Below are 67274 nucleotides of genomic sequence, written 5' to 3'. Positions count from 1 at the left end.
CAAAATCGCCATCCAATAATCCAGTCCATGGAGTTTGAATTTTATTCAGAAGAATAAAGGAGCAATCTTAAAACTTTTGAGTAGGGTATTGACATGGTCAGATCTGTGCGTTAGGGAGGAGTCTGGGAGAAGGGCAGGGATTGAGGGCAACAGAGGAGATGGAGTTGGGAGACTTGTTAGAGACTCTTGGAATCATTCTGGGCAGAAGTGAGAAGGGTTTGAACTAGAGTACTATAAGTCCCCTACATACAAATGAATTCCATTCTGAGAGCGTGTTTGTAAGTCCAGTTTTGTTCATACGTACCACAAAGTTAACCTAGGTAATTCAACTAATAAAATCAGCTGTGGGCTTCCCTGGTGGCTCAGTGGTAAAGCATCCACCTGCCAATGCAAGAAATGCGGGTCCAGGAAGATCCCCTGGAGAAGGAAATGGCAACCCACTCCAGTATTCTTGCCTGGGAAATCCCAAGAACAGACGAGCCTGGAGGGCTACAGTCCATGGGGTCACAAAGAGTCAACTGATGACTGAACAACAGAGTACTGTACAGTAATAGGCTTATAATACTTTTCACACAAAGCATAAAATACAAACCCAAGAAAACATGTCTAATCTTCCAGTATAGTGCCTTGAGAAGCACAATAGTAACAGTACAACAGCTGGCATCCAGGGGGTGGCATTGAGGCAGGAAGAGTTACTGACTGGAGGAGGGCGAGGAGGTGGGAGATGGTAGAGCTGAAGGATCATCAGACAGCAAGCTGCAACTTCATGTGAACTGACTTACGTGACTGGACATGTGACCTCTTGTTTGGATCTTTGAAAGTTTGCAACTTGAAGGTTCATACGTAGAGGACTTCCTGTAATGGCAGTTGAGACAAAGGATGAATCAGTCAGAAAGGAAATTGGTGGCAGTGGCGTGGACAAGAGTTGGTGGTTGATTAGCAGTGTTGGCAAAGAAAGAAGGGTTTATGTTTATTGAGTGCCCATCACGTGTTGGGCCCTGTGCCCAGCAGTCTGATGGAGAAGCTGGACCTATAAATAGTTACTATCTAAAGCACTAATTAATGAGATAGAGGGATGCGCCAGGGCCACAGGCACAGAGGAGAAAAGAGATCATCTGAGGAGTGGCTGTGTGGGGGTGGCGAGTGTGAGGGACGGCTTCACAGAGAAGGAAATTTCTTTTTGTTTTTTAAATATATATATTTTACTGAAGTATAGTTGACTTACAATGTTTCCGTTGCATAGCAAGGTAGTTCAATTATGCATATACACATACATTATTTTTCAGATTATTTTCCATTATAGGTTATTACAAGACATTGACTATATAGTTCCCACAGAGAAGGAAATTTTGACCTGAGTCTTAAAAGATAAGTAGGGTACAGAAGAATTTGGTAGCAAACAAGAAGAGATTTCAGCCCTGTGCTGAGGGCAGAAAATAGAGTCCAAAAATACTGTTGGCCAGAAAAAAACACATCCAAACCAAAGATATATTTAGTTTTGCTCGTGTAATATTTTTAGAAATTTTTGAATTGGTTGCCAATACTGAGAGATCTGCAGCTCTCACTTAAAAATCCATATTTCTAACAGAAGGTTTGGCTACGCTGGGCCCTCCAGGTGACAAAGGACTAGGGCAGCCACAATTCCTCCACCCCTATTAGAAATTACCTGGCCTGCATCAGCGAGGTGTGTGACCCCCCTAGTCTTTGTGGTGGCTTAAAGATGGCTGAAAATTCTTTGTAACTCTCTGCATCAAAAGGAGGCATTAATTTTCCCTCCCCTGGGATCTGGGCTGCTTAACTAACAAAATGCAGTGGAAGTAACCCTGTGCCAGTCACAGGCCTAGCCTCTTGAGCGCTTTCTCATGGGACGCTGTCTCAAAACCGTAGAATAATGAGAGATAATAAAGCAGTTGTCGTTTTAACATATATTTATCTGACTCTGCTGAGTCTTAGTTGCAGCATGTGGGATCTAGTGCCCTCACCAGGGATCGAACCTGGGCCGCCTGCATTGGGAGCATGGAGTCTTGGCCACTGAGCCACCAGGGAAGTCCTGCGGTTGTCATTTTAAGTCATAAAATTTTTGAATGGTTTCCTTTGCAAGAGGTAAGCAGAGCACCCACCCCCACTCCTCCCCTTGTTGATATCTGAGGGCTCAGCCCCTGGATGAACCAGAGGAATGAGGGAGCATGTTGAGCTTGGATGATGAGCCAGGACTGATGCTGAAGCTAAAACTCCAATACTTTGGCCACCTGATGTGAAGAACTGACTCATTGGAAAAGACCCTGATGCTGGGAAAGATTGAAGACAGGAGGAGAAGAGGACGACAGAAGATGAGATGGTTGGATGGCATCACCAACACAATGGACATGAGTTTGAGTACGCTCTGGGAGTTGATGATGGACAGGGAAATCTGGCGTGCTGCAGTCCATGGGATTGCAAGGAGTTGGACACAACTGAGCGACTGAACTGAACTGAACTAATGAGCCAGAAGAGTGGATGGGGGAAGATGATGAAGGGCTTTGGATGCCATGCTGAAAAGTGAAAGTGTTAGTCGCTCAGTCGTGTATGACTCATTGCGATCCCACAGACTGCAACCCGCCAGGCTCCTCTGTCCATGGAATTCTTCAGGCAAGAATACTGGACTGGGTTGCCCTTCCCTTCTCCAAGGGATCTTCCTCACCCAGGGATAGGCAGATTCTTCACCGTCTGAGCCACCAAGGAAGTCTGCCATCCTAAGGTAGTCTCAACTTTTTCCGGGAAGCGTTGAGGACCTGGTAAACTTTTGTAAGGTAGGCATAGAATGACCAGGGGTCATACTATGACAGTGTCACCTGCCTCTAGTGATGCTGTGACAGATGAATCAGAGGAAGGTGATTGGTCAGGGAGCTAGCACAATGGTCCAAGCAAGCTCAGGTGGTGACGGTGGGCGTGGAGAGAAAGGGAGAGATTCAAGGTCAAGACTTCCTCCTCTTGTGAACCTCTCCTTGAGGTTCTAGTGGGACATACTGGTTGAGCCATGGAGTTGGTAGTCAGAACTAGGGAGCACAAGGAACAGGACTGGGCCACAGAAACAGCCTGGGGACTGTCAAAGCGTGAAGTTGCAGGGATTTCCCTGGTGGTGCAGTGGCTAAAACTCCTCGCTCCCAATGCAGGGGGCCTCATGCGGCAACTAAGACCTGGTGCAGCAAATTAAATTACATATATATATATATATATATATATATATATTTGAAGTTGCTGATGTGAAAGAGACGGTGTAGGGAGTTTGGGAGAAGACGTGGTGTCTTGGGGAGCAGCCTCCAGACGGTGTGTTAAGCAATGGGAGAGAGACCCTGCAGAGCCCTGAGAGAAAGCTGCAGTGCAAAGAAGAGAATTAGGAGATGTGCATGCATGTGTGGTCGCTAACTCATGTCTGACTCATTGTGATCCTTTGGACTGTACCCTGACAGTCTCCTCTGTCCATGGGATTTTTCAGGTAAGAATACTGGAGTGGGTTGCTATTTTTCTCTTCCAGGGGATCTTCCCAACCCAGGGATTGAACCCAAGTCTTCTGTGTCTCCTGCATTGCAGGTGATTATGAGACAGTGAGGCCCAGACACCAAAGAAAGGAAAAGATTCCAGAGGGAGGGAGTGGTCAGTAGCATGCTCCTTTGATGTAATGACCAGGAGATTATTGGTGGTCGCGGCCAAGACACATCTGTGTGGGAAGGCGGGGACAGAAGACAGACCCATGAGACTAAGTAGGAAATGCGGAAGTGGATTCAACAAGTGTAAACAGCTCTTTCAAGTAACTTGATTGTGAAGTAAGACAGAGATGGGGAAGTGGTTTGAGGTTGCTAAGTGGAGAGAGGTTCCCCCAAAGACACAGGGGACCTCAGCTTGTTTTTAGATACTCAAGAGAGAGGGTCTGTGGAGAGGAGAATGTGGTAATGCAGGAGAAGGGGGTTAAACGATGGAGTGAGGTCACTGAAGAAGTGGGAAGGGATGTGTCCCAAGAGGGAGGAATTAACCTTGGACCCCAGGAGGACACCCCCTCTGTGATGACAGTCTGTGATTGTTTATAGGAGATGAAGATGTGGTCGCTGGTGGGAGCAGAGGGGTTGAAAGAGTTCTCACCTCTTTTCTCCATCAAATTGGAGCAGTGATCATCTCATAAAGCTGGAGAAGGTTGCTTGAGTAGATGGCTGGTGAGAAGTGGCGGGCAAGGTTGGCTTAAGCCTGAGCCTATGCACAAGGCATCCTTAGGGGCCTCCCACTTAAAACCAGAATGCTTCCTGAATGTGGGTCAAGGCAGAGCCTGCAGGTGGGTGAGGACCACAACTGTGAGAAGGCCTGGGGGTCACAGGGGCAGGGTCCGGGCTATCAGAGTAATTTCTTGCAAATGAGACCCAGGCACCGCTTTACTTAAAGACTTAATGTGGGAGACTTCCCTGGTGGTCCAGTGATTAAAAATCTGCTTTCCAGTACAGAGGACACAGGTTCAATCCCTAGTCGGGGAACTAAGATCATGTGTGTGTGTGTGTGTGTGTGTGTGTGTGTGTGTATACATATATATATGCACGTGTATAGGTGCATGCTCAGTTGTGTCTGTCTCTTTTCAACCCTATGGACTGTAGCCCACCTGGCTTCTCTGTCCCTGGGATTTCCCAGTCAAGAATACTAGAGTGGGTTGCTATTTCCTTCTCCAGGGGATCTTGCCAGCACTGGATTGAACCTGCGTCTTTGTGTCTCCTGCATTGGGCAGGCATGTTCTTCACCAGCTGAGCTACCAGGGAAGTTAAATCTAGAGGCTTGATTAGTTTCTGGGTGGTGGTAATGATAACAATGATAATTTTGACAAGATACTACAAAGGTGATGCTACACATAAATTTGTTATTTTATAGGAGGCATATAATGTCTGGTTGTCCTACTTTTGATGATAAGATTCACTTTTGCTTTCCAGAATTTTGTTGTTTTCTGTGAAACATCAGTAAGAATCAGCCATAGGTATACATATGCCCCATCCCTCTTGAACCTCTCTCCCTCAATTTTGTTGACAGAAAGCAACAAAATTCTGTAAAGCAATTATCATTCAATTAAAAAATAAATATATTTTAAAAACAAACAAAATTCACTTTTGGGTTGTATTTTTTAGACAATCATGTCTGTTGCATTGGTGATGCCATCCAGTCATCTCATCCTCTGATGCCCTCTTCTCCTTCTGCCCTCAGTCTTTCCCATCATCAGAGACTTTTCCAATTAGTCAGCTGTTCACATCAGGTGACCAAAATATTGGAGCTTCACCTTTAGTATCAGTCCTTCCAATGAGTATTCAGGGTTGATTTCCTTTAAGATTGGCTGGTCTGATCTCCTTGGTGTCCAAGGGACTCTCAGGAGTCTTCTCCAGCACCACAGTTCAAAGGCATCAATTCTTTGGTGCTCTGCCTTCCTTATGGTCCAGCTGTCACAGCCGTATGTGACCACTGGGAAGATCATAGCCTTGACTATATGGACCTTTGTCAGCAGGGTAATGTCTCTGCTTTCAACACATTGTCTAGGTTTGTCATAGCTTTTCTGCCAAGAAGCCATCATTTTCTGATTTCATGGCTGGAGTCACCATCCACAGTAATTTTAGAGCCCAAGAAGAGGAAATCTGTCAGTACTTCCACCTTTTCCCCTTCTATTTGCCATGAAGTAATGGGGCTGGATGCCATGATCTTAGTTTTTTTAATGTTTAGTTTTAAGCTGGATTTTGCACTCTCCTCCTTCACTCTCTTCAAGAGGTTCTTTAGTTCTGCCTTGCTTTCTGCCATTAGAGTGGTATCATCTGCATATCTGAGGTTGTTGATGTTTGTTGGGCCTATCTTGATTCCAGCTTGTACCTCATCATTTCTCATGATGTTTTTAGCATATAGATTAAACAAACAGGGTGACAGCAGACAGCCCTGTCTTACTCCTTTCTCAATCCTCAATCAATCAGTTGTTCCATTCAGGGTTCTAACTGTTGCTTCTTGATCCGCATACAGGTTTCTCATGAAATGAATGAAAAAAAGCCAGACCCATACTGTATGATTTCATCTGTATGGAACATTCTAGAACAGGCAGAGCTAATTTATACTGATAGAAAGTAGATCAATGGTTGCTGGGGTCTGAGGGTGGGAATTGATTGTAGAAAGGTGTGAACTTCTGGGAATGATGGAAATAATCATATCTCGATTATGGTGGTAGTTACATGCGTGTGCTTGCTAAGTCGTTTCAGTTGTGTCCAATTCCCTACAACCCAGAGGACTGCAGCCTGCCAGGCTCCTCTGTCCATGGGATTCTTCAGGCAAGAATACTGGAGTGGGTTGCCATGCCATCTTCCAGGGGATCTTCCCGACCCAGGGATTGAACCTGCATCTCCTGTATTACAGGCAGATTCTTTACTGCTAAGCAACTGGGGAAGCCTGGTAATTACATAGGTATATACGTTTGTCAAAACTAATTGATCCATGTATTGTACTTAAACTGAGTGTGTTATATGGTATGGAAGTAAAGATGAATTTTATTGTATGGAAATAAGTTTATTTTATTTTTTAAGTAATGCTCTAGTGATTAAGACTCTGTACTCCCAGTACCTGGGTTCCATCCATGGTCAGGGAACTAGATCCCACATGCCACAGCTAAAGTTTCTGTAGGCGGCAACTAAAAGCCGAAATGAAGACTGATATTCCCATGTGCTGCAAGTATTAGTAAGACCTGGCACAGCCAAATAAATGAAATAAATATGTATTTTTTAAATAAAAGGAAATAAGGTTACAACTCAAATGAGAAGAATCCATTCAAAATAGCCACAAAAATATAATAACACCTGTGAGGGGAAATCTAATGATATACTTTACAGAGAAAATTATAAAATTATATTAAAGGATATAAAAGAAGACATAAATATATGGAAAAATACATTCATGGATGGAAGTCTTAATATCCTTCTCAAATCAATCTGTAAAGTTAATGCAATTTTATTAAAAACTCTTGAGTTGAAAAGTCTATCTGTTAAATACAGTAGTACTTAAGTTGAAATGGTATTCTGTCTGGGATTTAATAGATTCCAAGAAAATAATGTGGAAGATGGAACCAGTATTGGTTATATGTTGGTAACTGTTTCTTGTTTCTTTTTAATATTTGCTTATTTTTGGCTGCCTCGGATCTTAGTTGCAGCACACGGGATCTTTCATTGCAGAGCAAGGGCTTCTCTCTAGTTGTGGCAAATGGGCTCAGTAGTTGTGATATGCAGGCTTAGTTGCCCCATGATGTGGAATCTTAGTTCCCTGACCAGGAATCTAACCCATGTCTTCTGAATTGGAAGGTGACTTCTTAACCACTGAACCACCAGCGAAGTCCCAGTTCAGTTCAGTCGCTCAGTCGTGTCCGACTCTTTGCGACCCCCATGGACTGCAGCACACCAGGCCTCCCTGTCCATCACCAACTCCCAGAGTTCACCCAAACTCATGCCCATTGAGTCGGTGATGCCATGCAACCGTCTCATCCTCTGTCATCCCTTTCTCCTCCCACCTTCAATCTTTCCCAGTATCAGGGTCTTTTCCAGTGAGTCAATTCTTCGCATCAGGTGGCCAAAGTATTGGAGTTTCAGCTTCAACATCAGTCCTTTCAATGAACACTCAGGACTGATTTCCTTTAGGATGGACTGGTTGGATCTCCTTGCTGTCCAAGGGACTCTCAAGAGTCTTCTCCAACACCGCAGTTCAGAAGCATCAATTCTTTGGCGCTCAGCTTTCTTCACAGTCCAACTCCCACATCCATACATGACCACTGGAAAAACCATAGCCTTGACTAGACAGACCTTTGTTGGCAAAGTATTGTCTCTGCTTTTTAATACGCTGTCTAGGTTGGTCATAAATTTCCTTACAAGGAGTAAGTGTCTTTTAATTGCTTGGCTGCAATCACCATCTGCAGTGATTTTGAAGCCGAAAAAAGTAAAGTCTGCCACTATTTCCACTGTTAGCCCATCTATTTGCCATGAAGTGATGGGACCAGATGCCATAATCTTAGTTTTCTGAATGTTGAGCTTTAAGCCAACTTTTTCACTCTCCGCTTTCATCAAAAGGCTCCACTTTCATCAAGAGGCTCTTTAGTTCTTCACTTTCTGCCATAAGGGTGGTGTCATCTGCATATCTGAGGTTATTGATATTTCTCCTGGCAATCTTGATTCCAGCTTGTGCTTCTTCCAGCCCAGCGTTTCTCATGATGTACTCTGCATATAAATTAAATAAGCAGGGTGACAATATACAGCTTTGACATACTCCTTTCCCGATTTGGGACCAGTCTGTTGTTCCATGTCCAGTTCTAACTGTTGCTTCCCAGTTAATGGTAATTGGGTAACTGGGTTTTTTGTTTGTTTAAAAAAAATTTTAAGACCTTTATTTTTATTTTAAAAGATTATTTTATTTTTTAATTTTTATTTTTTGGCTGCACCACACAGCATATGGGATCCTAGTCCCCCGACCAGGGATCAAACCCGTGCACCCTGCATTGGAAGCAGAGAGCCTTAACCACTGGACCATCAGGGACGTCTGTTAAATTTTTATTTATTATATATTTTATTTTTGGCTGTGCTGAGATTTCGTTGCTGCCCGAAGGCTTTCCCTAGTTGCAGCGAGCTGGGGCTACTTTCTAGTTGCACATGCTTCTCACTGCAGTGACTTCTCTTGTGAAGCACAGCCTCTCAGGTGCTCGGACTTCTGTAGTCATGGTGCACGGGCTTAGTTGCCCTGCAGCATATGGAATCTTCCCAGACCAAGGATCAAACCATTGTCCCCTGCATTACAAGGCAGATTCTTAACCTCACTGGTCCACCAGAGAGTCCTGATTGATGGTAATTATTGAACCTGGGTGATGGGTACATACTCTAGGGTAAGTGAGCAGTGCTGTGCACCTTTTACAGGTGAGAAAGCATCGCTGAGGCATCCCAAAAACCATGGAGCAAAGGTTCTCTGGGCTGACTGCATCATGTTCTACAGACCCTTTAGGGCAGGACAGATCAGAGGAGATCTTTTGGGCCTTGCTAATGAGTTTGAATATTCTGAGTTCAGCACTTCAGTTCCTCTTTACTATGTGTATCTTGCACCTTGGAAGGGCCTGTGGTCCTGTCTCCTTCCTGGCAGGTGTACCAGTCAGAACTCTTTCGGGTGTAAATGCCAGAAATCCAACTCAAATGCATTGACTTAATTGGGAAAGGGAACCTATTACAGGTTAAGGGATTCAGGCACAGCTTGACCAGTTACTCAAATGATGTCTAGAATATGTCTGCTCATATCTTGCATCGGCAGTCCTCTGTGTGGGCTCACTTTTCCTACATGCCAGGTAGTATTAAGCACTTGCTACACTTTGGATGAGGTGCAGAAGGCTTTCTGTTCTTATAACGTCATGAGGTGAGTCAGACGCTGTTTCAGATGGAGAAACTGAGGCTGCTGAAGGAGGTTAGGGAATCCGCCCAAGATCACTCAGGAGGTGTGACATCTGGGAGTCAAATCCATAAAGCATCTGATTCTGGAGTAGCCTTTCTTGAACCTTCACATGGCAACCTCCATGACACAGTCTCTGAACCAAAGGATGGGAATGAACCCTTTCCTCTTGAGTCTCAAGTCCAGGCTCCAGCTTCTGCTTAGTTCTTGGAGCTGTTAATTTGTGCGTGTCCTTCCAGTGGGCTGAGAGCTCTTTGGGGCAGAAACTCTGACTCTTTCACCTCTATAACACCAAATTATGTCATATGCCCCCGGGAGGCAGGCAGGGCGGGGTGCTTCTAGGTGAAGACACACCCAGAGAGGTTAAGTGACCCTCCCAAGGCCACCCATTTGTACATGTAGGGGCCTGAATAGACCCCAGGTCTCCTGGGTGCAGGTGGACACAATGTTCCCCCTCCTCTTTGCGGCCCCCCACCACTTGTTCCCTGACTGGAGGTGGGGCAGAGAGATGGTAACACAGCCTTTGCTAAGGATGGGGGCTATACTAAGGCCCACTTTGAGGGAACTGATGGGCCATTTTATGAATGCCAGGGAAAGGATGGCGAGTAGGCTGGGGGTGGGCTGGAGAAGGGAAGAAGGAACAGGTTATTTTTGCATATTTGACATTAAAAAAGTGAAGATTAGATTCTCAGCGACTGGCCAGCAGCATCTGTTTTGGTTTGGAATTGGCAGCTGAGGCGCTGAGCGCCGCGGCGGGAAGGGAGGGGAGGCTGCGGGCTGGTGGGCGAGGCGGCGCCTCGGCGGAGGGAAGGGCTCTCCCCTTTAAGAGCTCCGCCCAAAGGGGCGCTGCCACCCCTGAGGAGGCGGGCGCCGCCGCTTCTCATTCATTGTCTTGACAAGAGCATCCTCCGCGGACGGTCTCAGGCTCCGCCGGCTTCTTCCTCCTCCTCCTCCTCCTCCTCGCCCTCCTCCGTCTGAGGGGTCGCTCATCTCTCAGCCGCAGGTAAGGCTGGAGCCCGGCGACCCGGGCTCGGCATCGCTGCCCTGGGCCACCTGTGGGGCAGGCGAGAGCTTGGCAGAAGCCGGCCGTGGGGGTGGACAGACTGTCAGAGCCGCTGGCTCTGAGGTGGGGACAGGGCCCGTCCACGCCCCGCGTGGAGGGACTCGCCTGAGCGTGTGGGTGCGCGTGGGAGGGTCCACCCGTGTGTCCCAGAGCTCCGTGAGGGGGCGAGGGTGAGGGACCACGCAGCCAAGATGGAGGTGGGGGAGCCCGGGGGTCAGGACACCCGCCGGCCGGCCTCTCCCCAGAACGGAGTCTTTGGGGTGGCGGTGAGGGGCAGGGTGGGGTGAGCCCAGTAGCTGCCCTGAGCTTGGAGACAGGAAGGGGTTGAGAGCAAAACAAGAAAAGGCCAAGTTCCCCTTTCCGTGGTTTCCGGGGCCTGGTACCTGCGGTGGGGGAGGAGGCAGGGTGGGGCGATGGCTTCCTGTCTCCCAGCCTCCAATTTGGGGCTCCCCTGTTCCCAGACCCAGGCTTCCCTCCTGGACGAGTCCCCTGACCCCAGCCAGCTCCTCTCACAGGCGCCTCATCCGCTTTCTGGACAGGTGGATCCACAAGCCTCCTCCAGTCCCAGGGTGGGTGAGGGTGGCGGGAGCTCCAAGGGAGAAGGGCTAGGCACGAGGGAGGCGGTGGAGGAGAGGCCATGGGACCCCCACACCAGGCTGGCAGAAGATGCTTTGGGGCCCCAGCATGGGGCCTGGAGCCTGGGGAGCCAGAGGCAGGTCCCTTGGCTCTGCTCGCTGTCCACGCAGCCGTGGAGGAAAATCGTTCTCGCTGCACCTCTGATAAGTGAGCACCGGCCGCTTCCTTCCTGTGGATGGCTTCAGTGGGGTGGAGAAGGCACTTAAGGGCACCTGCTTAAGTTGGGGCAAGAAGATGAGGTGTGAGAAGGAGGAGATGCTGGGACCCCAGCCATCTGCCTGCTTCTGGTGCCCAGAGACCCGCTGGGAAGCCCTCCGGCCACGGGGGACATGCCTCCCAGGCAAACCCACATGCCATTTCCCTCCATGTGTCCAGCCTGGGCCTAGAGGTGGGGAGGGCCTCTGCCTTTTAGGCGGCTCCTCATGTGGGTGTGAGGGTGTGAGGTCTGGACGCTGAGGCTGAGTGCACCCTCCAAGCTGTTGTCCTGAGGCCATGGAGGGTGGCCCGTCAGAGAGGATGGGCCCTGTGTCTGTCAGCCAGTCCGCGGTCAAGTTGGCACTAGGTGCTACCCCTCACCCCAGGCTCTGCTGTGGAGGCCGAGGGTACGGAAGCCAGGCCTGGGATGGGTTGAGACGGTGGGCCTTGCAGGTCAGCCAGGAATGAGGAGGGGTGGGCAAGGCATGTATAAGGGTAGCCGGATATCAGTGACAGGAGAGCGGCAGGGAAGTTAGCTGAGACCATGACCGCCAGACTGAGGGGTGGGTGTCCTGGGAGAGATGGGGGCCACTGGAAGGTCAGGGTTGACCTGAGGGGAGAAAAGCTTTTCACCCCTCTTTCACCAGGATGAGCCGGCAGGTGGTCCGTTCCAGCAAGTTCCGCCACGTGTTTGGACAGCCGGCCAAGGCCGACCAGTGCTATGAGGATGTGCGCGTCTCACAGAACACCTGGGATAGTGGCTTCTGCGCTGTCAACCCCAAATTCGTGGCCCTGATCTGTGAGGCCAGCGGGGGAGGGGCCTTCCTGGTGCTGCCCCTGGGCAAGGTGAGCCCCTGGAGCCCTGGGGACAGGTCCTCCTCCTAAGGGGACCTCAGGTCACTAGTGGCCCCCTGGTGGCCCCGATGAGGTGACTGTCACCCAGCCATCCCGGGCCGCAGTGTTGTCCTCTGCAAAACCGGGTTGAGCCACATGAACCTTACGCTTCCTGCAGTGCCTCCATGCAGCGCTCGGATGGAGCTGAAGCTCAGGGTTGGGGGTGACACGGGAAGTGCCAAATAGCAAGTCCTGCAGACCCAGGATTAGCCCTCCCAAGTCTCAGCCTGGAGCTTTCTCCTGCACAGAGAGGCCTGGGATGGGGTCTGGGCGGGCCCAGCAGTGCTCTTAGGGTTTGGAGGGACCTCCCTGAGCCCCTGGGAACCCAGCGAGCTCAGTGGCTCCCAGCTCACAGGCAGGGATGAGGTAAGAGACCCTCTCCCCCTCCGCCAACCCTGGTCTCCCTCAAATCCTACCCTCCCTGTTGTCTGCGTACCCCCCGCCCCAGCACACTCCCGTGCTCTTGGGGGGTGAGACAGGAAGGGGAGATGGGCCCTCAGTTGTTACCTTAAAAGGCCCGATGGAAACATAGAGAAGAGGAAGTGGTTGTCGGAGTAAGAGCTGGGCCCGCGCTTCACACAGGAAACCCTGCTGTAGCAGCTGTCCCCGGAAGCAGCCATTTCAAACCCGTTATAACAGACTTCCCCATCCTTGTCCTTGCGTGGGGACCTGTTTCCACAGCCCCATCATTCACACACGCTTCCCTGGGGAACCCCAGCCCTGATACAACCACACCCTCAGCCTGTCTCACGCTGGGGGCCTGGCCTGTCGTGCCATGGAAAAATCTGGGGTGGGGGTGAGGGTGGGGGTACCAGGCTCCAGGACACGGATAAGAAGCTGAGATGGAGCTGGCAGGAACTTGGCCAGGGTCTGACAGAGGGGCAGGACCAAGCCTGCATGTCCATCCTGCGCTACCTGTGGCCAGCCCTCTGAGTTGCCCAGACAGCTCTGGGACTGGGGAAGAGCCCCAAATCCTCCCACCCTAGGCCCCTCTCTGCCTCCCAGGGACCCCACAACTTTTCCCTCTGTGCCTCTCTGAAGGGGCATGGGGAGGTGGGATTGGGTTTAGAGGGCCAGAGCACCTCCCTCAGAAGCCCCGCTGTGTCCTCCAGACTGGCCGTGTAGACAAGAATGCGCCTATGGTCTGTGGCCACACGGCCCCGGTGCTGGACATCGCCTGGTGCCCACACAATGATAACGTCATTGCCAGTGGCTCCGAGGACTGCTCCGTCATGGTGAGTGTGGGGGGGACCCAGGGGCCAGGAGGGGGCTCAGGCACTAGAGCTGATGTTGGGTGCCACCAAGACTCACTCGCTCACCTCTTCTCTGTAGGTGTGGGAGATCCCTGATGGGGGCCTGATGCTGCCCCTGCGGGAGCCTGTCGTCACCCTGGAGGGCCACACCAAGCGCGTGGGCATTGTGGCCTGGCACCCCACGGCCCAGAACGTGCTGCTCAGTGCAGGTGCCAAGGGGGAGACGCAGGGAGGGCTGGTTGCCTGATAGTGAGGGGGGAGGCTCCTGGCTTTTGACACTGGGTACATCGCCCAGGTTGCGACAATGTGATCCTGGTGTGGGACGTGGGCACGGGGGCGGCCGTGCTGACGCTGGGCTCCAACGTGCACCCGGACACCATCTACAGCGTGGACTGGAGCCGAGATGGCGCCCTCATCTGTACCTCCTGCCGTGACAAGCGAGTCCGCATCATTGAGCCCCGAAAAGGCACCATAGTAGCTGTGAGTTGCCTTGACCTTTGACCCTAGAGCTTAACCCCTCCCTGCCCCCCACCCCCGATGAGGCCCCCTTATATGCCGCCGTCTCCAGCTCCCAGCTGGGGCCTGGCCCTTAGAGGGTGTGTGCGGATGCCTGACTGGTCCCCTCCCTTTCCTTCCAGGAGAAAGACCGTCCCCATGAGGGGACCCGGCCCGTGCGTGCCGTGTTTGTATCCGATGGAAAGATCCTGACCACGGGCTTCAGCCGCATGAGCGAGCGGCAGGTGGCACTGTGGGACACGGTGAGTGCTGGGCAGGGACCAGGTTTAGTACCCTCTGCCCCGCCATGTGCCTGGCTGGAAGGGCAGGGCCTGTTTATCCGCCATGAGATGGGGGTTTCCGCTGGTTGGCCTCTCAGCCCTGGGCCCCACTCCTCCAGTGGTGGAGTCCTGACACGGCCCGGCTCATGGTTGTCTCCTGCCCATCTCTACAGAAGCACCTGGAGGAGCCACTGTCCTTGCAGGAACTGGACACGAGCAGTGGTGTCCTGCTGCCCTTCTTTGACCCTGACACCAACATCGTCTACCTCTGTGGCAAGGTGACCCCGCTGGGCAGGGGGTCAGGGGAGCGAGGTGGGCAGGGGGACTTAGAAAGGACCACAGCTGGAGGCATCTGCTGGTGTTGACCCTCCCATGCACCTACTGCCTGCAGGGGGACAGCTCTATCCGGTACTTCGAGATCACCTCTGAGGCCCCGTTCCTGCACTATCTCTCCATGTTCAGTTCCAAGGAGTCCCAGCGTGGAATGGGCTACATGCCCAAACGTGGTCTGGAGGTGAACAAGTGTGAGATTGCCAGGTGACTGCCCCTGCCCCTGACCTGAGTGTGCTCCTTGGGCAGCGCTGACCCCCATGCTGACCTTTAGTCCCAGCCATGCTGTGGGCACTGCTCACCTTCCCGTTTCCACAGATTCTACAAGCTGCACGAGCGGAAGTGTGAACCCATTGCCATGACGGTGCCTAGAAAGGTGATGCTCCCACGTCCCCCCTCAGGCTCTCGGAGTGGTCGGGTGGTGGTGTGGCCTGAGCACTCTCTTAACCAGTCCTGGCCTTGCCCCACAGTCGGACCTGTTCCAGGAAGACCTGTACCCGCCCACTGCAGGGCCTGATGCTGCCCTCACGGCTGAGGAGTGGCTGGCGGGTCGGGATGCTGGGCCCCTCCTCATCTCCCTCAAAGATGGCTACGTGCCCCCCAAGAGCCGGGAACTGAGGGTCAACCGGGGCCTGGACACTGGGCGCAAGAGGACGGCACCTGAGGCCAGTGGTGCTCCCAGCTCGGTGAGAGGCAGATGGGAGCCTGGGAACCAGGGCAGGAAGGTGGGGTAGGGCAGGGGCTGCTACTGATGTGGTCACTGACCCAGTGGAAAGAGGCTGGCGTTTGGGGGCAGCTACATACACAATATTGGGGATCCTTTGGGGGGTGGGAGTGGATAATCCTGAGGCCTCAGAAAACAGGTTCCAGGCTTATAGGCCTGCAGTTCTCTGGATGAGAGGCAAAGGGGTCCAAGCCCTGGGGGCTCAAGGGAGGAGGCCTAGTGGCCCAGGAGGGGCTGGGGCTAATGCTGCGTGGGGTTCCCCAGGATGCCATATCCCGGCTGGAGGAGGAGATGAGGAAGCTCCAGGCCACGGTGCAGGAGCTGCAGAAGCGCTTGGATAGGCTGGAGGAGACAGTCCAGGCCAAGTAGAGGACCATCGGCTGGGGCCGACAGCCTCGCCTCCCTCCCTTCCATTCCCACTCCTCAGGCCACAATGGCAGATAAGAAAATAATAATAAAATGGCTTTATTTTCTGGTACCTCGCAGACTCTGATGACTAGTCAAGGGGATGCTGGGTATGCTGAACTGACCTGCCTTGTGCTTCCCTCTCCATAGCCTTGATGAGCCTGACCCCTGGCAAGGGGCTGGAGAGATGCCTCTAGATGACCCTAGGCCAGTGGTCCCTGAGCTTTTTGGCACCAGGGACTAGTTTCATGGAAGCCAATTTTTCCATAGATCAGGGGGGTGGGTGTGGGCTGGGGTATGGTTCAGGCATGACTCAAGTGCGTTCCATTTAGTGTGCACTTTATTTCCATCATTATTACATCAGCTCCATCCCGGATCATCAGGCAGCAGATCCCGGGGCCTGGGAACCCCCGCCCTCCGCAGATAGGAACAGGCCTTTGTGGGGCAGGGGGGAGCCACCCTGTGCTGATACAGGTGGGGAGCCTGCTCTGCTTTCCAGCTGGTAGGTCTGGGCTGCTCAGGGCTCTAGCCTGGATGGCGCCTCAGTCATTCTCATGTTTACTCCCCAGTCTGCCTTTGCTAGTCAACCGCAACATCAGCTGTCCTGACCCTGCTGCTTGGGGAAATGAAGCAACCAGTGCTTACATGACAGCTGTCAAGCTGTAGGCCCAAGGGATCAAAATAAGGGGTTTTTTGTAGGGAGGAAGCTTAGGCCCAAAATAGTGGGCCTGACCTTAGTTTACAAGTGAGGAAACTGAGGGGCAGAGCAGGAGAGGGCAGATCCTGAGTTATGACACAGTCTTCCCGTCCAGTTCAGAGCCTTTCCTGCACCGTGCGGCTGCTGCTTGAGCCTTGTCGGTGGCTTCTGCCTGGGCCTGGCCTCTATAAGAGGGACCTGTATTGGCAAGGAGTGGGGAGGGGCTTGGGGGAAGAGGGGTTGGAAGTAGGTTTTTGATGGCCGACTTAGCAGGTGACCCCCTGAGCTGGGACACAGGGCTATTGAGGATGGGTGTCCTGGCCACAGCAGGGCTTCGTTCATCCGTGCAGGGACCAGCAAGGAGGAAATGTCCCATGTGAACCTCTACTCCCCTTGGGCTTGCCATACAAATGTCCCTGTCTGCCCACTTGAGCCTCAATCTCTATGTAAGCCATGTGACCCTGGGCAAGTCCCTTTTCTCCAGGCCTCCGTTGCTCATCTATAGAAAGGGGAGGGATTCTGCCACAGCTCTGTGAACACGGGGGGTGGATCCAATCAGGGGTGTGGCATAGAGAGAAGCAGACCATCTGGAGCTGGAGTCTGAGCCTAACCCCCCCACCCCCACCCTACCAACACACACACACACACACACGATGCGATGTTGGGCCCTCCCAGTGAAGCAGACTTGCGAGTAGTTACTAGTTCTCCTGGTCCAGGGAAACTGAAAAAAAAAAAAACTTCAGGAAAGGATCCCTGGAACTCAGAAAGGTTAGCCCCTACTCACCATGACTCCTAGCTCCGAGGAGCTAGAGAAACAAGAGAGAGGTGGTGGTGGTGGTGGAGGGGGTGTTTGTGACAGTAATTTAGGGGCCAAGAAACTGGCCTTGAAATCAGAGGAACAGGGTGGGTGGGATGGTTGAAACCCACAATTTCTTTCCCGGAAAGAGCCCTGGCCCCAATTAGGACACTTGCTATTCCTCTTGGGTCGTGGAGACCTTGTCTGTGTAAGGCCTAGGCAACCCTGTCACCCGTGTTGACACCAGGGCATCACCTGCCCCAATTGTGTGGCTCTGGTGACCTTACTTTCCTGCTGTAACCCTACCCCTATGCCCAGCCCACCTCTCCGTCCCAGAAAAACCTCCCTCTGGGGGGCAGCTGTGGCCACATCAAGCCCAGGACCAAAGGGTCACAGGACCTTCTCCAGGGGCTAGAAAACACCAGCATTCCAGGCGCTGGGAAGCCCCTGCTGGGGGACCAGGTTCCTGAGGCTGTGGAGGACTTGTAGGGGGCATGTGGAATCCTCTATTATGCTTTGACATTGGAGTGATATACTGGGAAGGAGAGGTTTGCAAGTTTCCCAGGGTCCTGAAACCTTGGGCACTTTCTCATCTGTATATTTTGAAAGAGGACTGAACAGAACGCCCAGAAATGGTCAAAGAATGGGGGGTTGGGTGAGTATTGGAAGTATCCAAGGAGTCCACCAAGGCCCACGCCGGAAGGGACTTTAAAGACAGACGTTTCACTTTATAAGTAGGGACACAGGCCTATGTGTGGAGAGGGACTTGTCCAAAGTAAAACAATGGAGAGTGGAGGGCAGGGAGAAGCCAGGCCCTAGACCCAGCCTCTGCACACCTCCCATACACACAACACACTGACACAGAAGATGGCCCTGATTCATAATTTAATGCGGGTGCAGGTCCGGGTCCCTTATTTCTGCTGCTCACGGGCCCACTGCTCTGGGGTCAGGGTTTTCTGCTCAAAAGCGTGAATGTGCAGGAGCTCTTCTGCTAGGCAAGTGTTCACAAGCCTGGGAGAGAGATGGGGTTAGAAATGGGCAGGCTGGGGCCTGGGTCGTGGTCCCTGAAGCTAGGGTCTGCCGGGAGACTGGAGGGGTCCTCCAGGTTGTAGTCCCCGGGACCTGGGAACAAGAGAGGTAGAGGGCTTAAGTCTCAATATTTGATGCTGGGGCCACGAAGGCGGGATCCCTGGGGTGGTGGTCTATGGATGGGAGTGAGAGTTAAGGTTTCAGGAAGCGACCCGGTATGTGGTCCCAGAGCTGGGGCCGCGCTGAAGAAGGTGTTCCCGGAATCTCACCGGTGTCTCTGAAGCAGCGGCTTCCCCTCGAATTTGGCCGACACCACGAGGACTCGGAAGCTGGACGCGCAACGGTTGGGAGTCGTGTCCTCCACTTCCTATGGGGCAGAATGGCGTGGATGTTGCCAAGTCCGCCCCCCAGGAGCCCTGTTCCCCTCGTTGGACGAGCCCAGGCCGCTCAACTCACCACGTGCTCCGCTTCCAGATCCCGCTGCAGCTTCTCCCGGAGGTACTCGGCACTGAGTTCCATTGTGGCAGCCCAGGGAGGGTGGCAGCCCACCGGGGATGGAACCCCAGTTCTGACGCCAGCCACACTGCTTCCGCCCTTACTGGCGCCACTTCCGCTGAGGCACCTACTTCCGCCCTTACCAAGACGTCCGTAAACTCGGCACTTCCGCCCTATCCCAAGCCCAGTTTTCCAACTGCCTTCGGTTTCCGCTCCTGTCAGAGTCAGCATGAGGCTCCAGCGGACTCTAATCGGTACCCGCCGCCTGAACAGCAACCCGGGTTCTGTGCGCTGGTTTGGACACCCTAGCTCCAACTAGGAGAGGGTGCACGAGTTTGCATTGCTGTGACTTCTAGGGTACCTCGGGATAGCTCCCAAGCGCTTTTTCTGAGACAAGCATCTTGTGGCCCTGGCAGCCCAGCCCTCCCTGGGTCACAGGCCCCAGCAATCGACCCCCAAATAGGCGATGGGCGCCGGATGCTTCTTCGGCGTCTACCTGCTCTACTGTCTGAACCCACGGCACCGGGGCCGCGTCTACGTGGGGTTCACCGTCAACCCTGCGCGTCGAGTGCAGCAGCACAACGGGGGCCGCAAAAAAGGCGGGGCCTGGCGGACCAGTGGGCGCGGGCCGTGGTAAGAGAAGGCGGGTCACTCTGGAAGAGGACTTCAAGGAGAAGGCGGGGGCCGGCGAGGGAGAGGCCGGCTGAAAGGGGCGGAGCCAGACCTGTGGCAGTGGGCGGGGCCCGCGAGGGGGCAGGGCCGGGGGCGGGAGTAACGGGGGCGGGCCTATCGCCGCGGAGGAGGAACCCTGTTTGGGCCTGGGTCTCAGAAGACGGGATTGGGTGGGAAGGGGACTGATCTAGGTTTGGTCAGTGACAGGGAGTTTGGTGAACAAGACTGGGTTGGAATAGAGAAAGCCTGGAAGGGAGAGGAACTGAAGAGGGCTGTTAAGCACCTGTGACTAGAGGTGGGGCCTGAGGTTAGCAGGTGCGAGGGGCTGGCTATATCTCCACGAAGGGAGCAGGGCCTCGTGAGCTAGGGGTGAAGCCGATGTAACTCCACTCTCCGGTAGGCCAGGGGATTCGGTTTGACACGGAGTGGGGCAGGGGGCTCACGGGTCGCGCGCCCTCCTTCTCTTCCCTAGGGAGATGGTGCTCATCGTACACGGCTTCCCCTCTGCAGTGGCCGCCCTTAGGGTAAAAAGGAGTTGGGGGCAGCGGGAGGATCAGGGCTAGGGCTCAGGGCCCTCCCCGGGCAGCCCCCTTCCTCGGGGCGACCCCCTTCCCCAGGCGACCCCTTTACCCCCGCGGACCCCTTCCTTAGCTGGTCCTGAAGCTCTCTACCCCCTTGCCTGCAGTTCGAGTGGGCCTGGCAACACCCACAGGCCTCGCGCCGCTTGACGCACGTGGGTCGGCGCCTGCGCGGAGAGGCCACCTTCGCCTTCCACCTGCGCGTCCTGGCGCACATGCTGCGCTCGCCGCCCTGGGTGCGCCTTCCGCTCACCCTGCGCTGGCTGCGCGCTGACTTCCGCCAGGACCTCTGCCCACCGCCGCCGCCTCACATGCCACTGGCCTTCGGGCCTCCGCCACCCCGGGCCCCACCCCCGAGAAGCCAAGCAGGTCCTTCCGACGACATGGGATGCGAGCCGCAGCAAGACGTCGACGCCTGCTGCACCCTGTGCGCACGCGCGCTCCAGGTAAGATGGGTCAGGGCAGTTTAGGGTTCAGAGGACTTAGGATCAAGGGACAGGGCCGTCCACTGACACCTTTTGGCCACTCTACCCCCATCTCTATCCTTTTTTTTTTTTTTTTGCTTTTGTCTGCGCTCGGTCTTCTTTTCTGTCAATGGGCTTTCTCTAGTTGCTCAGAGCGGGGGCTACTCTCTACTTGCCGCCCGGGCTTCTCGTTGGCATGGCTTCTCTTGTGGAGCACAAGCTCGGGCTCCCCAGGCATGTGGGATTTTCTAGACGAACGATCGAACCTGTGTCCCCTGCCCTAGCAGGCGGGTTCTTAACTACTGGACCACCAGGGAAGTCCTGCTCCCATCTCTACAATGGGAATGGTGCTTGCGGCTATTCCTCAATGCCAAGGCCTCCTCAGGGCCTTTGCCCTTTCCCTTGGACTGGAAGATTCTTCCCTAGACCCTCCATCTTAAGAAAATGCCACCTCTCCTCCGGTCAGCTTTTCCTTGGCTCTCCATCTAAAACTGCTTCTCTTTCTTGTACATCTCCCTGGCTTCCTTTAATGCCTGTTATTGTCTGACATATTGTATATTTTATTCAGCTTATTATCAGTCTTTCCCACCCCCACCCCCATATTAAATTCCACAGGGGCATTTAGTTCCTTTTCACTACTGTAGAACAGGGTCTGGTGCAGAGCAAGTGGCTAATAAATATTTAATCAATTAGCTGAGATGATGTGTCTGGCTTCTACTGAGCTCTCAGTAAGTATAAGTTGAGTTCTTGCCATTCAAGGATTAAGTGACCTGTCTGAGATCTCTCAACCTGTAAGGAGCTCTAGGTGTGGCTGCCCTAGCCATGCTGTTACATAATCACTGCTAGCACTCAGAGAAAACTGGCCAGCTTAGTCCCTGTGGACCAGTATTTTAGCCTCTCGGTGCCTCAGTTTCCTTATCTATGTGCTGTGTTTAGTCGCTCAGCGTGTCCGACTCTTTGCAACCCTATGGACTGTAGCCCGCCAGGCTCCTCTGTCCATGGGGATTCTCCAGGCGAGCCTACTGGAGTGGGCTGCCATGTCCTCCTCCAGGGGATCTTCCCAACCCAGGGATCAAACCCAGGTCTCCTGCACTGCAGGTGGATTCTTTTCCATAAATGCAAATAATAGTAGCACATGCCTCATAAGGTTTTTTATGTAAAGCCCTTGGAACAGTGTGTGGTCCGTTGTTAGCTACATGATTGCTCCCCGTTCTCTCTTACCTGCCTGCCACCTCTTGCAGGATGAAGAGAGCCCCCTATGTTGCCCGCACCCTGGCTGCTCCCTAAGGGCCCATGTGATCTGCCTGGCAGAGGAGTTCCTGCAGGAGGAACCAGGGCAGCTCCTGCCTCTAGAGGGCGCATGCCCTGGGTGAGTCCCACATCCCTGCTCCAGGCTGGTTTAACTCCAGGAAGGTGGGAAGGGGGTGCCCAGTTGCCCAAGTCCAGGCCTGGGGGTAGCCAAGGCCTTCTCTTGGCACCCAGGTCCTGGCCTGGAGGAGGCTTGTGATCCTGACTCTGTTTCCTATCAACCATACCCCCTGGTAGCTGTAAGAACTCACTGCTGTGGGGAGACCTGATCTGGCTGTGCCGGATGGGCACTGAGGAGGACGAGGAGGACTCAGAATTAGAAGAGGTGAGAAGTGGCTTGGACCCCAGCCTCTCTACCCCACCCTGTCTCCTGGGCTGCCTTTCACCAACCCTCTTGTCTCCACAGGAGCACTGGACTGACATGCTCAAGACCTGATTCCCAGCATCCTCAACCTCCACCCACTCCTTTTCTTTGCCACCCTTTGTGGCTCTGGCCAGTTTTTACTTGAATACAATAAAAAGTCTGAGTTCAGGGTACCTGCTGGTGTTTCCCGGGGGTGGGGAGCATGGGTAGGAGGCAGAGACCCTGTTGGTAACTGGGGCCTGAAGAGGATAGGGGAGCGGGGAGGGGCTGCTGGCCGCAGCATGGGAACCAACCTCTGAAGTCACACTGTCCTTTGAGGGCTTAGGAGACTCACACCCTGGATGCAGAGCCCACTCAGCTCCAGTGCCCAGCTTGACTCTGGTGGTGCTGGTGGTTTAGTCGCTAAGTTGTGTCTGACTCTTGCAACCCCATGGACTGTAGACCGCCAGGCACCTCTGTCCATCAGTTTTCCCAGGCAAGAATACTGGAGTGGGTTGCCATTTCCTTCTCCAGGGGATCTTTCCGACCCAGGGATTGAACCTGGTTCTCCTGCATTGCAGGTGGGTTCTTTACTGTCTGAGCCAGCAGGGAAGACTCTGGACTTTAATCCAAAGAGTAAGAACAAAGGCCAAGGAGGAGAGGAGGGTGCTCTCCCCCAACAGGGTCCTGTGACTCTCGAAGCCCCAACTCCTTGTCTCTGTCTGCGGAGCCTCATTCAAACCCAGAGAAAGAAAAGCACCTTCTGAGGGCTGTTTTACCAACCATAAATGAGGCTCCACGCTGTCCTTGGAGCTCCCTCCATGGGAGTCGTGGAGCAGGGGCACATGGAGCAGTCAAATAACTCCCAGGGTTGACGCAAGCATTCTGGCTCTTTCCTATCCTACGCTGCCTCAAAAAGAGCCTGCCTTGCGTGGCTCCACCCCAAACCCCGTCACCCTGCCCACGTACATCCCTCTGGACTCTGGACTTGCCCTGTGGTCAGAGCCAGAAGTTCCCGGAATGTTCAGGCTGCTGGGGGCCTGCGGGCTGCCTTCCACCTGAACCCTTGGCATCTTCAAACCTGGCCTGGAGCCGGCAGAACCGTGAGTGCCCGTTTCACCTCCTCTCCCCTGCCCTTTCTAGACCAGGCACATTAGAAAAAGCTGTCTCTTGGCCCTCTCAACAGAGGAGGAGTCTAGAGGGCAGGTCAGGAGCCAGATTCCAGCTCAAAACACCAAAAAAAAAACCCTGAAAAACTATTGCACCATTGTGTCTAGTTTCAGCCTTCTGTTTTCTACACACTAAACGCACATAGTGGGTTTTCAGGCCAGGCTAAGCTGGGTTCCAGCTGAGGAGGGTCCTCCCACCCCAAACGTCACCCTCTCCTCCCTGGAGGACAGCCAAGTCCCAGTGCTGGTGCCAGGCCCCTCCCACTTGAGAACTACAAAGCTTGCAGCTCAGAGAGCGGTCCTGCACTCACCACACCGCGCCTGTTCTAAGCCCCACGCAGACACAGGCAGGGTCACAAGGCCAAGATCCAGAGAGATCAGGTGAGAGCGAGGTTGGGGGGCAGCAGGGCTGGATCCCGCTCACCTCTCACTGCTGCTGGCTCTGGGTCCGGTCCTGTCACTTGATCTCTCCACTCCCACTTCTCTCGATCTGCCCTTTCCCCTGCTGCTGCTGCTAAGTCGCTTCAGTCGTGTCTGACTCTGTGCGACCCCATAGACAGCAGCCCACCAGGCTCCCCCGTCCCTGGGATTCTCCAGGCAAGAACACTGGAGTGAGTACCCTTTCCCCTAGGAGTGCTCAACTCAGTCTCCAGCCTGGCTTGAATCCCTCTCCTCCTTGCACTTCCTATTCTCCGCTGAGTCATCAGTTTTGCTCACTCATCTGCAAAACTGACACAGTTGCTCAATTGGCTGTGTTTTTCTCCAACTGGGAGGGCTGGTTGGGCAAGCTGGATCTCAGGCCCAACGGCCTTTGGGAGTTTTCCATATGTGAGGGCCCAGGGGAGCTCAAGGAGGAAACGAGAGGGAGGAGCCCATCAGGATTAGGCCTATCTCAGAAGGGAGAAGACAAAGCAACCTGGGGGCCGGCCGGAAGTTCAGACAGGCAGGCCCTAGAGGTTTTCTCAAATGCACATTGAAATCCCCTGGAGAGCTTCCAAAAAACTGCTATCAGGATCCCATCTCCAGAGAGTGATTTAATTGATTTAAAAGCTCTGCAGGCAAATGAAAATGCACCCTGAGTTGTGATCCACTGCAGGAACACAGGATCTGGCTTTGAATCCCCACCCCACCACACTGTGAGCTAGCTTTGTGAGCGCAGGCAAGTGGCTCAGGCTCCCTCAGCCTTGGGTTCTTTACTTCAAAGCAAGAATTCAACAGCTGGCACCATTGACATATTGTTCAAGGAAGGAGGCCACACCCCGGAGCCCCTGAGGAGACAGCATGGAACTGATCCAGGATACCTCCCGCCCTCCAGCAAAGTATGTGAAGGGCATCCCTCTCATCAAGTACTTTGCAGAGGCCCTGGGGCCACTGGAGAGCTTTGAAGCCTGGCCTGATGACTTGCTCATCAGCACCTACCCCAAGTCGGGTAAGTGATGGGGACACCCAGGCCTCCATTGGGCTTCAGTCCCCACCTTGGGCTGGGAGGGGCATGGCCTCAGCCCTGCTCATCCCCCATCCGTTCCCACCCGCCAGGCACCACCTGGGTGAGCGAGATCCTGGACCTGATCTACCAGGAGGGTGACCTGGAGAAGTGTCAGAGAGCCCCTGTCTTCATGCGGGTGCCCTTCCTTGAGTTCAAGGCCCCTGGGGTTCCTACAGGTGTGTGGCGGGGTGTTGGGGGCAAGCAGAGTGGAGGGAGGTTTGACTGGGGCTCCAGCTCACGGATCTTGCCCTACCTACGGCTTAGGTGTTGAGCTTCTGAAAGATACACCGGCCCCACGGCTCCTCAAGACACACTTGCCCCTGGCCCTGCTTCCGAAGACCCTGCTGGATCAGAAAGTCAAGGTGAATGGCAGAGGGAGCCAGAGGAGGCTTCTAGGGCCATCCCAGCTTTGGCCCTGCCTTCTGGGAAGGTCTCACTTCCTCCAGCCTGGTCTCATCTTAAGAAGGATGGGGTGAGGGGCATCTGCCTGATGCTCTAGTGGGGTCAGGTATCTGGTGAAAATGAGACTCCTCTGTGCAGTCTGGGTGCTCACAGGCCTGTGGAAGAGGGGCTGGTGGGAACCCAGCATGCCTTGTTCCAAATCCAGACAGAGTGGCGTTGAGGGGATTAGATTAGTATAAAATAACAGTTTCAGGAACCAGCCGAGTTTAGCATCAGAGCAGGGTTCAGGTCCCAGCTGGATCTTGCCTGCACCCCAGGGCTGCAGGCGAGTCAGCCTCTACCTGCTTCTCCTTTGGCCAAACTGAGAGAACCTCCCTGGCAAGGAGGCCATAAAGCGGGGACACCTAGTCCTGGCGTGCCGTGTGGTGACGATGCTGGGGCTGGGGCATCACTTCCCCTCCAGATGATCTACATCGCCCGCAACGCCAAGGATGTGGCCGTCTCCTATTACCACTTCTATCGCATGGCCAAGGTGCACCCTGACCCTGGCACCTGGGACAGCTTCCTGGAGAAGTTCATGGCCGGGGAAGGTGAGGCTGACTCTGGAGGAGGGGGGGAGGGGTGTGGAGTCAAGGGGCACCAGCTAAAATTTATGCCAACCTCTGTGTCCCGGCCATCTGCCCTGCCTCCAGTGTGCTACGGGTCCTGGTACCAGCACGTGCGGGAGTGGTGGGAGCTGAGTCACACCCACCCTGTTCTCTACCTCTTCTACGAGGACATAAAGGAGGTGAGACCACCAGCTTCCATTTTCCTCCGTGTCACACTTAGGAAGGCAGGAACCTCACAGGGCCCTGCTGAGGCCCACTCAGCACCCTCCCCTATGGCAGCCCACAGACCAGCCCTCCTGGATCCCCTGCCCAGGACTGAAGAGTAGGAGTGCCCCCTCCGCGGCAGCGCCCTGTGCAGCCCTTTATCTCCTAATGCCCGAGTCAGCAACACGTGCAGACATTCATCTGCTCTGTACTGCCAGTGCTTCTCCTGGGACCACCATTATGAAAGGGGACGGTCCCTCCTCTCAGCCAAAAGGAACCAGACCTCTGTGATCAAGGATCACAGGGTAGAAGGCAGTCACACCTGCCCCTGGAAAAGAGGACCACAGTCAAGGAACAGGGCCTGACGTCTCTAGGCAGAAGTGGCCAGATCCCCTCAGGGTTAGAAAGGCGCCTCCCTTTTCTGCTCAGCAAGTAATCCAAACCTCCCTGAAGAGCCTCTCCACTGCTCCAGGACCCCAAAAGGGAGATTCAGAAGATCCTGGAGTTTATAGAGCGCTCCTTGCCTGAGGAGACTGTGGATCACATCGTCCAGCACACGTCTTTCAAAGAGATGAAGAAGAACCCCATGACCAACTACAGCACCATACCCACTGCAGTCATGGACCACAGCATCTCTGCCTTCATGAGGAAAGGTGAGAGCCACCCCAGGGGGCGGGCGTGGGCATTTGGGGAGTGGGGGAGCCTCAAATGGAGCTGCCCTTTGGCCATTCGGGGCCACCTCTGCAGCCGGGACCTCCTTCCTGCCATCTCTCCCCAGGCATCACTGGCGATTGGAAATCCACCTTCACTGTGGCCCAGAATGAGCTCTTTGAAGCCCACTATGCTGAGAAGATGGCGGGCTGCAAGCTCCGCTTCCGCTGGGAGCTGTGAGTGGTCCTCTGGAGGCGTGTGAAACAAGCCCAGCCATGGCTTCAGAAATAAAATCTGATGTGTGTTAAACAGAGAGCCTCTGTTGGGAGCAAAGAACAAACCTGAGCTAGAAGGGTAGATCCCCACTGGGACCCAATGAGGCCATCTCCCCTGGTGGCCTCTAGCTCGCCCTAGTTGGGAGGGAGAGAAGGGTCTGGAAAAGCAAAACCCAGGAGACATGGACAAGGAGGAAGAATATTTATTTGATCACAAAATCTTGTGCGTCCCCCTTTGAGGGTGTCAGCTGATTGCAAGTCTACTAGGCCACTTCACTTTTTCTTGGGCTCCTTACAAGCCACCACGTACCGCTGGGCTACATTGAGGGGAGGGGAGTAACCGTCTGCATAGGAGGTGTCTTCAAACAGGACGGAATAGTCATCCTGGGGCTGCAGCAGAGGCAGACAGGAGGGACTGGTCAGAGAGCTCCAGGCGAGCCCCCCGCCCCACAGCACCACCACTAAGCTAGTGACAGGAACCTCTGGCTCCTGGCCCCCAGACACGCCTGTCCTCATAGTCACTCAGGAAGTGGAGATGTTTGAACGCAGTCCCTGTTACTACAGAACTCTTTCCTCAGCAACAAAAGGCCAAGGGTAAGGGATGAAGAGCAAGGAGACCACCATCTACATGGGTGGGCCATAACTGGAGGGTGTGGCACCAGGGAGCCTGGGTTAAAGGGATCAAGGACAACCTAGAGGGCAACAGCAAGGATCCCGGAGGAAGAGGCAAGAATAGCCTTTAAACTGTCATCAGGTGACCAGGGCATCAGCAATGTGGTCAAGAGCATGAGGGAAAGCGGTTCAGCCAAAGAAAAGGCAGTGGGGCTGGAGTTAAGGGCTCCAAGACAGGCCCTGGGCATGGAGCTTCTTATCTCAATGCAAAAGCGAGGTTAGACTAGTGTACGCATCGCGTCCATTCAGCTCAGGGCTCGCTAAGGCTCTGAAACTCAGGAAGAGGAGGGTGGGCCAGTGCTGCCCCAGAGGGCAGGGCTGGAGGGCAGACTAAGAAGACAGAGAGCAACTTACAGGGCCCTCTGAGCTCAGAGAGGCTGTGAGATGAGGACAAGAGGGGAAGGAGGTAGGAACGTGACTCCGAGGGGAAGGAGGTAGGAACGTGACTCCAGGAGCCATCTGGCCACCTGGCCCTGATGTTAGGGACAGCCTCTCCTGTGGGGGCTGCCTTACCCGTTGTGGGGGCGTGTGGATCAGGGCGCGGTAGAAGCAGGTGGTCTGGGGATACAGGGCCAGCACAAGCTGCTCCTTCTGGAATAAAGCTTCGGGGTCCGTCTCCGGGTTGGCCTTCCACTGGGGTAGTGGGATGATCCGGCGGCGGCTCAGGGTGTGTCTCCTGGGGGTGGGGCTGAGGTCAGGTGGGGGCCCCATCCCCGCAGGTTGGCTGCCCCCCACCCCCCCGGCTTCCACGGCCCCCCCACCCCCCACCAGCACACTCACTCTTTGCCTTCTTCGTCAATGTCGTCTACCTCGTACCTGTGGGTGGACGAAAGGAAAGGGCTGGATGCAGAAAGGGTCAGGGTCACAGTCCAAGTCGGGGAGTCGTGAGAAAAGGGAGAGGAGGGCAGGGAGGGGAAGCAGTCCCCTGGTCCCCACAGGCACCCAGGGGTGTAGCTTTTCTCCCAGCCTGCAGATGGGTAAGAGTGTAGCCCATGGGGCTAGGGGACCACTCACTTGTTGGTGGCGTGGCTGTAACTGACCACCTCGGCCAGGATCCACTGCTCATCCCCATCCACGGCCTTCACCCGGGCAGCCACCTTGTCTCCAGGTTTGGCCACGTAGTCCCCAGAAGCTGGAATGGCCCCGCAGAGGGGCGGGGGCCTGAGGACAGAATTAAAATGTTCAGTCCCAGCCCCTGCCTTGCCAGCCCCTCCCCTACCCAGGGCCCGCCCTCACTTGTCACCAGGCTTCCCGATCCACAGGGGCAGGGTCATGGCTGACTGCTGCAGCAGGGTCATGAGCACCCCCCTGCGCATGGTTTTCCGAGGAGGCTCCGAGTCATTGTACAGGCCTGCGATCTTGGCCGCTGTGGGAAAGAGAGAAGTGAGCCCTCAGGACATCAGAGATAGGGCGCCCACCCCAGCCCTCCCACATTGGGCCTTCAGAGCTCAGCCTGCAGCACCCTGGCCTGAGTGAGCCCCAAGGGCCCATGTGCCATCCTGCCCCTTTCTCAAGATGCCTGACGGATGGAGAGCTGCCAGGAGGGTGGATACCCTAAGGGGAAGGAACAGGAAAGGGCAGAAGCTGGGGTTGGGGGGCAGTGGTCATGTTCTAGTTCTTGATCTGGGTGAACATTTTGTTCAGTTAGTGAAAAGTTTCAGCAAGCTGTGTGTTCACATCTGTGTTCTTTCCTATCAACATAGGTTGTAGTTCAACAACAAAAAATTTTTAAAAACAAATGTGGACAGACCCCTGATCTCCTTGGGCATGGTTCAACACACCCAGCCACGTTATACAAACCCAGCTGGCAGTGTGACAGCATTTTTGATGGATGAGCAGGTGTGTTTGTGGGTTCACTGGGGCAAGAGAGTCGGGAAGGCCCCAGGAGCCTGAGGGATCTGGAAGCCAGTGCCTCGTGTAGGTAAACTCCATGTGGAAGGCTGGTTTCAAGACCCCCAGGGTGCAGCTCTCAAAACACAGCCAGGTTCTCTTCAGAGCAAGAAATGGGAGAGGGGAGAATTCCCTGGCAGTCCAATGGTTAGAACTCTGCGCTTTCATGGCTGAGGGTGTGAATTTAAAAAAGAAAGAAATGGAAGGTGGCAGTAGTAAAGGGGATGTGGGGTAAGTGCCCCAGACAGTAGACAGAGCAGGGGAATCAGCGTGGTTTGCAGGGAGCACTAGGGACCATCCCCATTCCCTTCCCAGCCCCAGGCTGCTGCTGCTCCATCAGAAGCCCCCGGACGATCCCACTGGACTGAAGTCACAGGCGCCCCCACAGGGAGACCGACTGTCGCTCTCAGGAACCATCACTCCACCGGGCGGTCTCTAACTCACCAATCCGCCTCTCTTCCAACAGAGACTTGATTTCTGCAATCTTATCCAGGGCTTTCCGAAGGATGCTGAGGTTGGGGGAGAAGGGAGAGAAGAGGTCTGCGTGAAGCACAAAGCATAGACTTCCTTTTCTCGTTAGAGCAGGCTGGCCAGCTCGGACCAAGCCTGCTGCCGGAAACCATCGACCCTAAATGTGTACTCTTTATTCTTAAAAGCACAAAAGAGCGGATGAGATGGGAGGAAGTAGTGGGACAAACAACCTAAGAGGGTTGGTAAGCGAAGCGGAGGGCTCCCTTTGCCTGAGGGCACCGGACAAATGCTGCGGAAGGGCTGTGGGTGCTGGCAGCCTCTAACAATTGAGATTTCGGAGGACAGAAGTTAGAATTCGCGGTCTGCCCTAGTTGCACACGTAAGAGGAGACACTCTGGAGGACTATGGGGAGTTGTCTCAGCCCACAGCAGGGCTGGGGGTGGCGGGAACTTGTCCCCACCCCCTGGAAACCCCTGGAGTTCAATTATGGGGGCTCCAGAGTGGCCAGGACCCAAGAAACCTTAGCAGAAGTGCACACAAATCCTTGCTGGAAAAAGGCTTCTTCATCCCAGAGTGTGGGGGACCTCCCCCAAAGGGTAGTTCAACAGCAGTAACCAGCATTGAATCCACTTCAGGTCATTTATTCTCTGGCCCACTCCTCTAGCAAACCTTTAGTAAAAACCCACATGTTAAGGAAGGCCTTGGTTCAGCATGAGACCCGTGAGAACACAGCATAGTAGGGTCACAGAAGGTATCCCAGAGGGTGACTCTTGTGGACTTGTCAGGCAGAGGCCAGAAGGCTGGGAAAGGGGCAGCCTTGGCAGAGGGAACTGGGCAAACAGAAGCAGCGAGGGATGAACATCTTGCCGCAGGCTCAGAGCATCGAAGCTCAGCGTGGCTGGCATCGGACACAGGGACCACTCGGCCAGACCTACCATGGGCTTGTGAGTGAGCACTGGGACACAGGGCAACCAGGCAGAGGAGTAAAATCCAGGAGGCCAAAGGGAACTTTGAAAGTCTGATCACTGCTTCTGGGCCTGTTGGGAGGACATCCTTTTATGTAGTTACGTCCTAAATTATATTCTATGAGGTACTGATGGCGTGGCTCTCAGCCTTAGCTGGACAGCAGAATGCTCGGGGAGCTTTTTACAAAGAATCCTAGTGTTTTAAGAATCCTCAGCAGATGCCAAAACTAGTGGGGGTGGGGGGGGGAGGGGAGGGGGGAGGTCTGATGTGAAATGGGCTATGTACAGAGTCTCAAAGTATCTAAGATACCTGTCAATTACACAATGGAAAATAGCCCTAACTTGAGAAATACGCAAGAGCCCACCTTTACCAGTGAGAGTTTTGCCTTCTAATATGAAGATGGAGGACATCACTTCCAGAAGCGTAAAACCTGAATCTAATTGTGAGGAAACAGCAGACAAATCCAACTGAGGGAGATTCTACATTGGCTTATCATTTTCAGAATGTAAAAGTCACAAGAAGCAGAGATAGCCTGGGAACCGTTCCATATTGAGAGAGACTAAAGAGACAGGAAAACTAACCTACACTAGGAAAATATTCTGTTCTTTTGCCATCAAGGTCATCTAAATAAGACCTGTAGCTCAGTTAATAGTTTTATATCAGCATATTATCGTAATTTTGAGAAATGTGCTACGGTTGTTTAAGAATGTCCTTTTGTAAAGCACATGCTGACTAATGTGTTTAGAGGTCAAGAGGCATCAGGCATGGTGTCTGCAACATAAAAGGTTCAGAAAAAAATTTTTTTGACTATACAGAGAACAATAAAAGCAAATGTGATAAAAATATATTTACATAAGTCTGATCATATAAAAAGTTAATACCAATACATGAGTTCCACCCTAGTTAAATCGGAACCTCTGGGCGTAGCCAGCCTTGAGAATAGTGTGTGAATGTACTCCACTGGCATACTTCCTTAATACTGAGTTAAAGAAAACTGTTGCAGAACTTGGCATAGCCTTTACCACTGTAACTTGCATTGTGAATCTCCAAGGAAAGGAATGTAACATTGCTGCAGTCCACGGGGTCTGCCAAGAGTCTGATACAACTTAGCTACTGAACCACAACAAAGTTACTGAAGTTCCACTGGGGAGGTCTGAGGAAACAATGTTTTAAGATCATTGACTATTTCAAGAGCAGTTTTCTGGAACTGAAATTTCTGCCTCTCCCAACCAGAAAGGTCAATCAGAATGAGCACCCAGCAAAGCATGGGTCTGTACCTTCTAGCAGGTAGCCTGCCAGCCTGTCAGCACCCTTCAGGGAAGGGCCACCCCAAGAGGCTTGCTTCCCCTGGGATAGCGGAGGCAAGACCTCTTGCTGGCTGATCCTTTGAAGTGTCCTCAGCCAAGAACCCTGAGCCCCTAACTTCCCTCCCCAACCATTAATAAGGGCCTAACCAGTGTGGGCTCTTTAAAGTAATCCAGTACTGCTGCATACCAGTTCACAGTAATTATCTGATTAGATTGAACTTTTAAAAAGAAAATGAGTTAAAATTCCTTGTGGGCTTTCTTCTCTCTTGCTGAGGTAGTTGGAATTATGCTTGCAGAGGCAGACAGAAAGCAGCTAATAAGCCAAGGGGTGCTGCACAGATGGAACTGCCCGGGAGCTGCCCACCCTCCGGCCATCTACAGAAGAAGGAGTCTAGCAGCAGCACTGGCTGCGCAGTCTCCCTCAGCCCCAGGCCCAGCGGGAGGATAAACAAGAGACTCTCGACTCTCAGGCACACGGCTTCTCTGCCCTCCTGTAACTGGTCTGTGCCTGTGCGTGACCCTATCAGGCCTGAGAAGGGACAATACCTTCCCTCCAGCTTCCCAGCGGACACATTCTGTGATGGATCGAGACTGTCAGGAAGCATTTAACAGGCTTCCTGTGTGCCGTCATGAATCCTCTGGATCTGTCATGAATCCTCCTTTGGATCTGTCATGAATCCTCTGTTCCTTATTAAGGAATTAAGAGTGGCAAACCGCTCCCAGGGCTGAGGAATGCATGCATTTCCTTCGTTAGTTTTTCCATACGGTGAGAAGTAACTACTTATGACCCTCTTCCTTTTTATGAGCCGTACGGTAAAAGTGATTATTTACAACCCTCTCTTTGATATGGATTGCCTTATGTTTCCTTGATAATTTGTAAGTCTACACTTTAGATCTTTATCTTTGCTGAACAAAGCTACCTTATAAGACAGTACATATACCCACACTATGTTGAATAAAACACCCTTGTTCCATCAGAGCTTGGGTCCCCGTGTCTTTCTTTCTGTTTCTCTCTCTTTCTCTCTCTCAGGCTAATTCTTTGGAGTGCAGAAGCCCGCTGAGCTCACTTTCTTGCCTGGGCTTGCAAGACCCTTGCGAGAGGGTGCCCTGTGCCTACGTGAAGCAGTGCAAGCCCTGTGTCAAGGGCTTTATTGGTTTTCTGTGTAAACCAAGGAATATCAGCCTCTCTCTCTCTCTCTTTTACTTTCTTATCGTCGACTCCAGACCACCAGGTTCCAGTCCATTCAGATCAGGTCAGTCACTCAGTCGTGTCCAGTCCATTAAAGGACCTCAACTAGTGGCACCCAGAACAGGGACCTGGTACACATGGCAGATTCGGACAGAGTGACTCAAGGCCCTATTGAGGTGGGTAAGTACTAAGACATGGGCCAAATGGCTGGAAAGCCCCATCACTTTTCTACTTTACTTCATCACTTAAAGTTCAGGGACTTTCAGTTTCGCGCCAGCGAATAGAGGCTTGCCTTCAGACAGTGGTTGCATGTAACCCTTGGTTCCCTGATGAAGGTAGTTTTGATTTAAAAATTTGGCACCAGGTCAAAGAGAATGTTCAATGAGCTGCCAGACAGGGAAAAAATATTCCGATAGATTTCTGGCCCCTATGGGCTCTCATCAAAGCTGTGATTCTGCCATTTCGAGGTAATTCTAGCCCTCCTGATATTCAGCAACAGGCAGAACACTTATTACATGAATATGAATTAGATGATGAAACCTTACAAAAGGCCCAATTAGAACATAAAATATTTCAGAGCTTTCCTAACAAGCCCTGCCCTGGTTGCTCCAAGCACTCCTCCCCTGTCAATGGGCACAAATCCCAAAGTCTCTCCCTTGCTAGAACCTAATGATTCTGGCAACAACTCCCCTAAGACACCTTTTGACATTAAAACCAACAGCACCTTTCTGAATAACAATAAGTTTTTTACCACATACTCTTAATTGTAAGAATTTGCTACCTACTCACTCTCCTTCATGACAGAGGCTCTCTGAATTGCTGGCTTTGCAATCACAAGTCTCTGAAGCTGATGGTTTCTCCGCCTTTCCAGTTTTTAGAAATCCTGACACTCAAGGGCATATAATATTTCAATATGAGGGTATTAACTTTTATCACATGCAACAAATTTAAAAAGCTATAACTATGTACAGCCCACATTCACCTTTTACTAAAGCACGTCTAAATTCTATAATATCCTCTACTGGAAATTTTATTCCCCATGATTGGTGAACTTTAATAAAAGCTCTCCTTAAACCAGGAGAATATCTTCAATGGATAATGTGGTTTCATGATATAGCTAGAGATCATGCTAACAGAAACGCTTGAGCTGGCACTCCCCAAAATCAAATTACTTTTGAGATGCTAACAGGACATTTAGGACAGGACAATTTGACGCTACAGAAGCTCAAATACAGTGCCCTCCTTTGTTACATGAACAATTAAAAACAGTGGTCCCTGAAGCTTGGGATCAAATCACTCCTAAAGGGGAGCCTACAGGTAGCTACACTAAAATACTTGCAAGGACCTAATGAAACGTATGCTGATTTTTTAGCTAGATTAGAAACTGCTATTTCCAGTACTGTAAATTGGAGAAGAAGCCAAAAGGCAACTAGAGAAATTACTTGCTTATGAAAATGCAAATCAGGAATGTCAAAAGGCTATAGCTCCAGTTCGTGAGACAGGGACTATTATTGATTATTTGAAGGCTTGTCACAATCTAGGATCAGAAACTCAAAAGATGCAAATGCTAGCTGAAACAATGGTTGCTGCCTTAAGAAAGAGAAATGAAGGATGCTTTACATGTGGAGGTAAGAACCATTTAAAAAGGGACTGTCCTAAGAAAGCTACTAAAAAACCTCCAAAAATCTGCCCCCACAAACCTTCGGTCTTTTACTTGGCCGATCTAGTTTGACTTCTAAAGGAATTACTGTTCACCCTGGAGTCACTGATTCAGATTATAAAGGAGAAATTCAAATTATGATGTCATCTCAGATTTTACGGCAATTCAAAAAGGGGGATAAAACTGCTCAATTACTTCCTTTACCTTACATTTCTATTAACTCCTCTAATGGTGTACAGACGGGCGGATTTGGCAGTACAGATCAAAAACAGTCCTTTTGGACATCATTAGTATCTGAATTTGACTGATCGACTATAAATATCAAAATTAATGGTAAAAGATTTTCTGGTCTCCTCAACACTGGATCTGATATTACTATTATTTCCAAACATTTATGGCCCAAATCCTGGCCTGTACAAAAATTTCTTGCCAAATTGCAGAGATTTCTCAAACCAAAGTACAAGAGGTTTATCAGAGTACTCAAATCTATCCATGTGAGGGACCAGAAAGCCAACCTGCAACATTAAGACCTTCTGGGATAGATGCACCCCTTAATCTAATAGGAAGGGACTTACTTATGCAATGGCAAACTCAGATATACATTCCACATTTTTCCTAGGGGCCACTGCTCATTTAAGAAACAATACAATTATTAAAATAACTTGGAAGAATAACGAGCCTATTTGGACAGAGCAGTGGCCCCTCACGATAGAGAAATTACAGGTGGCTAAGGAACAACTAGAATTAAAGCATATTGAGGAATCTTGTTCTCCTTGGAACTCGCCTATATTTGTTATAAAAAAGAAATCTAACAAATGGCGTCTCCTAACAGACCTTAGAAAAGTTAATGCATCTATGAAACCTATGGGTGCATTACAACCAGGAATCCCATCACCTACCACTATTCCTCAAAACTGGCACATTATTATTATTGATTTACAAGACTGCTTTTTTAATATACCTTTACACCCTTTAGACCGAGAGAGATTCATTCTCTCTCTCTTATCCTAATCATATCGGACCTCATAAACGGTACCAATGGACTGTACTGCCACAAGGGATGATGAATTCTCCCACCATGTGTCAGTACTACATAGCTAAAGCCCTTGAGCCTGTGAGAAAACAATTTCCTAACTTTCTTGTTATTCACCATATGGATGATATATTGTTTTCAGCTCCATCTATCTTAGAAACTCAACACATGTTTGATATTGCTCAGCTATGCTTAAAAAATTCTGGATTAATCACCGCCCCTGAAAAAATTCAAACCTCTACACCTTACCATTGCTTAGGGTTTGTTGTTAATGGACAACATATTATTCCCCAACTCACTCAGATCCGTACTGATAAATTATCAACCTCAAATGATTTTCAAAAGCTCTTGCTGCTGCTAAGTCGCTTCAGTCATGTCTGAAGGGTCCATAGATGGCGGCCCACCAGGCTCCCCCGTCCCTGGGATTCTTCAGGCAAGAACACTGGAGTGGGTTGCCATTTCCTTCTCCAATACATAAAAATAAAAAGTGAAAGTGAAGTTGCTCAGTCGTGTCCGACTCTTCGTGACCCCATGGACTGCAGCCCACCAGGCTCCTCCATCCATGGTATTTTCCAGGCAAGAGTACTGGAGTTGGGTGCCATCGCCTTCTCCGAGACCTTCTTTAGGCATTGCCAATTATCAACTCAATAACCTATTTAATATTTTAAAAGGCGCTCCTGATTTAAATAGCCCTCGTTCACTTTCTCAACAGGCACGAGAGGAACTCTATTTAGTGCAAAATAAGTTACAAAAACAATTTCTTACTCGCATCAAACTAGATTTACCTCTAGAATTGTTTATACTCCCCTCTCTTCATTCTTCCACAGGACTTCTTGCCCAATAAGAACATCCAGTAGAATAGATCTATACCCGTTTTAGGGGAATAAAGTCACTTACACCCTACCTTGATTTAATTGCTCTAATCACTATCAGTGGAAGAAATAAGACTAAAACTCTAATTGGCTCTGATCCTCATAAAATTGTAATACCTATAAACTTCTACTGATTTCCAAATAGCTTTTCTGGAATATTTTGGAGACATTTCATTTCATTATCCTTCTGGTAAGCTGTGGAATTTCTTCAAAAATACTGAATTTATTATTTCTCACATTATCAGCTCACAGCCTATACCACAAGCTGAGATTTTTTTATATAGATGGGACTAAAAACGCCAAAGCTTCATTCTGGCCTCTTAAGGAATATAAAGTCTTTTATACTAAATTTCATTCTGCTCAACAAAATCAATTATATGCTCTGATTCAAGTTACTTGCCTACATCCTTATCCCCTTAATATAGTCTGTGACTCTATATTCAGTTTTTGTATTAAAAAATATAGAAACCTCCACCATAAACTCCAATCAACCTATTATTCAACAACTCTTTTTCGAACTACTATCTTCCAATATAAATGGAACACAATTCTTCCATTTATATTACACACATTCTTGCCTTCCCGGCCCCATGACTCATGGTAATGAACAGGCTGATAAAGTGGTTTCCTTTGCTACTCTGGAGAAACAGCACGCTCTGTTGCATAACAATGCTTGCTCCCTACACCAGCTATGGACAATCCCATACTGCCAGGCTAAAGAAATTATTAGTAATTGCTCTACTTGTAGATCCCACATCTTCGACCCATTGCACAAAGTGTTAATCCTCATGGTTTGCAACTTAATGAACTATGGCAAATGGATGTAACTCATTGCCCTGAACTTTCTCCATTTTATTTCTTCCATGTCTGTATCAACACTAATTCTTCTTTTATTTGGGCCACACCTCTTCACGGTGAGGCTACACAACATGTTATAACTCACTTATTAGCTTCTTTTGCTGTAATGGGAACTCCTAGTTCTATAAAAACAGACAATGATCCTGCCTATATTTCTAGACACTTTAAACAATTTTTACAATCTTTTTCTATTAAATATATTAAAGGTATTCCATATAATCCACAGGCACAAGGCATAGTCAAATGAGCACATCACACACTAAAGTTGCAAATTAAAAAATTTTAAAAGGGGGAATACACAGGAACACTACTGTCTTCCTTATCAAAAGCAGACTTTACTAGATTCTAACATAAGATATTTTCTAAACCTATAACTATTGTTAATACAGCTTTATTTGTTTTAAATTTTTTAAACTTACCACAGGGAGATATCTTAACAAGAGCAGAAAAGCATTTTGAGGAATTGAAGGACACTTCACTTCCCCTGCCCATTTGGAACCACGACGGGTTAACGAAACAATGGAAATCTGGGAAACTAATTATACAGGGAAAGGGGTTAGCTTGTATTTCCCCAGATGGATCCAACAAACTTACATGGCTTCCTCTTCGGAAGATTTGACCCAAGGGGGCCTCTGGCCTTCAAAATAGAGACAAAACAACAAAAACCCCAGGAGGAAGAAATTTCAATATGGGCCATGGCGGCTCTAAAGATCTCCAGGAAGCACCACCCTCGGCGGCATCAACCTTATGATCTCCCCACTTGGGGACAAATAAAAACACGTACTAATCGAGCTGAAAATTTGATCTTTCAACAGGAAATGCCTCGGAGTCCTGGAGTCCTGAATACATTTTCCTCGAAACGCTCAGTCTGCTTGCCTGTGCCTCCCCGGTTCAAGCTCTAACTAATCATACTTACTGGGCTTACATACCCAACCCCCCTCTACTACAGGTGGTCGAATGGACGGAGAGAGGACCAATCGTTTCAACTAATAACTCTATACATACGCCTTCTCCCTGGAGCATTAAAGGGTCCTCACACACTGAAGAAGAAGGAAAACTAATTAATATTTTTCTAGGTTATGAAGTCCTTCCTTTTGCATGGGCCCAGCAGAATTATGCATAAACGTTAGCCGACAAACTTGGGCTTTCGGCCTGCCTCCCAAAAAGGATTTTCGGACGTTGCTTGGATTATTTACTGCCCTTTCTTTGTCTGTGAACCATGTTTATACTACTGAGACTTTGGGGAAAGAGTTAGGGAAAGAACAAAGAACATTATGCGAAGGGTTTACTTATAAGAACTTTACATATACTCCTGTTTGTTGGGACAAATGTCAACCCAAATCAGGAAAATTAATGTTTGTGGCTAATCATACGATTGTGGATTGGGGACCCCATGGTATGTGGCTATCTAACTGCTCAGATGATGTCATAGTCGCACTGTGTGTGACTATGCTACTCAAGTGGCATGGAAGGTTAATGACACTACGATGGAGCATTACCATGACAAAGGACTTCTTGGGTGGCTTGACAGTGGATTAGCCCCACCTCGTCCTAGGATGTCCTGGATAAACAGAGTGGGCTGAACAATGGGACATTTGGAAACTTGCTGCGAGCACCAAAGAACTTGGGACTTGGACCCGGCATTTCACAGGGACCAGTCGTAATCATAGTAACTATTTCTTTCACTATCATCAATCATATTTTATACAGGCCTGTGTCCCCACTTCCTTTTGTTATAGCCATAGGAAATTTACAATAAGACTTTACGTTCTGTAACTTGTATTAATTGCAAACTATATACCTGTCTTAACTCCTCTATTTCTTTAAGAAATTATTCCCTTTTGATTCTTCGATCTTGACATAATTTGTGGTTACCAATAAATCTCCAATGACCCTGGGAAGAAGGTCCCATGGCTGGACTTGCTTCCAGGTTGCTTACTAAACTGCCCCAACGATCTAAACAATTCATTGGATGGCTGACTCTTGGCATTTTGGGTTAGTAGCTATTTGCACCACTGCTGCTGTTGCCGGTGCTGCTTTACATACCTCGATTCAAACATATAATTTTATCCAAAATTGGACTGAAGATGCTCAGTCCTGAAGAGGCTGCTCAGGTAGATGAGGATATTCAAGAGGAAATACAGGAACTAAAAACAGCCATCAGATGGGTCAGAGATCAATTAATAGATTTGCTAAAACAAGTGATACTAAGATGTGATTGGAATTCTACTCAATTTTGTGTTACTCCTGTTTGTTTCAATCATAGTGCCTACAAATGGGAACAAATCAAATTTCATTTACAAAACATACATGATAATGCCTCTCTGAATGTACAATTACTGCAAAAGGAAACCTTTGAAAGCTTTTCTAAATGTCTGCCCTCTTCCACTAATTTGGAAACTAGCTGAACAACTAGCTGATCAATTATCTGGGCGAGACCCACGAGGATGGTTTCAAAGTATCACCCACAGCATCGGGTCTGGAACTGTAACTTCGGTGATTGTCTTGGTAATTATATTTGTTGTTTATCATTGCCTTTCTATAAGGCTTGTGAATACTAAACAAACTCAATTGGTCAGGACCTTTTTTACAAATATAATAAAATAGGGGGAATTGTCAGGAAGCATTTAACAGGAGGCTTCCTGTGTGCTGTTTTGGATCTGTCATGAATCCTCTGTTCCTTATTAATTCCTGAATACTTTCACTTTTCACTTTCATGCATTGGAGAAGGAAATGGCAACCCACTCCAGTATTCTTGCCTGGAGAATCCCAGGGACGGGGGAGCCTGGTGGGCTGCCGTCTATGGGGTCGCACAGAGTCAGACACGACTGAAGTGACTTAGCATAGCATAGCATTCAGGAATTAAGAGGAGTGGCAAACTGCTCCCGGGGCTGAGGAATGCATGCATTTCCTTCGTTAGTTTTTCCATACGATGAGAAGTAACTATTTACGACCCTCTTCCTTTTTATGAACCATACGGTAAAAGTGATTATTTACAACTCTCTCTTTGATATGGATGGCCTTATGTTTCCTTGATAATTGTAAGTCTGGACTTTTAATCTTTATCTTTGCTGAACAAAACTACCTTGTAAGACAGTATATATAACCACACTGTGTTGAATAAAACACCCTTGTTCCATCAGAGCTTGGGTCCCCGTGCCTTTCTTTATGTTTCTCTCTCTTTCTCTCTCTCAGGCTAATTCTTGGGAGTGCAGAAGCCCGCTGAGCTCACTTTCTTGCCCGGGCTTGCAAGACCCTCGTGAGAGGGTGCCCTGTGCCTACGTGAAGCAGTGCAAGCCCCATGTCAAGGGTTTTATTGGTTTTCTCCCTAAACCAAGGAATATCAGCCTCTTTCTCTCTTTTACTTTCTTATCGTCGACTCTAGACCACCAGGTTCCTGTCCATTAAAGGACCTCAACAGAGACGAGCGTCCTCCCCCGGTCAGTACCACAGGACAGTGTCCATGCCGCAGGTGCCCACACACAAGCAGCCTGCTGACCAGACCTCAGCGCCTGGCTCAGACAGACAGTCCAGGCGCTAAGGCATTCATTCTCTGCTCCAGGCACTGAACATTTGAGGCTGTGACCACCCACGTCCTCACAAAGTTAAACTGGACCTCTGCCTGCACTGGATTAACTACTCATCAAACTACCTTCCTTCAACGGAACTCTGAGCAAGGCTGTTAGTGTCTGTGGCCAAAGAGCCATGAAGGACACCATCCCTGACACTCTGCCCTCCTGAAGCTGCATCCGGAGAAATGCCTTCTGAATCAGTGTCAGAAAATACCTTGTTCCCACCAGTCTGGGTGTTTGGGGGAGAATGGATACATGTATTGTATGGCTGAGTCACTCTGCTATGCACTTGAAAGAATCTCAACATTGTCAATTGGCTACACTCCAATATAAAATAAGTTTTTAAAAATACATTTTGAAAAAAGAAAAAGAAAATATCTTGTCCCTCCTGGAATGGCTACCCATCTCCACTGGCACATGGAAAGTGACATCTTTGATCCATCTCCTTTGACTCCTGCCAAAAGAGACGATTGTTAAATGAAGACAGAGGGTTTTGTGTTTTCTGCAAAAGCAGGAGGAAAACTGGCTGGGAAGAGCTGAAGGCTCAGATGAAGGAAGAGCACAGCAGGTGATGAAGCAGCATGGGCTCCTGGGGCCTCTGCAGTTTCACGAGAGGTTTACCACAAATATCAGGAAGAAGAGCTGACAGGCACCACAGCACCCGGGTCAGGGCCATGTGGGCACGAATACCACCACGTTTTCCCCACCCAGACGCGGAGCTCCTGTGGGCATGGCTGGTGTCTTATCTGCCTCACTCGCTCTTCTGTTCCCAGCATGGTATCTGGAGGGGAGGACTCCTTATTTAACATTTAGTGACTGAATGTAAGAAGTTCTGAGAGTCTGAAAAAGTCAAATGGCAGCACAACTGCCAGGGACCTGCACTTCTGAAACAAGCTTTAAGTGTTAAACTCTGGAAAGTCGAGGCCAGAGAAGAGCCCACACCATCTGGCTGCAGAAGCTGTCGCCTCACTCTGCCTCACTCTGCCGGCAGTTAATCTGAGAAGGGAACATCTGCCTTTTACTTTCAAATGAGTGTAAGTCACTTTGAACTATACAAGCCAAACTCCAGGCCCTCTAGTGGGAAAGGGCCCCACAATGAACCTTCTAATCAGGAGAAGATGGGGGTGGGCAAGGGCAGGCTGGAAAGCCAAGTAAGCAATACCTCCAACCAGAATTCACTGTGTCCCCTCCCCGCCAGTCAGCCCCACCCTTTTGTTTCTGTTTCCCATCAGACCCCTTTGTCTAAGCTAAAAACCTTGGAAAGCTTCTCCTCTCCCATCTGGTCCCCAATTTGATCTCAGAACCTGCCTCTTGTTTCTCCAGCCCCACTGACATTGCCTCAGCTCAACTCCATCGTATCTTATGCCTGGTCTCCAAGCGAGACTTGAATCTCACCCAGTCTGTTCTCTGCCTGACAGCCGGGCATTTCTCTCCTGCTCTTGTACCATCTTTGGTTTCCTATTGCCTCCAAGATAAAGTCCAAGTATTGAAGGCCCTCCCCATCATGCCCTCCCCTCCCCCAGCCACACAGGGCTAGTTCTCACTCCCCAAATGCTTGTGCCCTGCATGTGCTCCTCCACGGCCCTGGCACACTCCATCTTGTCTGCCTACCCATCCCTAGCTCAAGCTTCTCTCCTCCCTGAGAGGGTCCCAGATTCCGAGGCCCAGTGAGCACCTCTCTGCCGGCCCACCAACTACACTGTCCTGTAGTCCTTTCTGGATGGCTTGCCCCTGAAGGCAGGCCCCTCACTATCCTGTGTGTCTCTGTGGAGACTGCCCAGCACCAGGCATCGCCATAGGTCATGGTCAAAACGGTTTGAAAATACAGATATTAGTGACTTTATATGCATTACCACATTTTACGTTGACAATTCTATAGGGAGTTATTATCCCTATTTTAATGAGGGAGTAACTGAGTCTCAGCTCAAGAGACCACCAAAGGTCAAGTGATAGGGAAAGACAGTGCTGCAATTTGACCTATGCCCTTCTGCCGTTTATACAACAGTGGGGCCAGGGAAGAGGGACAAGAGTGGGCTCTAGAGAAGCTGGGCCCTACAGGAGAGGCTAGGAGTCAGGATCTGCTTACCCCTGAGGAGCGGGGGCAGGCTGGGGTCTTGGGCTCCTACAGCCCAGCACCTGGGTGAGGAGGGAGGCAACGGCAAAGCAGAGGGACAGTACTCACTTGCACTCAGCCTCCGCATCGGCTTTGGCAGTTGTATAGAGGCCACGCAGCTTTGTCCGGTAATAGGGAGAGACTGCAGAGTAAACACAGGGAGACAGATGCATGGGAGTCTGTCATCCATCTTCTGGGTCATCTTGGGTCACCTGGCCTGAGTGAAAACTGTCCTTCAGGCTTAGGCAGCAGTTCATTTCGGATCAGGCAGATACACGCAAAAGTCACTTTTGAAAATGAGGACAGCCAGTCTTAGCTCGCACCCACCCCCCTCCTCACCTTTCTCTCCTGAGCCCAGCTACTCACTCTTGTTCTCGGTCTGCATCCGCTCGTGGGTCTTCTGGATGTTCACTAAGTTGTGTTCACTCCTCGAACGCTCTTCCTGCAAGGATGAGGTCGACAGGACATGAGGGGCCCTTCATGCTGCTGTGGTAAGTGCCCCACAGCCCTGGCCAGAGGCCCTATAAACAGGGCCCTCATTCTGTAAATCCAACTTCCAAATCCCTAAGAGCAAAAGGAATTTTTCCTCCACCTAATGCAAAAGCAGTACAAAAGGCATTAAAGTTCAATCGCAAGTTACACATTTAATGACACTCCTTAATCAAAAAAGACAAAGTGATCCACAGATTCAATGCAACCCCCATCGAAATTCCAGCTGACTTCTCTGCAGAAACTGAAAAGCTCATCCTCAAATTCATATGGAAATTCAACTGACCCAGAACAGCCAAAACAATCTCGAAAAAGAAAAACAAAAATAACATGGGAGAACGCACATTTCTCAATTTCAGAACTTTCTACAAAGCTGCAGTAGTCGAATGGTGTGACACTGCCATATAAATCAATGGAACAGAATTGAGAGTCTAGAAATTAACACATGTATCTATGAGCAATTCATCTGGGGAAGCGGGGGTAGGGAAGGAAGCTGGTACAATTCTTCCCCACGTCAGTGATCCCAGGACCAAGGCTGCAAGTGAAGATGCTGGGAGCTAGGATGATTCCTAAGAAAGAAATTGTAACTTTACCTTTTAACCTTTATGTCAGAATTTCTAAAAACCTGAGGGGGTAGCCATCTGGCAAAATGCAGTTATATCACATAATTGAAACAGCCCACTAATTCAGAAATAACTGAATCATGGCCAACTGTACTAAAGCCTGTTCATAAATCTGGTAAATGGGCAGGGCCAATTCTGTTGCAAAGGTAAAAGAAACTGCTCTGTAATTCTTACTGATCTGTTCTATAATGAAACCAATTTTACTATGATCACACTTCATTATGTTATAACACACTGGTACTGTCAGTAAGATTTAACTATGTTTTGTTAAGTAAGTCATAGGCTAATACTGATACTGATGACCAAATGTATTAGGAGATTGAGTCAAAGTCTTCTGAGAATGAAATGCTGATAAAAAATGACTGGCCTGAGGAGGAACTGGATTTGACTCATCAGCTAATTCTGATACTAAACAGTTTCACATAAATCTATCGTAAGGTACAGAGAGTGGAAGATGAAAGAGGAAATTGGGTAATCAAATTAGGACAAAAATATGAAAGTGCATGTAATGGTTCTATAGAACAGATTTAGTTGTTTCTTTAAGTCTATCTCGACGCTACAAAGATTCCTGCAAATGTCAGGCGTATTCATCCTGATACTATCATATCAGGTATACCTGTATTTGCTATATAAATGCTATGTATGCATGCATGCAAAGTCGCTTCAGTTGTATCCGACTCTGTGCGACCCTATGGACTGTAGCCCATCAGGCTCCTCTGTCCATGGGGATTCTCCAGGCAAGAATACTGGAGTGGGTTGCCATGCCCTTGTCTATAAATGCTATACTAAATGTAAATGTTCAAATGATTATTTTGCTGTATCAGGGCCAAGGGCTAGGGAGGTGGGTATGCAGTTAAGGATTAATTCAGCAGGCTAGGGTTTTCAAATGCTGGGCATTTCAAAACAGGGTTGGCCCTTGACCAGCTTTTGGGAAATAACCTCTAAACATACCTGGAATATTTTGCCTGATAAGAGTGTCTCTGTTTACCTGGAACAAGGAGGTGGAGGCATACAGAAAGTGACTGCTACTGGGTACAGGGCTTTTTTGAAAATGTTCTGAACTTGATGATGGTGATGGTTGCACAACACTTTGAATATTGGATTCAAATTGAACTGTACACCTTAAATGGGTGAACCGTATGTGAATATAGCTCAGTATCACAATATTGCTGTTACTAACCAAAAAGAACCATGAAATCCTGCACGTGACAGAAAATCCAGTAGGCACGGCGGTCATACCCTCCATGCTCCTCCTCTCACCTTCATGACATCACTGGGGTTCTGGCACGTCCAATCTCTTTGAACACAGCCACCCCTGCCCCCTCCACAGTTCAGTATCACAGCCCACGATCCCCTCTACGAGTGGAGGGCTGTGGCTTTTTACCTGGGTTTGCTTGATCAGCTGATGGAGCTCTGTGAGCAGTTCTGCAATTCGGGAATCAGCAGACACGAGGGCCATGGTATACAGGGACGCCTGCGGGGAGGGGAGGAAAAAAGAACTTATTAGTGGCTGTTGTGGGTTTAACCATTCTTCTGGTTAGGACGCTGCAGTCCTAACCTCTGGTACTTGTGAATGTGACCTTATATAGAAACAGCGTCTTTGCAGATGTAATTAAGATGCATGTTAAGATGAGATCATACTGGAAAAGGGTGGCCTTAATCTAACATGAGGGCTTCCCTGGTGGTTCATGCAGCTTCCCAGGTGACGCAGAAGTAAAGAATCTGCCTGCCAAGGCAGGAGACATAAGAGACGTGGGTTCAGTCCCTGTGTCAGGAAGATCCCCTGGAGTAAGAAATGGCAACATGCTCCAATTTCCTTCTACGGACAGAGAAGCCTAGTGGGCTACAGTCTATGGGGTCTCAAAGAGTCAGACATGACTGTGTACCCACACACACACACATAATCAAATATGTCTTGTGTCCATGCAAGAGAAGAAACAAGAGACACACAGAGAGAATGCCAGGTGGAGAGACAGACATATATACAGGGAAGACAGCCATCTGACAGAGACAGAGACTGGAGTTAGGCAGCTGCAAGCTAAGGAGTGCCAACGATTGCTGGCAACCACTAGAAACTGGGAGAGAGACAGGGAACATATTCCCCTTCTGAGCCCCCAAGAAGGACCCTACCCTTGATTCTGCAACTAACAGAACTGCTTGAGTTTGGAATTCTAGCCTTCAGATCTGTGAAAGAATACATTTCTTTTGTTTGTAGTCACCTAGTCTATGGTCATTTGTTTACAGCAGCCTTAGGAAGCTAATACAGTGGCAAGCGGTCCTGGAATTCTTCCCCAGTCCAATGATGCTTGGATTCGGTGTGATCAAACAAGTCAGGAGTACTTAGTAAGTACCTTCCAAAAGCAGCACGCTGTAGCCCCAGCTCTTGTAAAGCATTCTGGTTTACCCTCCTCCCGCCTTTTTTTTTCTTTTAACTTTGCTTCCCTGATAGCTCAGTTGGTAAAGAATCCACCTGCATTGCAGGAGACCCTGGTTCGATTCCTGGGTCAGGAAGATCCGCTGGAGAAGGGATAGGCTACCCACTCCAGTATTCTTGGGCTTCCCTTGTGGTTTAACTGGTAAAGAATCCGCCTGCAATGCAGGAGACCTGGGTTTGATCCCTGGATTGGGAAGATCCTCTGGAGAAGAGAAAGGCTACCCACTCCAGTGTTCTGATGTGGAGAATTCCATGGACTGTATAGTGCATGGGGTCGCAAAGAGTCAGACACAACTGAGTGACTTTCACTTTGCCCTTTTTTTAAATCTGTAATTGAAGACTCAAATAAGATCTTATACGAAGACACTTTCCAAGTCATAAAGCACTGTTACTTTTTTTTTTTACTGTAGAGGGAAGAGAAATTAACTACTAAAAGTTTCTGATTTAAGGTAAGATAAATGTATTCTGATGAAAATAAAATGTATCAGTAGATAATCAGGATAAAAGACAATAATAGGCGATTTTATTTTATTATTTTTTTTTTAATAGGTGATTTTAAAAGTAAGCTACTGTTTTGCCAAGATACAACCTAAATGTCCATCAACAGATAAATGGATAAAGAAGATGTGGTGCATATACACAATGGAATACTACTCAGCCATAAAAAAGAATGAAATAATACCATTTGCAGCAACATGGATGTAACTGAAGACTATCATACTAAGTGAAATCAGTCAGAAAAAGAAAGACAAATACCATATGATATCACTAATATATGGAATTTAAAATATGATTCAAATGAAATCTATCTATGAAACAGAAACAGAATCATGGACACAAAGAACAGACTGGTAGTTGCCAAGGGGAAGAGGACTGGAGAAGAGATGGAGTGGGCAGTTGAGGTTAGTGGATATAAGTTTTTATACATAGAATGGATGAATAACAAGGTCATACTGTATAGCACAGAGAGCTATATTCAATATCCTATGATTAAACCATAATGGAAAAGAATATTTAAAAAAAAAAAATTCAGGAATTCCCTAGTGGTCCAGTGGTTGGGACTCTGCACTCTCACTGATGAGAGCCTTAATTCAATCCCTGGTCAGGGGGACTACAAAATCCCACAAGTCGTATGGTACAGCCAGAAAGTAAAAATAAATTTTAAAATGATTTTAAAAATTAAGGGAAAAATGTGTGTGTGTGTGTGTGTGTCTATATATATACATATATAAAACACTGAATCACTCTGTTTTACAGCAGTAGGCAACACAACATCAACTATACCTCAATAAAAAAAATTTTTTTAAGTAAGCTTTTGTAACTAGGTAAAAATGGACACATGCTTAAAGAGAAAAGGAGATGGGAAGAAAAAAGGAAAATTTTTTAGGATGTTGAAATTTTACATGATCCCCCTACCTTCTGGGAAAGGTGGTTCAATTAATACATCTCCATATCCACAAAGATCAGCTTCACACTGAATCTCCCCCATCCCTCCTAGTAGTAAACTGAATTCCTTATATGTAAATCTTCATATCTTCTTAAAATTTCTGCTTTTGTTTATTTAAAAAGTAATATAAAAACCAGGAATACAGGAGAACTGCCTCAAGTTGATCAAGGGCATCTATGAAAACCCATAGATAACATCATACTTACTGGTGAAAGACTTAAAACTTTCCCCGCTAAGATCAGCAACAAGTCAACACTGTTCTGGAGGTTCTAGTTAGGGCAATAGAATGAAATAAAAGGACCAAGATTGGAAAGAAAAAAGTAAAACTATCTCCACCTGCAGAAAACATGGCCTTGTACACAGAAAACCCTGGATACTTGTTTATGTACGGCTGAGTCCCTTTGTTGTTCATTTGAAACTATTACAACATTGTTAATCAGCTATGCTATTAATACTGATATTTCTTGGGCTCCAAAATCACTGCAGATGGTGGCTGCAGCCATGAAATCAAAAGATGCTTGCTCCTGGAAGAAAAGCTATGACAAACCTAGGCAGCATATTAAAAAGCAAAGACATTACTTTACAGGCAAAGGTCTGTCTAGTCAAAGCCATAGTTTTTCCAGTAGCCATGTATGGATGTGAGAGTTGGACCATAAAGAAAGCTGAGCGCTGAAGAATTGAAACTTTTGAACTGCAGTGTTGGAGAAGACTCTTGAGAGTCCCTTGGACAGCAAGGAGATCCAACCAGTCCATCCTAAAGGAAATCACTCCTGAATATTCATTGAAAGGACTGATGTTGAAGCTGAAACTCCAATACTTTGGCCACCTGATGTGAAGAACTGACTCATTTGAAAAGATCCTGATTCTGGGAAAGACTGAAAGCAGGAGAAGAGGAAGACAGAGGATGAGAGGTTGGATGGCATTACCGACTCAATGGACATGAGTTTGAGCAAGCTCCAGGAGCTGGTGATAGACAGGGAAGCCGGGTGTGCTGCAGTCCATGAGGTCACAAAGAGTTGGACATGACTGAGCGACTGAACGGATTGAAATGTACATTTTAAATACATGTCCATCTCCATCTCTGCCAGCTCTCACCAAACACTAATTTACCTTCTGTCTCTAGGTATTTACCTATTCTGCACTTTATTTTCTTTTATTGTTCAATAATATTCCATGTTTGCATACACTACATTTTGTATATCAGCTCATCAACTGATGGACATTTTGGGTTGTGTTCACTTTTTGGCTGCTATAAATACTTGCAGACATGTTTTCATTTTCTGGGCATGTACCAAGGAGTGCAACTGCTGGGTCATATGGTAACTCTATGTTGAAGCTTTGGAGAACTGCTGGACTGTTTCCAATGTGGATGTGCCATCTATCTCCATCAGCAACATAGGAGGGTTCTGCTATCTCTGGTATCTGCATCAACATGTGATATTATCTACCTTTTTGATTACAGCCATCTGAGTGGGTATGAAATGCTAACCAGTGGTTTTGCTTTGCATTTCCTTGATGGCTAGTGATGTTGAACATCTTTTCAGGTGTTCAAATGCCATTTTTGTATCTTCTTGGGAGAACTGCCTTTTGCCCGTTTTTATTGGTTTTATAAAAGTGATTACTGAATCATGTCCTTTAAAGCACATGTTCTCAATTTTTATGAAGTCCAACTTAGCTGCGACACACCTTTTTTTCCTCACACGTGCAGTGCTATTTTTACCACTGCTGCTGCTGCTAAGTCGCTTCAATCGTGTCGGACTCTATGCGACCCCATAGACGGAAGCCCACCAGGCTCCCCCGTCCCTGGGATTCTCCAGGCAAGAACACTGGAGTGGGTTGCCATTTCCTTCTCCAATGCAGCAAAGTGAAAAGTGAAAGGGAAGTCGCTCAGTCGTGTCCGACTCTTAGCGACCCCATGGACTGCAGCCCACCAGGCTCCTCCATTCATGGGATTTTACCACTGCAGGCCTTATATAATGCATTTCAATACAAATAACATGTCCCTTAAGAAAAAAAAAAGTCTAGTTGCACTAATTAGAACCATATGAAATCAGGAATCTAGAGTTTAAGAGATTCAAAGTGAATAAATTTGAGGATGAATAGCATAAAGGTCATCGGCTTAGCAAAGAGGAAGGAGCAAAGAGCCCCCACTGAACCACAACCAAGGTGAGGGTGTGGACCAAGGATGAATCCCGTGGGAAGATCCTGGGAAAGACCAGATCAGCATGGAAAAATGTTGCTCTCTCCTGCCACATAAAGCAGAATCCTGGTTGGAACCACCTGCCTTCTACATGCCTACCCTGTGCATATTAAAACAGGGGGAAGCACCCCAAATGGACAGGTGGGTTTTACTTTATACAAACATTGACAGCAAGCACTCCCATTCTGCTACTAGAAAAAGCAGTTACCTTTTCTGATAATTTGGACACTTCAAACCTCTTCTCTCCTCAGTACCTTTGCTCCTGCCCTCACACCTGACTTTGGGTCTCCTTTACTTATGTCCAAGGTTCCTACTTTGCTCAGATGACAAGCCAGAGACCATGAGGTCTCTGGAAACGATCCCACCATCAAAACCATGACCTCGTGCAGCAGAGCTCCATTCCGCCTTCCCCTCAAGACAGAAGACTGTCCTTTCACTTACCAAAGACTAAAATCTCCTTCATCTGTGCTCTGAACCCCATCTCTTCTTGCACCACTTGACATGTTTTTCCTATGCTTTACAAGCAAACAAGCACACTTTGGGGCAGGGACCCATCTTAAAAATAAGAGCTTCTTAACCGCATGCTCACCTCACGGACCCACCCATCCCTGGTTCCACTTCAAAATTAAAGTTGTCCAAGCATGTGCCTCTCTACTTCTTCACCCCTATTTCACTTTTCAACCCACTTTCAGCTAGCTTCATCCTCACCAGCCCAGCGAAAATGTTCTCAAGAAAAGTGAATCACTTCCTACAGGCCAAAGCATTGGATCCTTTCCTGCTTTATCCGACCTGAGGTGTCAGCATGCAGGCACAGGTGTCCCTTCCCTCCTCCACCTCCAGCTTCAGGGCCTCCCTGCTGTGTGGGGTGCCTACACCTCATCTCAGCTCCTCCTCAGTCTACTGGGCTGATCTCCCTACTGAACATTCTCTAAATGCTGGCGCTGGGCTTCCCTGGTGGCTCAGGGGTAAAGAATCTGCCTGCTAACGCAGGAGACATAGGTTCGATCCCTGATCTGGGAAGGTTCCACAGGCCATGGAGCCACAACTGTGCAACTAACTCTGTGAGCCACAACTGCTGAGCCACGTACCGCGTGAAGCCTGCGTGTCCTAGAGCCTGGGCTCTGCAAAGACAGAAGCCTGCACACCTCAACTACAGAGCAGCCTCCGCTCACTGCAACTAGAGAGAAGTCCGCACGGCAACGAAGACCCAGCACAGCCAAATATATAAAACAGTAGAATCATAAATGCTGGCGCTCCTCAGGGCTCAAGCCGGGCTGCTGTCCCCTCTCACTCCTACGTAACCTCCTCCCCCGGCCCTGTCTGTGCAATGATATCTCTAAATCTTAATCTCCCTCAAAGCAGGAAAGTTTACGTGAGAGGGTGACGGATAATACCACATGCCACAGAAAAGGACTGTCTCCAGAATCGAATTGGGTGTTACTGATGACCTTGGGAGGGGGGAAACACTGTCAAGGGGAGGGGCCAGGCAGGAGGGTGTGGTAGCAATGAAGACAGCAATTCCTGGCTAGCAGGGCTGTGACCCAGAGACGGGGGTAGAGGCTTGGGGGGAGGCAAGTAGACAGAGGGATTACAGGTGGAGGAAATGGAAGCATGTTGGCTGAGGGGCAGGAGCACACCGAGAACAAGTCCCAGGATAAGAGAACAGGCTTGCGTGTGAAGGGACAGGAGGGTGAAGGAAGGAAGGAAGCCCTGAGGCCTATCTAGTGCCATCACCTGCTGACATTCCGTCCAATGTGTCTTATCTATAGACTATCAAACACAGATGCCCTGTCCCATCCCACCCTGCCCTCCAAAGAGCCTGAAAGGCACATTCTTTCCCTCTTTTTCATTTTACGTATTTGTTTTTGACTGTGCTGGGTCTTCCCTGCTGTGCGGCCTCTTCTCTAGCTGTGGTGAGCAGGGGCTACTCTCTCGTTGTGGAGCACGGGATCTAGGGCACATGGGCTTCAGTAATTGCAGTTCCTGGGGTCTAGAGCACAGGCTCAGTAGTTCTGGCAAATGGGCTTAGTTGCTCTGAAGCATGTGGGATCTTCCTGGATCAGAGATCGAACCCATGTTTCCTGTGTCTCCTGTATTGGCAGGCGGATTCTTTACCACTGAGCCACCAGGGAAGACCTACCCTTTAAGCCTTCTTTGTCAGGGTACATTTTCCTCAACAACCAGCTCAAGACTGGTTTTGTCTGACTAACCCTAAAGAAGCCTAACTTAACTCTTATTTGACTTTTCCTGGAACCTATCTAGACCTACGGGCTTTCCTAGTGGCTCAGAAGATAAAGAATCTGCCTGCAATGCAGGAGACCTGGGTTCAGTCCTGGGTTGAGAGGATCCCCTGGAGGAGAGCATGGCAAGGATACTCCAGTATCCTTGGAGTATCCTTGCCTGGAGAATTCCAGGGACAGAGGAGCCTGGAGGGCTACATTCCACAGGGTCGCAAAGAGGTGGGCATGACTGAGTGACTAACACTTTCACCTAGATCTATAACAGCTTTTCAGCCAGTAGATGTAGGTAGATCTTTTCTTCTCCACACAGCCTAGAAAGCTCCACAGGCAATAATCATCATCCCTACTGTCTTCAACAAGCCCCTTTCATCAATAATCCCACTGATAAACAGTGTCAGGAAATCGCCCACTCCTTGAAGCAAACACTGTTGTTTCTTGGGTATTTCTCCACAAAGATCCCACGCATGTTTAAGAAAAAAAAAAAAGTGCTGTCTCATAAAACCTTTTGCAATGAGTAGATGCAGAAACAGACACACGAAACTGCGGTTGAAACTGTCAGCAAACTTAAGTGAAAAAGTTGACCCACCTGGTCTGGAGGAGTAGGTCAAATACCAAGCTAGGGAGGGCCTCATCCTGCAACCAGAAGGCGGTGGCGGGAAAGGAGGGCCCCAAATTTGACGAGAGGCCAGTCTTAAGGCAGAGGAAGCCCCTACACCAACTGTCAGGACGCACTCACACACAAAAAAACGCTGACTTGTGACTTTTTAAATGCTCTCATCTCACTTCCTTTCTATTTGATGTGAAGTAATTCTGAAATGTAGATAAGGCAGTGCCAGGAAAAGATAGGGAACTGTATCATTAAGTTCAGCAAAGCAGTCAAAGGCACAAGCAACAGAAAATGCTGACACATCCCAAGCACGGGGGAGTGATCACGGCCGCCATCATTTAAGGGGCCCTCCCCTGCTTGAACTCTGCCCCTTAGGTAGCACTGGGAGAAGTACCTGGGAGAAGTACCTCATTTTACAACAAACTACTGCTATCTCTGGGCTTCCCAGGTGGCTCAGTGGTAAAGAATCCACCTGCCAATGCAGAAGACACACGAGATGTGGTTTGATCCCTGGGTCAGGAAGATCCCCTGGAGGAAGAAATGGTAACCCGCTCCAGGCAAATGCCTGGAGAATGCCATGGCCAGAGGCGCCTGGTGGGCAACAGTCCATAGGGTCACAAAGAGTCAGACACAACTCTGTGCCTGAGCAAGCACACACTGCTATCTCCAGATCCAGTCAGCTGTGAACCTGAATTTCCCCAGAAAATACCCTCTCAGTAAAGGTTCCTGTAGCTCTCCACTCTGAAAACACTAAGCTTGCTGTTGCAAAACAAGTGGGAACGCAGACTTGGAACCATAGCTAAACCAAAAAGCCAAGGAGCTCCCAGCTGGGAGGAAACTGAATGTTCAGCCCAAACTGCCTGTTATCCAAGTTCAAGGGTCCCAGTTGATCTCAGCATTAGTCTCAAACCAAGAAGCGGTTACGTAATCCCCATAAGGTTTCAGAATTCTTATGAATCTTGAGGCAAGGCCCAGTAACCCTAAACCTTTTGGGTCCTAGAACCCTCTTCTTTCCACTGACTTTCTACTTCTACCCACAAGGGGAACCACTGTTTTGCTGTGTTCTACTACAGACCAGTTATGCCTTTTCCAGAACTTCACAAAAATATAACCATGCCATCCATATACTTTAGTGTCTGGTTTCTTTTACTTAATGTGTTTTGAGATTCATCTGTGTTGCTGTGTGTATTAGGAGTTTGTTCCTTTCTATAGCTGAGTTGCATCAATTGTATGAACAAACCAGTTTATTTAACCTGTTTTCTCTGAATAGCGTCTATGTCCATTTTGGGCCATTATGAATAAAACTGCTAAGAGCAGTCACATGTGAATCTTTTTGAAGAAACCTGTTCCTTTTTCCTAAGTAAACAGTTAAGTCTTGTAATAGTACTCTAATTTCCCTTTGGGAAACCATCCTTTATCTTGGCTCCAAGGCTGGGTACACCACTTGGGTCCACAGAAGTATTACAGTCTTCCTGTCCAGCACAACTGGTTCTGGAAGAGATATGTGACTCAAATCTGGCCAACATCATTTTCAAATCTCTTGCTGAAGCGATCTACAAAAAAAAAAAAAGGCTTCTTTCTGTTGGCTAAGAAAGTAGCACAGAAGCCTGGAACTGATGGAGATTTTTGTCTGCCTGAGGGAGAAATCAACATGGAGGAAAGCAGAGCTGAAAAGACACAGAAAATACTGGTGACATAACCAAGGCTTCTGGATACAGCCATACCTGAAGCTGGTACACCTGGGACTCTTTAGTTAGAGTCAACAGATACTCCTTTTCTGCTTAGGCTAGTTTGGGCTACCTTTTTGTTACCTGCAACTGAGAAGTTTGACTAAAAAGAGGTAATTCATAGGGACCAAGGCTGCGAGGAAAAGCACATAGTAACTGCTAAACAAACAGCCTAAAACTGCTGTCTGACCCTCTCATACAAATGAAAACAGTCTATACTTAAACCACTCTAAAAATAATCACATAGGACTTAGGACAATAAAAGCTTTGTCACGAGTCAAAGGGAAGCAAGGCATCCAAGACTACATTCAGATCCCATACCGTCAATTTAGCCACATCAGTAAGAATCTACATTAGTTTGTTTTGTTAGAAAATATTTATTCATTCATTCATTTAGCTGCATCGAGTCTTAGCTGCAGCATCTTCGCTGCATCACGTGGGACCCATGGGCTCTCTGGTTGTGGCTGTGGGCTCAGTAGTTGTGGTGCTTGGGCCTAATTGCCCCACTCCACGTTGGTTCATAGTTCCCTGACCAGGGATCAGACACTGAGTCCCCTGCATTGCAAGGCAGATTCTTAACCACTGGACCACCGGGGAAGTTCCTCAATTAGCTTCCTTTTTTAAATTAAGAAGACCTGATGATTTCCACCTATCCCACCCTGCTGCTGCTGCTACTGTTGCTAAGTCACTTCAGTCGTGTCCGACTCTGTGTGACCGGAGATGGCAGCCCACCTGGTTCCCCGTCCCTGGGATTCTCCAGGCAAGAACACTGGAGTGGGTTGCCATTTCCTTCTCCAATGCATGAAACTGAAAAGTCAAAGTGAAGTCGCTCAGTCGTGTCCAACTCTTAGCGACCCCATGGACTGCAGCCTACCAGGCTCCTCCATCCATGGGATTTGCCAGGCAAGAGTACTGGAGTGGGTTGCCATTGCCTTCTCCACCCCCTACCCAATACCTACCAGGCTTTGGTACTGAAGCTTACACAGGTGACTCTCATTTACGCCTACATCAATGCTACAAGCCCACCTTCTTTACAGCTGGGGAAACTTTAGTTCAGTTGGGTGAAGTTATGCTAGGTAACTCAGGAAATACAAGTAGTCGAGCTGCCACTGCAAGCCTGCAAACTATAAAATCTATACTCTTCCAAGTTTTGTCACACTTCAGCACATTCCATAGCAAAAAGAGATCAACTGCATCAAATACTGCTACAGGTCTGACAACTAGACATGACTGGTGGCTTTGACAAGAGGCTATTTCAGTGGAAGGGTGGGGGTCCAGGCCCGACTGGAGTGGGTTTGGAGGGGAAAAAGTGCTAGTGAGTACAGACCGAAATTTTGGCAGCAAACAAGGGCAGAGAAACGAGGCGCCAAGAGAAATATGAATGAAGAATGAGGTTGTTCGGTTAAGATGGGCATATCGTGAGCAAATAACAAATGTTACCAAGGTTCGGGGCCCATCCTCTGCCCTTGTCTTCTAGCACCTGGCCTGGGTACCCCACGTCCCCGGGCCACTGTGCCAAGCTCCACGTGCGGCGGCTTCCCACCCGCGCAAGGCGGGCGGGCGCACGCTCAGACGGTACAGACAGTCCACACTAGCCCTCCTTCCCGGCGCCCCGCCTTTCTCCGCCAAGGCGCATGCGCGCCGCCCCTCAAGAGCCGCCTCAGCGAGGCCGGGGCATGGGGACCACCAGTCCTCCACTCCCGCCATCCTCCTGGAGGGCGTGTGCAGCCGAAGGGGGGTGTCCCAGACCGCGACCCATACCTACCTACAGAGCCTCGGGTGGAACAAGCACTTCGCGCTGGAAACTGCAACGGCGGGAGCAGGCGCGCGGCCCCTCGAATGCTGTTCAGAGTCTGCAGATGACAACGCCCTTTACGTTCGAGATTCGCGGCAGGATGAGCCCCACACAGTCTTTTTCCCTTTTATGAGCTTAGTCGCAGCGCGGAGGACCCCTCCACGCATGCGCCGTCATCCTCTGTGACGTGCCGCGCTGCCCTTTGGGAAATGTAGTTTTCACTTTGACACCCTGCTCCCGGCTTTTCGGCCGAAGCTTATTTTATAAAACCAGGGTCTTTATGTGTTTTCTGTATTCTCTCCCATTCCCCAAAGCTTCTATAAAACAATAATACTTTTTTTTTTAAGCGAGAAGATGATTGATTGAAGGGAGACCAGTGGGCGTATGAGAATTCTCTGGACTTCTGCCTCAATTTTTCTGGAAACGTAAAACTGCTAGAAAAATAAAGCTTATTTTTTAATTTTAAAAAATAAATAGAAGCAAGCATGCCTGTAGACCCAGAAATCATGCTTTTAGGGAATCTTTCCAGGACTGTACTACAGTTCTGGGAGCAAGTATTTAACTATGATGGTTTACATCCTAGTATCTTTTAATTTCTTACATGTATATGCTAAGTTGCTTTAGTCCTGTCCGACTCTTTGCGACCCTAGGGACTATAGCCTGCCAGGCTCCTCTGTCCACGGGATACTCCAAGCAAGAATACTGGAGTGGGTTGCCATGCCCTCCTCCAGGGGATCTTGCCCACCCAGCGATTGAACCCGAGAGTACTTGGATTGGCAGGCAGATTGTTTACCATTGAACTACTTGGGAAGCCCTTCTGAGAAAGCTACAGTGTGGCAAAGATATCTGGGGCTTCCTTGTCTATCCTTCTTCATCTAACAAATCTGAAATGCTTTCCCAAAGAGCCTTGAAAAGTCACAGCGGTCTTCACTGAAGGTCGCTTGAGGGCACATGGAGAGAGTTACAGAGTACTTTCTTTTTACTAATCCTTGGTTCCAAATAGTAAAAGGAGTATGTCAAGGCTGTATATTGTCACCCTGCTTATTTAACTTATATGCGGAGTACATCATGAGAAACGCTGGGCTGGAAGAAGCACAAGCTGGAATCAAGATTGCCGGGAGAAATATCAATAACCTCAGATATGCAGATGACACCACCCTTATGGCAGAAAATGAAGAGGAACTAAAAAGCCTCTTGATGAAGGTGAAAGAGGAGAGTGAAAAAGTTGGCTTAACTCAACATTCAGAAAACGAAGATCATGGCATCTGGTCCCAACACTTCATGGGAAATAGATGGGGAAACAGTGGGAACAGTGTCGGACTTTATTTTTCTGGGCTCCAAAATCACTGCAGATGGTGACTGCAGCCATGAAATTAGAAGACGCTTACTCCTTGGAAGAAAAGTTATGACCAACCTAGACAGCATATTGAAAAGCAGAGACATTACTTTGCCAACAAAGGTCCATCTAGTCAAGGCTATGGTTTTTCCAGTGGTCATGTATGGATGTGAGAGTTGGACTGTGAAGAAGGCTGAGCGCCGAAGAATTGATGCTTTTGAACTGTGGTGTTGGAGAAGATTCTTGAGAGTCCCTTGGACTGCAAGGAGATCCAACCAGTCCATTCTGAAGGAGATCAGCCCTGGGATTTCTTTGGAAGGAATGATGCTAAAGCTGAAACTCCAGTACTTTGGCCACCTCATGCGAAGAGTTGACTCATTGAAAAAGACTCTGATGCTGGGAGGGATTGGGGGCAGGAGGAGAAGGGGACGACAGAGAATGAGATGGCTGGATGGTATCACTGACTCGATGGACGTGAGTCTGAGTGAACTCCAGGAGTGGGTGATGGACAGGGAGGCCTGGCGTGCTGCGATTCATGGGGTCCCAAAGAGTCGGTCATGACTGAGCGACTGAACTGAACTGAACTGAATTCCTCCCTTGACAGAGTTACGCTGCTGAAGGCCATGCTCTCATCTGTCTCTCCTCTTTGCTTTCTCCTGCTTGAGGACTGGCTTTTTACATGAGGGCTTCAGGCACTTTCTATGTAAAAAAACCTACAGTCACTCAGCTTGACCCTGTTCACACCCACTCCTCACCCACTTGGGCAAAACAAAAAGTTTGCTCTTCACCTTGACCTCCTTGGCCTGCAGGTGGGAGATACTGTAACCATTGTATTCACTTTTAATGGTGATTTTCCTTGACACAGACAAAAAGCCATATCTTGACCAGAAGGTGGCATAGTATGCATGCAATTGAGTAAAGGAAAGGGATGAATTAAACTGACCCTTAATATTTTCCTTTTCTCCCCTCCTTCTAAAACAGGTAACTTTGCGACTCTATGGACTGTTGCCCACCAGTCTCCTCATACACTGTGAAAAAGTCAAATGTTGACGGGATCTAGCATCTGTAATGGAGGAAGTAAAAGTTCTCCAGAATCCCAGTTGAGGATATAACCTCTACGGAGAGTTAGGTACACAACCCCATTGCTCACTCCCCTTTTTTTCAATAATTAAAATAGTTTTTATTATAGAAATAGGACTATAGACATGCTTGGGCAGCAATCCCTTGGACCCAGGCTTGCCCTGGGGTGAGAGAGTGGGAGGTAGGGACGAAAAAAAAAAAAATAGGGAGGTAGGGACAGAGGGGAGGGTCTCCCTTGGGTATCTAGCCCTGGGCTGGCACCCAGTGGTGGGAGGGGCAGTTCAGTTCAGTTCCTCAGTGTGTCCAACTCTTTGTGACCCCACGGACTGCAGCACGCCAGGCTTCCCTGTCCATCACCAACTCCCGGAGCTTGCTCAAACTCATGTCCATGGAGTTAGTAATGCCATCCAACCACCTCATCCTCTGTTGTCCCCTTCTCCTCCTGCCCTCAATCTTTCCCAGCATCAGGGTCTTTTCCAGTGAGTCATTTCTTCTCATCAGGTGGCCAAAGTATTGGAGCTTCAGCTTCAGCATCAGTCCTTCCAATGAATATTCAGGACTGATTTCCTTTAGGATGGACTGGTTGGATCTCCTTGCAGTCCAAGAGACTCTCAAGAGTCTTCTCTGGTCAGAGGGGCATTAGGTTGCAAATATTTTCTCCCATTTTGAGGGCTGTCTTTACATTTTGTTTATAGTTTTCCTTGCTGTGCTTAAGCTTTTAAGTTTAATTAGGTCCCATTTGTTTTAATTTTCATTACTCTAGAAGGTGGATCGAAAAAGATCTCACTGCCATTTACATCATAGAGTGTCCTATCTTTTCTTCTAAGAGTTTTATGGTATCCTGTCTTCCACTTTCTCTTTAATCTATTTTGAGTTCATTTTTATGTATGGTATTAGGGAGTGTTCTGATTTCATTTGTTTACATGTAGCTAAGAGTTGACTCATTGGAAAAGACTCTGATGCTGGGAGGGATTGGGGGCAGGAGGAGAAGGGGACGACAGAAGATGAGATGGCTGTATGGCATCACTGACTGGATGGACGTGAGTCTGAGTGAACTCCGGGAGTTGGTGATGGACAGGGAGGCCTGGCATGCTGCAATTCATGGGGTCGCAAAGAGTCGGACATGACTGAGCGACTGAACTGAACTGAACTGATCCAGTTTAAAAAGACACTTTAAGCAACAGGGTTTGGAAAATCTTTTTTATTTTTTTAATTACTTATTTTGGCTGCACAGGGTCTTCCTTGCTACGTGTGGCCTTTCTTTAATTGTGGTACACAGGCTTCACACAGGCCTAGTTGTGCCCCTTAGTATGTGGGATCTTCCCAAACCAGGCATTGAACCCATGTACCCTGCATTGTCAGGCAGATAACAACGACCACCAGGGAAGTTCCTAGAAAACCTTAATTGTCTACACCTGGGTAAGCATGAGTCATGTATGTTTTCTTTTCTTTATGTCAGAAAATTGTAGACATGCTGAATCATCTTGTACTTGTCAATAGAGAGCCAGGCAGTATTAAAAAAAATAGCCCTGAACTGGAAGACAGGAGACTATTGTTTCCTAAATCCAGGAGTAGAATTTCCTTGTACTCCAACTCCTTTGGTTAACTAGATGCACTACACTTTCTCCCCTTTCCCCTTCCTGGGACCCTGTTTCACAGCCTCCTGGTCTGACTTCTGCTTATCCTTTCCAAGTCAGCTAACACATGACCTTCTATGGGAATTACCAGTCTGGATGAGGTCCACCTTGCAGTTTGAATTTGTTTTTCTCACATTACTTATCACACTGTCTGGTGACAGTAGCTAGTCTACAAACCCACTGAATGTGGGTACCATGTGCCACTTTTATATCCCAGCACCAAACAAGTAACTTGCATACAGTTTGTGTTTTAAATATTTATTTATTTGGCTGTGCTGAGTCTTAAATGTGGCACTCAGGATCTTCAATCTTCATTGCCATATTCAAGATCTTTAGTTGCAGCATAGGGACTCTTAGTTGCAGCATGAGGTATCTATATCTAGTTCCCTGACCAGGGATCAAACCCCAGGCCCCATGCACTGGAAGTCTTAGCCACTAGATCACCAGGGAAGTCCCTGGCATATGGTTAATGCTCTAACATCTGTAGAGCAGAGAATCTTAGTCACTCTGGTCCATACTTCCTCATTTGCTAAATGGGGTTGGGCTTGCTGATCTCTAGGGAGACTTCCAGTAATAGAATTTCTTATTCTAGAGTTTTCTACTGTTGTTTTATCTGGTCATGTATCTTCTTTACTTACCAAGAGAAATGTCACACCTGTATTATGCTGAAATGAATAACTCATTATCTACATTATTTCAATAGATGTAATGCAAAAATTTGAATTATAGTATACATGATGTTCTGTTAACCTAATGTTTTCATTTAACAATGATTTATGGACAGCTTTCTCATCAAGGCTAGCAATCTAGCTTATTCTTTTAATGGCTACAGAATATTTCACAGAAGGATGTTGATCAATCACCTACTGATGAACGCTTAAGTTGTTTCCAGTTTTTGATAACTACAAACGAGGCTGGGGGTATTTCTGTAGGAGATTTCTCAGGGAGTATGTGTATTTAACAGTCTTATCAATACTGCATCCATTGGCACTTCCCTGGCAGTCCAGTGGTTGGGACTCGGCGCTTCCAATGCAGGGGGCTTGGGTTCAAACCCTGATTGGGGAGCTAAGGTCCTGCATGTTCGAAGCCAAAATATATATTTAGTGAACACTTACTATGTTCTGTACCTTGGAAGAAAAGCTATGACCAACCTAGACAGCATATTAAAAAGCAGAGCCATTACTTTACCGGCAAATGTCCATCTAGTCAAAGCTATGGTTTTTCCAGTAGTCGTGTGTGGGTGTGAGAGTTGGACCATAAAGAAAGCTGAGCGCCGAAGAATTGATGCTTTTGAATTGCAGTGTTAGAGAAGACTCTTGAGAGTCCCTTGGACTTCAAGGAGATCCACCCAGTCAATCCTAAAGGAAATCAGTCCTGAATATTCATTGGGAGGACTGATGCTGAAGTCGAAACTCCAATACTTGGCCACCTGATGCGAAGAACTGACTCACTGGAAAAGATCCTGATCCTGGGAAAGATTGAAGGCAGGAGGTGAAGGGGACAACAGAGTATGAGATGGTTGGATGGCATCACCGACTTGATAGACATGAGTTTGAGCAAGCTCCAGGAGTTGGTGATGGACAGGGAAGCCTGGTGTCCTATAGTCCAAGGGGTCGCAAAGAGCTGGACATGATTGAGTGACTGAACTGAACTGAACTGAATGTTCTTTACCATCTGAGCCACCTAGGTATTGTACTAAATTTTTATAAAAATTGGTCCTTTAATCCTCCCAACAATCCTCCCAGGTAGGTATTGTACTATTATCAATCTCATCTTACAAATGAGGAAACTGAAGAATAGAGAGGTTAAGTAGTTTGTCTAAAGGTACAATTGGTATTAATAGAACCATGCTTTGAACCCAGGCAGTCTCGCTGCAGAGCCTACTCCTTTAACTGCTAACTAAACTTGTGGGGTTGAAGCTGAAGCTCCAATACTTTGGCCACCTGATGCAAAGAGCCAACTCATGGGAAAAGACTCTGATACTGGGAAAGACTGAGGGCAAGAGGAGAAGGGGGCAACAAAGGATGAGATGGTTGGATGGTGTCACTGACTCAATGGACGTGAATTTGAGCCAACTCCGGAAGATGGTAAAGGACAGTGAAGCCTGGCATGCTGCAGTCCATGGGATCGCAAAAAGTCAGACACACCTGAGCGACTGAACAACAGCAACAAAACTAGTGGGGACAAATCATAGAGAAGTAAACAAAGATAGTTTTGATTAGTAATAATCGAATGCCATGGAGAAAGTAAAATGAAAAGGTAATGTACTGGAGAGGTTGTGTGTTACTATGGATAGGAAATGTGCACTGATTTGCTAAAGACGCACCTCCGCCAGAGGGCGCCAAACTTCCAGAGGGCGCTATGTGTCATTCCTCTCATCTTGGGTAGCTGGCCTGGTCCAAGGTAGGCACTGTTTGGGAGGAAGGGAAGAAGGAGGAAACCCTGACAGCTGCCTCCATACACACGGCTGTCAAATCTTTGCCAGTGTTTGGTCAGCTGTGCTGACTTAGAATGAGGCCCGGAACTAGGGTCAGACAAACGGTGAGAGGAACCCTTCACTACTCATCAGTCGTGTGACCTTGAGCAAGTCGCTCTCTGAGTCTCGGTTTCCCTTCTTTGAGTGTTAGTCACTCAGTGGTGCCCGACTCTTGGTGACCCCATGGACTGTAGGCCACCAGGCTCCTCTGTCCGTGGAATTCTCCAGGCAAGAATACTGCAGTGGGTTGCCATTTCCTTCTCCAGGGGATCTTCCCAAGACGGAGATCAAACACGGCTTTCCCACACTGCAGGCAGACTCTTTACCCACTGAGCCACCAGGGAAGCCCTTCCTCCTTTGAAGACTGGGGGAAATAGCAGTGCAGCAAGCGCGGGTCTGGAGGAAGCCCTCTGGCACATCAGGCCCTGTTGCCTTCTCCCTTGACAGATGAGCCGACTGAAGCTCAGAGAGGGTTCAAGATCTCTGAGCCGCTAGCCGGGGACTGGCGGCAGAAGTGCATGAGTGAAAGATCGCCCCCTAGAGGCAGCTCGGGAATTTGTGAGCATGTTGGTAGTCACGATGACCTCGGATTGGAGCCAAACAGTTCATCCTGCCCAGAATTGTCCCACATTCCGCACGACCTCTGACTATCCTGCTAGACATGCATGAAGATATTAAGAATAAAACTGGAGAAGGAAATGGCAACCCACTCCAGTATTCTTGCCTGGGGTATCCCATGGACTGACAAGCCTGGCGGGCTACAGTCCATAGGGTCGCAAAAAGAGTCAGACACGACTGAGCAACTAACACACAGAAACACACACACTTCTGATCTCATGAAATAACCTAATAAATGAGTCTTTACAAAAATAAAAATAAAGCTTATTTTAATGGCCCGAGCCTAGAGCCTATCCCATCTTGTGTTATGCTTCTTCTTGTTCAGTTGCTAAGTTGTGTTGATTCTTTTGACCCCATGAACTGTAGCCTGCCAGGATCCTCCGTCCATAGGGTTCTCCAGGCAAGAATACTGGAGTGGGTAGCCATCCCCTTCTCCAGGGGATCTTCCCGGATCAGAGATCAAACCTTTGTCTCCTGCACTGGCAGGTGGATTCTTTATTACTGAGCTACCAGGGAAGCCCCCTTGTGTCATGCTGGAGGGAATTATTTTGCTACAACGCTTCATGATAAAGCCCACTATTTTGCAAGAACTCCATATTTCCTAATTTCTCCACCTTAATTTGCCTTGGTGTGTTTGCTGTTCAGTGAATGTTAGTCACTTAGTTGCATCCAACTCTCTGCGACCCCATGGACTCCTCCAGGCTCCTCCATCCGGGGATTCTCCAGGCAAGAATACTAGAGAGGGTTGCCATTTCCTTCTCCCCTGTTTGTTTAAGTTACGGTTAAATTCCTCTTTCTCTTATCATCTGGTCTGTTATTATGATCCCCGGGAAACCAGAAGCTAAATCTAATTCTGGCTCAGGCCAGGGAGAAATGCAAGCAAGAGTGTCCCTTCTTGTTCAACAGAGAATGATACTGGGTTATTATAAGGCTCGGGGGCGGGGGAAGGGGGGGAGACGGAAGTTTTGGTAATATTGAAATGGAACAATGTTTCAGTCGGCTCACAGCAAAGTGGAAAAGTGAGCAGGGAATTAACACCTAACACCTATCCTGGACTGAGACCACTGAGCTTAAAAAAAAAAAAGAAAGAAAGAAAGGAATATTGCAGTCTGCTTCCTTCAGTGTCTGTAGTGCTTGAGCCTCAGCTCAGCTAAAGCAACTCAGGGTGTGGCCCCTCTGGGTCAACGGACCCACAGGGTCAGATCCTTCAGGCAAGAGTGGAAATTTCCACTTTCCCCTGTTTCTTATCTGACCCCTTCCTTTTAATTCATATTAAATTAGCACAAACATCTGTTTACTTCACAATGGTCTCTACCTCAGTATATCCATGGTTTGAAATATATATTATTTTATTTACTTTTTAATAAAGGTTTTATTCTTTTTTAAATTTTTGGCCATGCCGAGTCTTTGTTGCTGTGCAGACTACTCTCTAGTTGCGGTGCATGGGCTTCTCATGGTGGTGGCTTCTCTTGTTGCAGAGCACGGGCTCTGGAGCACAGGCTCAGTGGTTACAGCGATCGGGCTTAGTTGCTCCGTGGCATGTGGAATCTTCCCGAATCAGGGATGGAACCTGTGTCTCCTGCATTGGCAGGTGGACTCTACCACTGAGCCACCAGGAAAGCCCCGTGTATAATTTTATTTTAAATTGATTTCCTTTTATGTCTCTTTTACATTTCAAGGAGGGCATTTGATCCAATTGTTTGGAAACTATGTGATCAATTCATACAATGTAGTTTATACTGTAGTAAGTACTTTGTCATCTATTATCTCATTTGATCTTCCCCCCAACTCTAGGTGGAGTCCTAAAGAACCCACCTCCCAATGCAGGAGGCATGGGTTCGATCCCTGGGTCGGGAAGATCCCCTGGAGGAGGGCATGGCAACTCACTCCAGTATTCTTGCCTGGAGAATCCCCTGGACAGAGGAGCCTGGTGGGCTGCAGTCCATGGGTTGCAAAGAGTGAGACACAGCTGAAGCGACTTGGCACAAATGCCAACTCTATGAGGTAGATACAGTTACTATCACCCTCAGTTTACAGAGGGGAAAACAGAGGCTCAGAGAGGTAAATTGACTTGTCCAGGGTCATACAGGAAGTAGTGGATCAAGGGTTTAAATCCAAGGCATCTGGCTCCAGAATCGGTTTAACCATTCTGCTAGTCTCCCTCTCAGGAGAGGGAGATTACCTAGGGACCCCCAGTTCAGGATGTTAAGGGGGGTTTCCAGGATATTTTTTATATTTAAAAAAAAAAGGAGGGTTGAGTGTGATCAGTGTGAGGATCAGTGACATGACACATGGTGGGTTATACCCTCTCCTGGATCATTCTTTACTCCATGTTCTGCCACCAGGGTCCTGAATCTGAGCCAGAAGTGGGTGGGGTGGGGCTCAGCTGTGTGGCCATGACCCCCAGCCCAGGAGGGGCATGTGGCAGAGGGCAGAGGGCAGGAGATGGATAAGGAAGCAGTCAGCCAGGTGAGGCCCTCAGTTCCCTTCGGGCCTTGACCACAAGCACTGTTTATGCCCAAACCCTGTCTCTTACCTCCTCCCCTCTGAGGGGCGGGGATCTCCTCCGTGGAAAACTACCCAGCTGGGCGAGCCCCAGTGAGAGAGGAGGCCAAGGGGGCTGGGACTCACGGGACCAGCTTTTCTCCCCCCGCCACCCCCCCAGCCCCCACCCCCACCCTGCTCTCGCTCTCGTGACTGATGCTTACTGGTCTGGGTTCTGGGAAAAGGCCAGATTGCATCAGACCGGGCCTGAGGGGCTGGAGCCAGACTGTGGGCTGAGGAGGAGACTTGGCTTTATAAATTGAGGCCAGTGAACTGGGAGGTGTCAGCAAACCAGACACAAACAAAGCTTTAGAAGACGGGAGAGGGAGAGACAGACAGATAAACATTATGGCCACCTTCCCAAGAGCAGCCAGCCCGTCCAGGCAGCCCCCAGGCCCAGAGGATGAAGATGCCGTCCTAGACGAGTACGACCTCTACAGCCTGGCTCATTCTTACCCGGGTAAGGCCTGGCCCCGCCACCTTCCGGATCCTTTCATTTCCAATGCCCACCCTCACAAGTG

At 49.0% G+C, this 67274-nt stretch overlaps 6 protein-coding genes across 18 annotated transcripts in view; 4 read left to right on the top strand and 2 right to left on the bottom strand.

Annotated features, from left to right (window-relative positions):
• Positions 1–10327: 10327 nt before the first annotated feature.
• On the top strand, positions 10328–15908 carry CORO1A (coronin 1A). Of its 2 annotated transcripts, XM_055562745.1 has the most exons (12): positions 10351–10447; positions 10969–11046; positions 11986–12184; positions 13345–13467; positions 13565–13694; positions 13781–13965; positions 14124–14243; positions 14435–14539; positions 14653–14798; positions 14910–14967; positions 15062–15277; positions 15580–15908. In XM_055562745.1, the coding sequence occupies exons 3-12, from the start codon at positions 11987–11989 to the stop codon at positions 15682–15684; spliced, it is 1386 nt and encodes a 461-aa protein (XP_055418720.1). In that variant the 5' UTR covers positions 10351–10447; positions 10969–11046; position 11986; the 3' UTR covers positions 15685–15908. The 2 variants fall into 2 exon arrangements, with proteins under 2 accessions (XP_055418719.1, XP_055418720.1); XM_055562744.1 differs by lacking the exon at positions 10969–11046 and having other exon boundaries at positions 10328–10447.
• Positions 15909–16042: 134 nt separating this feature from the next.
• BOLA2B (bolA family member 2B) lies at positions 16043–18968 on the bottom strand. Of its 6 annotated transcripts, none has more exons than XM_055562757.1 (4): positions 18699–18968; positions 18512–18609; positions 17068–17138; positions 16043–16615 (listed from the first exon to the last, which is right to left on the bottom strand). In XM_055562757.1, exons 1-4 carry the CDS (start codon positions 18966–18968, stop codon positions 16509–16511), a joined length of 546 nt encoding a protein of 181 aa, XP_055418732.1. In that variant the 3' UTR covers positions 16043–16508. The 6 variants fall into 6 exon arrangements, with proteins under 6 accessions (XP_055418732.1, XP_055418731.1, XP_055418733.1 ...); XM_055562756.1 differs by having other exon boundaries at positions 16043–16641; positions 17070–17138; XM_055562758.1 differs by having other exon boundaries at positions 16043–17138.
• A 235-nt stretch (positions 18969–19203) lies between these two features.
• Positions 19204–22296, top strand: SLX1A (SLX1 homolog A, structure-specific endonuclease subunit). Of its 2 annotated transcripts, XM_055562754.1 has the most exons (6): positions 19204–19370; positions 19882–19933; positions 20095–20433; positions 21693–21820; positions 21997–22084; positions 22166–22296. In XM_055562754.1, the coding sequence occupies exons 1-6, from the start codon at positions 19204–19206 to the stop codon at positions 22193–22195; spliced, it is 804 nt and encodes a 267-aa protein (XP_055418729.1). In that variant the 3' UTR covers positions 22196–22296. The 2 variants fall into 2 exon arrangements, with proteins under 2 accessions (XP_055418729.1, XP_055418730.1); XM_055562755.1 differs by lacking the exon at positions 19882–19933 and having other exon boundaries at positions 19215–19370.
• A 422-nt stretch (positions 22297–22718) lies between these two features.
• Positions 22719–26952, top strand: LOC129638179 (sulfotransferase 1A1). 4 transcript variants are annotated; one of them, XM_055562752.1, is made up of 9 exons: positions 22719–23205; positions 23429–23652; positions 24520–24700; positions 24808–24933; positions 25022–25119; positions 25623–25749; positions 25852–25946; positions 26444–26624; positions 26750–26952. In XM_055562752.1, exons 3-9 carry the CDS (start codon positions 24553–24555, stop codon positions 26860–26862), a joined length of 888 nt encoding a protein of 295 aa, XP_055418727.1. In that variant the 5' UTR covers positions 22719–23205; positions 23429–23652; positions 24520–24552; the 3' UTR covers positions 26863–26952. The 4 variants fall into 4 exon arrangements, with proteins under 4 accessions (XP_055418727.1, XP_055418728.1, XP_055418726.1 ...); XM_055562750.1 differs by having other exon boundaries at positions 22720–23205; positions 24516–24700; XM_055562753.1 differs by lacking the exon at positions 23429–23652.
• A 132-nt stretch (positions 26953–27084) lies between these two features.
• On the bottom strand, positions 27085–57193 carry SGF29 (SAGA complex associated factor 29). Of its 3 annotated transcripts, none has more exons than XM_055562746.1 (11): positions 57033–57193; positions 45997–46086; positions 43867–43942; positions 43570–43642; positions 30866–30967; positions 29904–29968; positions 28806–28935; positions 28584–28730; positions 28350–28385; positions 28083–28245; positions 27085–27287 (listed from the first exon to the last, which is right to left on the bottom strand). In XM_055562746.1, exons 2-11 carry the CDS (start codon positions 46069–46071, stop codon positions 27171–27173), a joined length of 984 nt encoding a protein of 327 aa, XP_055418721.1. In that variant the 5' UTR covers positions 46072–46086; positions 57033–57193; the 3' UTR covers positions 27085–27170. The 3 variants fall into 3 exon arrangements, with proteins under 3 accessions (XP_055418721.1, XP_055418722.1, XP_055418724.1); XM_055562747.1 differs by lacking the exon at positions 57033–57193 and adding an exon at positions 56708–56845; XM_055562749.1 differs by lacking the exon at positions 30866–30967 and having other exon boundaries at positions 57033–57189.
• A 9801-nt stretch (positions 57194–66994) lies between these two features.
• Positions 66995–67274, top strand: part of NUPR1 (nuclear protein 1, transcriptional regulator) — a 1428-nt gene continuing 1148 nt past the window's right edge. The window contains exon 1 of the mRNA XM_055561845.1: positions 66995–67213. Coding sequence (XP_055417820.1) covers positions 67102–67213 — 112 coding nt within the window. The 5' untranslated portion in view covers positions 66995–67101. The remainder of the gene's footprint in view (positions 67214–67274) is intronic.

This window comes from Bubalus kerabau, chromosome 23, assembly GCF_029407905.1.
Source record: "Bubalus kerabau isolate K-KA32 ecotype Philippines breed swamp buffalo chromosome 23, PCC_UOA_SB_1v2, whole genome shotgun sequence".
Classification (NCBI taxonomy): domain Eukaryota; kingdom Metazoa; phylum Chordata; class Mammalia; order Artiodactyla; family Bovidae; genus Bubalus; species Bubalus kerabau.
The sequence above is the reverse complement of the archived record's forward strand: the minus strand, read 5'-3'. Positions and strand labels throughout refer to the sequence as shown.

What these genes read in the sequence shown, in the direction of transcription:
- SGF29 (XM_055562746.1), bottom strand. Translation starts at nt 46,071, where the DNA reads ATGGCCCTCGTGTCTGCTGATTCCCGAATTGCAGAACTGCTCACAGAG. An exon ending in TACAGCCACGCCACCAACAA is followed by an intron (nt 28,386 to 28,583) that starts GTGAGTGGTCCC and finishes GTCCACCCACAG; the next exon opens with GTACGAGGTAGACGACATTG. An exon ending in TCCACACGCCCCCACAACGG is followed by an intron (nt 27,288 to 28,082) that starts GTAAGGCAGCCC and finishes CCTCTGCTGCAG; the next exon opens with CCCCAGGATGACTATTCCGT.
- LOC129638179 (XM_055562753.1), top strand. Translation starts at nt 24,553, where the DNA reads ATGGAACTGATCCAGGATACCTCCCGCCCTCCAGCAAAGTATGTGAAG. An exon ending in GGCCCCTGGGGTTCCTACAG is followed by an intron (nt 24,934 to 25,021) that starts GTGTGTGGCGGG and finishes CCTACGGCTTAG; the next exon opens with GTGTTGAGCTTCTGAAAGAT. An exon ending in TCTACGAGGACATAAAGGAG is followed by an intron (nt 25,947 to 26,443) that starts GTGAGACCACCA and finishes CCACTGCTCCAG; the next exon opens with GACCCCAAAAGGGAGATTCA.
- CORO1A (XM_055562744.1), top strand. Translation starts at nt 11,987, where the DNA reads ATGAGCCGGCAGGTGGTCCGTTCCAGCAAGTTCCGCCACGTGTTTGGA. An exon ending in CCGAGGACTGCTCCGTCATG is followed by an intron (nt 13,468 to 13,564) that starts GTGAGTGTGGGG and finishes TCTTCTCTGTAG; the next exon opens with GTGTGGGAGATCCCTGATGG. An exon ending in TCGTCTACCTCTGTGGCAAG is followed by an intron (nt 14,540 to 14,652) that starts GTGACCCCGCTG and finishes TACTGCCTGCAG; the next exon opens with GGGGACAGCTCTATCCGGTA.
- BOLA2B (XM_055562756.1), bottom strand. Translation starts at nt 18,968, where the DNA reads ATGCTGACTCTGACAGGAGCGGAAACCGAAGGCAGTTGGAAAACTGGG. An exon ending in ATCTGGAAGCGGAGCACGTG is followed by an intron (nt 18,610 to 18,698) that starts GTGAGTTGAGCG and finishes TCTGCCCCATAG; the next exon opens with GAAGTGGAGGACACGACTCC. An exon ending in GGAGGGCCCAACATCGCATC is followed by an intron (nt 16,642 to 17,069) that starts GTGTGTGTGTGT and finishes TCTTCCCCCAAG; the next exon opens with CCCCTCCCCACTCCTTGCCA.
- SLX1A (XM_055562754.1), top strand. Translation starts at nt 19,204, where the DNA reads ATGGGCGCCGGATGCTTCTTCGGCGTCTACCTGCTCTACTGTCTGAAC. An exon ending in ACCAGTGGGCGCGGGCCGTG is followed by an intron (nt 19,371 to 19,881) that starts GTAAGAGAAGGC and finishes TCTCTTCCCTAG; the next exon opens with GGAGATGGTGCTCATCGTAC. An exon ending in AGGACTCAGAATTAGAAGAG is followed by an intron (nt 22,085 to 22,165) that starts GTGAGAAGTGGC and finishes TTGTCTCCACAG; the next exon opens with GAGCACTGGACTGACATGCT.